The sequence below is a fragment of the Pleurodeles waltl genome, chromosome 9 (assembly GCF_031143425.1).
Source record: "Pleurodeles waltl isolate 20211129_DDA chromosome 9, aPleWal1.hap1.20221129, whole genome shotgun sequence".
NCBI lineage: Eukaryota > Metazoa > Chordata > Amphibia > Caudata > Salamandridae > Pleurodeles > Pleurodeles waltl.
The window spans coordinates 1,062,271,614-1,062,343,702 of NC_090448.1; the positions used below are offsets into that span (position 1 = coordinate 1,062,271,614).

The following is a 72,089-nucleotide window of genomic DNA, read 5'->3' on the forward strand; positions in this document are numbered from 1 at the left end:
TTCTGCATCTGAGGCAGAGGAGGAAGTGAGAGATTCTGGCAGTTAGTTTTCTGTCGGAGAGGATTCTTCTGATGAGGAAGCCACACTCAGTGCAGATGAAGGGCCTGTTTTAGTGGAGGATATTGATGTGCCAAGACTTCAGCAGCCTGGGGCTGAAGGGTTTCCCATTAGAAGACCTAACATCTGGATTGCCCCAAACATGGAGCAGCTACAGTTACCTGCACTTACTGGTCTCCCAGGCTGTAGGGTCAATACGGAAAACTTTTTGCCTGTCAATTTCTTTCACTTGTTTATGGACAATGTATTTTTGGAAAAGGTTGCTGAGCAGACTAATTTGTATGCAGAGCAATATTTGAGGGACAACGCTGCCGGATTTAGGTCTCAGTATAGAGCGTCCCACATATCTGGAAGAGATGAAATGGTTTTTAGGTTTGACTTTTTTGATGGGGTTGATAAGGAAGCCGTCACTGGCTTCTTATTGCACTACTAGTCCCTTGATGGCAACGGCTATATTTCCTGAAACTATGACTCGTAATCGCTATTTGCTTCTTCTTCGTATGCTGCATTTTGTAGACAATGCTTTAGCCTTGTCACAAGATCACCCTGATTGTGAATGTCTTTGTAAGATTAGGCCTGTCCTTGATAATTTTGTAGATTGGTTTTCAGAGACCAATGTTCCAGGCAAAGAAATAAGTGTGGACGAGTCTTTGGTCCTGTTCAAGAGGTGTTTAGTTTTTAAGCAGTACATTCCTAGTAATAGGGCACGGTATGGAATTAAATTGTATATGCTATCAGAAAGTAGTACAGGATACTCGTATAATTTCCGCGTCTACGCTGGTAGGGATTCCAGTATTGATACCCCCCCCCGGGTTGTCCGCTCACTTTTGGAGTTAGCAAGAAAATTGTGTGGGAACTTGGTAGACAACTGTTTAACAAAGGTCACCATTTGTACGTAGATAATTTCTACACTGGAGTGCAGTTGTTCAAGGAGTTGTTTAGAGTTAACACTGTTGCTTGTGGCACAATCCATTCTAACCAGAAAGGCTATCCAAGGGAGCTTGTCTGTAAAAAACTTGAGAGGGGACAGTGCAGTGCCTTGCAGAATAATGAGCTGCTAGCTCTGTAATTTTCAGACAGGAGGGATGTGTACATGCTATCTACCATCCATGATGAGAGTACTTTCCCTGTGACTGTTTGGGGTCAGGTTGCTGAAGTGCGCAAACCTGCGTGCATTTTGGACTACAATAGGCACATGGGTGGTGTTGATAGAGTAGATCAGAGGTTGGAACCTTACACTGCTCTTCGTAAGTCTTACGTGTGGTATAAAAAGTTGCCCGTACATTTATTTAATTTGGCAACTTTTAATGCTTTTATTGTGTTCAGGGATTGTTCACCTGAGTCAAGGATGAAATTTGTTAAATTTCAGGAGTCAGTAATAGAGAGCCTTATTGTGGTGGAACAGGCAAGTGTTTCTAGAGTAGCAGTGATGGAGGATGTGGCTAGTTTGAAAGATCGCCACTTTCCACATCACATTCCTCCCACTCCCAAAAAAGACTTGCCCACTAAGAAATGTAGAGTATGTGCCTGAAGAGGTATCCGGAGGGAGAGCCGGTTGTACTGCCCCGATTGGCCTTCAAAGCCTGGGCTGTGTATGGCCGACTGTTTCAGGAGTTACCACACCAAAAATAAATTTTGGGAAATACCGTGAGCGTAAACCGCCTGTTTTATATTTTCAGATGTTCAGTTTCACATTTCTGACATGTTTTCAGTTAAAGCTTTTGTGTTTGTAGTTTTGTACGTATTTTATAGTTAGTGGTTTCTTTTTTGTTTCTAAAAAACAAAAGAGTGATGGTGGTGTGCATGGGGTGGTGTTTGGCTGGCGGTGTGCGTGGGGTGGCGCTTGGCTGGCGGTGTGTGTGGGGTGGCGCTTGGCTAGCGGTGTGAATGGAGTGGGGTGGCGTGTGTGTGGAGTGGCGGCATGTGGGCATATGTAAGTGATGGGCCCTTGAGTGGCGCTGTCTGTCAATGCAAGTGTTGTAATGTGCTGGGCCCGTGGCTGGTGGCGTGAATAGTCTTGTGCATGTCATGTATCAAAGGTGTGTGAATGGACTGTATAACGGTTGGTGCCTTGACGCGGCTTTACAGCTCACGAGCTGTGAGTCATTGGTTCAGTTTTTTGGCCTTTCAGTTATTAACAGTGCATTTCACTTTTGTGAAATCTCTTGTTAATAAAATTTGATCTACTGAACCATCACTCACCCTCGTGCCAAATCCAACTAGTATGTGTGATAAAATGACAAAACCTGCTCTGCTGTAATCAGGCGTCGCAGCACACCTGTGACACGCTAGGTGTCTCAGGTGGGACCCCGATGATGAAGTATGCCATTAACTTGGTTGGCGGGTGAGAGATCTTTTTAGCATAACCTAAGTGCATTTCTTTTCACAATTTTAGTGTTTGGCACATCACAGAAGTACGTGGATACATCAAAATGATATATTACAAAACTACCTGTGTTTAGGGTGGCAAGGGGGCACCTATGTTTTTGGTCCCAGGTGCGGCCTTCATCTAGGGAAACCTACCAAACCCAGACATTTTTTAAAAGGTAGACACCCCAAGGAGTTGAGGGAGGTGTGGCTTGCGTGGATCCCCCAACATTTTCTTACCCAGACTCCTCTGCAAATCTCAAAATGTGCCTCAAAAAAGCATATTTTCCTGACTTTTCTTTGTAGGATCACCGCTCCTGCACAAACGTCCTACTCCCCAGTGTTCCTCTCAGTCTCCCAAGTAAAATGACACCTCACTTGTGTGGGTCCCCAAAGCAGAGTCAGCCTAAAGATGTATAAAAGAAACATATGTGTTTATCAACTTGCTGTGTTATCCCCTCAATCTCTACAGATTTTTGCGCCTTTTTCTGTTGCAGGCAACTGGCCCACCCACACAAGTGAGGTGTCATTTTTATCGGGAGACTTGGGGGAACACTGGATGGAAGGAAATGTGTGGCTCCCCTCAAGTTCCAGAACTTTATGTCACCGAAATGTGAAGAAAAAGTGTTTTATAGCCAAAGTTTGATGTTTGCAATGGGTTCTGGGTCAGAAAACACTCGGGGAGCAACTCAAGTCATACCTCCCTGGACTCCCTTGGGTGTTTAGTTTTCAGAAATGTTTGGGTTAGGTAGGTTTCCCTATATGGCTACTGAGCACGGGACCAAAAACACATGTGGCCCCCCCCCCCCAAAATAAACCTTTTTTTTGGTGATAATTTTGATGTGTCCACGTTGTGTTTTCGGGCATTTCATGTTGTGGGCACTAGGCCCACCCACACAAGTGAGGTATCATTTTTATCAGGAGACTTGGGGGAACACTGGGTGGAATGAAATTTGTGGCTCCTCTCAGATTCCAGAACTTTCTGTCATCAAAATGTGAGGAAAAAGTGTTTTTTTAGCCACATTTTGAGGTTTGCAAAGGAGTCTGGGTAACAGAACCTGGTGAGAGCCCCACAAGTCAACCCATCTAGGATTCCCCTAGGTGTCAAGTTTTAAAAAATGCACAGGTTTGGTAGGTTTCCCTAGGTGCCGGCTGAGCTAGAGGCCAAAATCCACAGGTAGGCACTTTACAAAAAACACCTCTGTTTTCTTTGGGAAAATGTGATGTGTTCATGTTGTGTTTTGTGGCATTTCCTGTTGCGGGCACTAGTCTTACCCACACAAGTGAGGTATCATTTTTTATCGGGAGACTTGGGGGAACGCTGGGTGGAAGGAAATTTGTGGCTCCTCTCAGATTCCAGAACTTTCTGTCACCAAAATTTGAGGAAAAGGTGTTTTTTAGCCACATTTTGAGGTTTGTAAAGCATTCTGGGTAACAGGACCTGGTGAGAGTCCCACAAGTCACCCAGCTTGGATTCCACTAGGTGTCTTGTTTAAAATAATGCACAGGTTTGGTAGGTTTCCCTATGTGCCGGATGAGCTAGAGGCCAAAATCCACAAGTAGGCACTTTGCAAAAAACATCTCTATTTTCTTTGGGAAAATGTGATGTGTCCACGTTGTGTTTTGGGGTATTTCCTGTTGTGGGCACTAGGCCTACCCACACAAGTGAGGTATTATTTTGATCGGGAGACTTGGGGGAACATAGAATAGCAAAGCAAGTGTTATTGCCCCTTGTCTTTCTCTACATTTTTTCCTTCCAAATGTAAGACAGTGTGTAAAAAAGACGTCTATTTGAGCAATGTCCTGTAATTCACATGCTAGTATGGGAACCCCGGAATTCAGTGATGTGCAAATAGCCACTGCTTATCAAGACCTTATCCTGTGCCCATTTTGGAAATACAAAGGATTCCTTGATGCCTATTTTTCACTCTTTATATTTAAGCAAATGAATTGCTGTATACCCGATATAGAATGAAAACCCACTGCAAGGTGCAGGTCATTTATTGGCTCTGGGTACCTAGGGTTCTTGATGAACCTACAAGCCCTATATATCCCCGCAACCAGAAGAGTCCAGCAGACGTAACAGTATATTGTTTTCAAAAGTCTGACATTGCAGGAAAACGTGGAGAAAAATGGCTGTTTTTTTCACCTCAAGTTCAATCTTTTTTTATTTCAGCTGTTATTTTCTGTAGGAAACCCTTGTAGGATCTACACAAATTACCCATTGCTGAATTCAGAATTTTGTCTACTTTTCAGAAATTTTTAGCTTTCAGGGATCCAGCATTGGTTTCACACCCATTTCTGTCACTAACTGGAAGGAGGCTGAAAGGACAAAAAATCGTAAAAATGGGGCATGTCCCAGTAAAATGCCCAAATTGTGTTGAAAAATTGGATTTTCTGATTCAAGACTGCCTGTTCCTGAAAGCTGGGAAGATGGTAATTTTAGCACTGCAAACCCTTTGTTGATGACATTTTCAGGGGAAAAAACACAAGCCTTCTTCTGCAGCCCTTTTTCCCCTGTTTTTGAAAAAAATTTAATGTTTGCTATATTTTGGCTAATTTCTTGGTCTCCTTCGGGGAACCCACAAACTCTAGGTACCTCTGGAATCCCTAGGATGTTGGAAAAAAAGGATGCAAATTTGGTGTGGGTAGCTTATGTGGGCAAAGAGATTTGAGGGTTTAATTGCGAACTGCCCCAAATAGCCAAAAAAGGCCTTGCACCTGTGGGGCAAAAAGGCCTGGCATCGAAGCGGTTAAATAATTCACTCTCTTCTTCCTTGACCTAAACCCCCACATAGGCTAGATCACTTAAGGATATCCCGGAGAAAGAGGAGATCTTTTAAAATGTAGCCAATATTTTGGAACAATTCAGTGGGCACAGTTTTTTAACTGGCATTCTTCGGCTGGTTTCCCCTGACTTTTTTGCCCTCTGACCTCCTGTTTTGCTGGCTTTAGGATTTGGTGCAATTTACCACTTGTGACCAGTGCTAAAGTGCATGTGATCTTTCCCTAAAACATGTTACCACAGGCTTATCCACAATTGACTTATGAGCCCCTAGTAAACTGAACTACCTGTGCCCAGGGTCTGTAAATTTAATACTACGAGTGGGCCTGCAGCACTGTTTGTGCCATCCACTTCCTTAGCCCTACAAATGTGCCTCAGGCCTTCCATTAGGAAGCCTGTGTGTGCAGCTTTAAACTGCCATGTCAACCTGGCAAGGCAACCATCTTGCTAAGCTCAAACCTCCCTTTTTAATGCATATCAGACAGCACCAATATAGGCCCTGGACAGTCCCATGGGTAGGGTGCAGTGTATTTAAAAAGGTGGACATGCACTTTTAAGTATTACATGTCCAGGTAGTGAAAAACTTATTTTGAAGTTGGATTATAAGTTGCTGGCCTGAAAAAGCCTATTTAAGGAAGTTGTTATATTCTGACTTTACCCATTCTGTGCCTCTGCCTGTTTCCGAATATACATCAGGGTAGGTGACAGCTGGGCTCTTGTGCATTCTCTGTAGACAGCCACACTCAAGGGGAGCATAGGTGTGCCTGGTGGGTCATCTACATCCTGATGGTCAATTATCATCCTGATCGGTCATCTTGGGCAGGATGGGAGGAAGGAGCTGACACTCACACCTGAAGAGGCTGGGCCCTGAGCCCTCACAAAAGGGCTACATAACCCCCTGTAGTGTATCTGGAGCCAGGGAAGAAAAGGCAGGGACTTTGTGCCCCTCAAAGGCATCTCTTTGAAGTCTCCCCCACTTCCAAGGCACAACTGTGTATAAGTACTGGACCCTAAACCCCACCAAATCAGTATACTTCTAGACCTGAGGACATTCTGCCATGAAGAAGGATGGTTGTGCTGCTAAAGGGACTGTCACACTCCTGAAAATCTGGTGGACTTTGCTGGGCTCCTGCTTTGCTGTGCCTGGCCTGCTGCCTTCCTTGCCCAGGAGTGAGAAGGACTAGACCTGCATCTCTACATACCAAAAGTGACTCCAAGGGTTTGCTGGCTTTCCTCCTGTTTTTAAGTTTCAGGGACATCAAAGACTTCACCTACCTCTGCTACAGCTTCTGGACTCTGCCAACTGTGAGGCCTTCCCTACGGAATGGTGCCAACTTAATCCTGGGCACTTGAAAAAAGGGTTCTGCAGCTGTGTTCTATGGAAATCCATGCATCGCCATCACTGCACCGATTAGTACCCCACAGCTCCCCTTGACACTGATGCATCACAGCTGAGGATGAGGAATTTTAATCGCTGGTTGCATGACTTGGGATAAATGCATCACAAGCAGTCCCAAGCACATCACCTTCACCGCAGCAGCTGTGCAGCGCAACAATGGCGCATCGTCTTCATCGCAAAGGGTTCACAGAAGGATGTCTGACTGTGCAGATCAGAACCAACGCATTTGCTTTTGCATCATCTCCTCTACTCTTCACATCGGATCTTCAATGTCAATGCATCCCTCCATACAAGGTACTATTTCAGTTGGGCAAGGTTGGTCCTTGTAGCTGGCCACGCTCTACTGCAGTTGGCTTGAACTTTGGATTTACCCCAGTCTAGCGTGATCAGATAGACCCATTTGGGGCTTTAAGCCTTTAAGCATTACAATTGCAGATGTTCTTTTGTTGTTTTGATCTTGTTTTGTTCATTATTTAAGATCTATTTTCCTAACTTGGTGTGGATTATTTTTGTGTGGTGTTTTCATTTTTTTCACAGTTTTCAGTGCTGCACAAATACTTTAAACATTGCCTCTGAAGTTAAGCAGCCTGCTGTGTGCCAAGCTACCAAAGGGTGAGCACAGGTTAATTTATGGTGGGTATCTGGCGTACCCTGATTAGGATTGTGGTTCCTGCTTGGACAGGGTGCATACCTCTGCGAACCAGACACCCAATTTCTAAAAATATCTAACATAAATTACAGATTCCTTATTTAAGCATGGGGGATGCTGACTACTGGATTGATAATTTTGTTTTCCTTACCCTTGCCCTTGCTGTTTGAAGGCTTGGTTTCCCTATCACTGGGCATGGGGCTACCATTATTCCTAACTAATTGGACCAATGAATGCTGTCTTTTATTTGATGACCATCTTCCACCTTGAGTTGAGTACCCCACCTGGCCAGACATCACTAGGGCTGCAGCCATATTACCAGGAGGGCATTGAGAACTCCCTCCTTTTTAAGACACAAACATTTCTTTAGTGTTGGTGGTATTCCTCTCTTCCTATTTTCACTTTTTTCCCTGGGGAGCATCTCAATCTGGATAAAGGGGTATTGTTGTTCCTTGTTTTTCCTTCCTTATACTTCTACTTCCTCAGCTGAATGGTGCCCCGGCTGTGTTTGTGATGTGCACACTGTACATTCAAAGTGATGCTAGACACTTCAGAGGGTTCTCTTCTAGGCAAGAATGCTGTGGTTCAATTGACTGGCCAATGATATATCAAAAACAAGAATGTTATGTTAAGGGCCACAGATGACACAGTCATAATGTCAGCTGTGACTGAGCTTCTTAAAGGCTCAGTGAGAAATGTAATACTTTCCCTGGGCGGTTTGTCTCAACTGACTAAAGGAGCAAGGTTTTTTGCAGAGAAATGTTTACCTGTATATATAGCACATCCAACCATTAACCATAGCTAGACTAAGGGTGTGATTTAGAACTCAGCAGAGGCGTTACTCCGTCACAATGGTGATGGATATCCTGTCAACCAAAATCTAAATCCCGTTATATTCTATGGGATTTAGATTTTGGTGGATGGAATATCCATCACCATTGTGACGGAGTAACCTATTCGCTGAGTTCTAAATCAGGCCCTAAATTTAACATTTCTAAACCAGTTAGATTAAAATACAGTAGTTTAAGAAGTCAAATACCACACATAAACAAGTGCATGTGTTAGTATAAAATTAATATCACAAACTTGAAATGTTCTAGACAAAAATAGTAATGTTAGAATCCAGTACATGTATGCAAGAACCTGTGGAAAAGCATGGCTTAGCCAGTATTACTGGCTTGCTTTTGAGGGACCAAAGCCATGTAACAGTTGGTGGTTATGATGTTCAAAGGTTTTACCATACATAAAATCTTGTTCAAGGTCACAAATCCTAAGCAGGGCTAGGCTGGAAGGTCCAGTCAGGTGGGGTAGGAGATTGGATTTGTCCTTGAGATGTACCTCTGTAGCCTCAAACTTTGTGCCAAGAAACACTCAGACTTTAGAAGCTGTTGGGTTACATCTTTTTTCAAGAAGACTTGGCACCTTGTCCCAGTCATCACTCTAGTAATTTTTCAAAATTCCAACTTTTATAAAATGTTCAATAAAGTCTGTTCCCTGGATCTAAAAATGTCTAAATGTTCAGGTCTGGCTCCTCAGACCTCAACACATTATTTCTAGCAGCTGATGGGATTCCATACTTTCATTCCAGGTTCACAGCAAAATGTTAATTTCCAATGGTTCTTGAAATTTCTGTGCAGCTGCTTTCACAGTCCACAGGATGCTCGTCACTCTGAGATACAGGGGGGAGATTTCACAGGAGTCTAAATTGGAATGGTGTGGGGAGCAAAAATCAAACAACTTAGGCCCAGATCTGCAAGGGGGGTGAATTTGTGACATTTTTCAGCATTTTGTCCATCATCTGTTCGTTTTGCATTTGTTGTCCTTTGTGGGAAGGTTATGCTCAGACATGGTTCCCATTCTCACTATGTCACAGGATTAAAGCCACCCTGGTTGACATGTGATGATACTCCAAAACTGGTCCCAGGATGCATGTTTCCAGCCCGGGTAGGACCTGTTCTGACAGTTCAGGCTGGACTTCCCATGGGGAGCAGTCACTACTGATTTGCATATGGCTGGGTCCAAACTGAAATGGCGTGGCAAGCAAAAGAAAATCAATGGATTTTGACCCATATCTATGACTGGGTTGAATGTTTGGCTTTGTCCAGTATTCTGTCAATCATCTGTTATTTTTGCATTTGTAGCCTTTAGTTGGAAGGGTATGCTCAGATGTGGCTCCCGTGCTTACTATGCCCCCAGATTCAAGCTAGGCTGGTTGATGAGGGGTGATTCCCTGAAACCATGCCCAGAATGCTTGCTTCTGGTCTAGTTAGGATCTGGCCTGGTAGTTCGGGCTGGACTGTTTCCATGGGGAGCAGGGTCAAGACTGATTTGCATATGGCTAGAATGGTGTGACAAGCAAAAGAAATGGTGGATTGAGGCTCATGTCTATGGCTGGTGGTGAATGTTTGACATTGTTCAGCATTCCGTCCATCATCTGTCATTTTGGCATTTGTATCCCTTAATGGAAATAGTAAGCCCAGACGTGGTTCCCGTGCTTAGTATGCCACTGGATTCAAGCTAGCCTGGCTAATGAGGATGGATACCTCGAAATCGGTCCCAGGATTCCTGTTTCCGATCCAGGTAAGACGTGGCCTAGCAGTTCAAGTTGGTCTATTCCCATGGGGGCCAAGACTGATTGGCATATTGCTGGGTCCAAATTAGAATGGAGTCGCAAGTAAAAAACAATGGATTTAAGCCCAGATCTACAACTGGTGGTGAATAATTCACATTGTTCAGCGTTCGGTCTAGCATCTGTTCTTTTTGAATTTGTAGTCCTTAGTGGGAAGGGTATATCCAGACATGGTTCCCTTGCTAGCTATGCCACTGGATTGAAGCTAGTCTGGCTGATGAGGGGGTGATACCCCAAAACCTGTGACAGGATGCTTGTTTCCAATACGGGTAGAACCCGCCATGGCACTTTGTGCTACACTGTTCCCATGGGGAGCAGGGTCAAGACTGATTTGCATATGGCTGGGTCCAAACTGGAGTGGCAGGGTGAGCACAAAACAATGGATTTAGGCACAGATTGGTGACTAAGGGTGAATATTTGACAATATTCAGCATTCTGACCATCATCTGTTCTTTTTGCATTGGTCGCTCATAGTGGGAAGGGTGGGTCCCATGCTCGCTGTGCCACTGTATTCAAACTAGCCTGGCTGATGAGGGATGATATCTTAAAATTGGTCCCAGGATGCTTGTTTCTGGTTTGGATAGGACCTGGCCTGGCATTTCGGGCTGGAAAGTTTCCATGTGAAGCAGGGTCAAGACTAATATGCATATGGCTGGGTGCAAACTGGAATGGGCATGACAAGCAAGAAAAACAATAGATTGAGGCTCAGGTCTATGACTGGTGCTGAATGTTTTACATTGTTTAGCATTCTATCCATCATCTGTCCTTTTTGTATTTGTATCCCTTAATGGAAAGGGTATGCCCAGATGTGGTTCCCGTGCTTGCTATGCCACTGGATTCAAGCTAGCCTAGCTGATGATACCCTGAAATTGGTCAAAGGATGCTTGTTTCTGGTCCAGATACGACCTGGCATGGCAGTTCGGGCTGGACTGTTCCTATGGGAAGCAAGGTCAAAAATGATTTGCATATGGCTGGGTCCAAACTGGAATGGTGTGGCAAGCAAAATTGGATGTGAATATTTGAAATTGTTCAGCATTATATCCGTCATCTGCTCTTTTGCATTTGTCACCCATAGTGGGAAGGGTATGCCAGGACATGATTCATGAACTCGCTATGCCACCAGCTTCAAACTATCCTGACTGGTGAGAAGTGACACCCAGAAAATCGTCACAGGATGGTTGTTTCCAGTACAGGTAGGGCCTGGCCTGGCAGTTCAGGCTGGACTGTTCCCATGGGGAGCAGGGTCAAGAATGATTTGCATATGGTTGGTTTCAAACTGGAATGGCGTGGCAAGCAACAAAATGATGGATTTAGGCCCAGATCTGTGACTGTGGATGAATATTTAACATTGTCGGGAATTCCATCTATTATCTGTTTGTTTTGCATTTGTCACCTTTAGTGGGAAGGGTAAACCCAGGCATGCATCCCGTACTCACTATGCCAGAGGATTCAAGCTAACCTGGCTGATGAGAGGTGATACCCTGAAACTAGTCTCAGGATGCTTGTTTCTGGAATGGGTAGAACCTGGCCTGACTGTTCAGGCTGGATGTTCACATGGGGAGCAGGGTCTAGACCGATTTCCATATGGCTTGGTCAAAGTGTAATGGTGTGGCAAGCAAACAAAAAAATGGATTTAGATCTAGATCTGTGACTGGGGGTAAATGTTTGATATTGTTCAGCATTCCATCCGTCATTTGTTTTTTTTGCATCTGTAGTCCTTAGTGGGAAGGGTATGCTCACAAGGTTCCCGTGCTCGCTATGAAACAGGATTTAGGCTAGCCTGGCTGATGAGCTGTCAAACCCCGAAACTCATTCCAGGGTGCTTGTTTCCACTCTAAGTAGGACCTGTTCTGGCAGTTTCCACTGGATTGTTCCCATGGGGAGCTGGGTCAAGACTGATTTGTTTCTGGCTTGGTCTAAACTAGAATAGCGTGTTGAGCAAAAAAAAAAAAAAGACAATGGATTTAGGCCCAGATCTGTGACTGGGGTGAATGTTAGGCGTAGTTCAGCATTCCGTCCATCATCTGTTCTTTTTTAATTTATCCTCCACAGTGGGACTGATAGGAGGCCAGCTAGAACTGTCAGTTCTTTTTGGTTCAGAACTGTAATTAAGGCTGGGCAGATTGTCTATATCACAGAAGAAATAACTTAAGAATTATAGCAACGTAATGTTTTTTTCAAAGGGTTTTTCCACCAAGAACATGAGAGTATAAAAAAAGTTTGTACTTGAAGTGTTGCTGCAGAAATTATGGCCTCTAAAAGTACATAATGTATTGTATACATCAATGGCAACAGTTGTTCCTGATTCTGTATGACACTTGCATATTAGGGCTTGATACAACTACAAAATTATCAGCAAACATATACCTAACTTGCCAAAGTGATAGCTTAGCATTGCTTGCAAAAAATTGTCCTTTTAATTGAGTACAGCATGCATAACTGATCTACAAAAATGACATGTAGAAAGAAAAGACATATATTGAATATAGCAAATAGAATGACTTCTTCAATTGAATATAGGGGGTATATTTAGAAGCCCTGTACACCACCAGTGCGTAAATTGTTGTGATGCACATCCGGCGCATAGTTCAGACCCGTATCTACAAGGCCACTCAAAGCCACTTTGTGCGGCTTTTCATGACCCTGTAGATATGGTGTAAGGCAACGCAGCACAAGTCGCTGCTTTGCCTTACACTGCATCAGGGAGGCATATCATGGGTGTTGCAGTGGATGTTCCATTGCAACACCTATGGGTTCTGATGCATTCTCAGATTTAAAAATTTGTAAACCTGGGAATGCATCAAAACTGTACACCTTCCCTGGGCAGGCACAACGAGGAGAAATAACTTTATTTCTCCTCACTGTTTCCTCTTTCTATGTGTTCTGCACTCTGGATTTCTTTTGTGTAGTAAGGTGTCCCTTCCTGCACAAAAACAATCCTACTGACAACGCAGACACCCTTGCACCATGGTGCAAGGGTTTCTGTTTTGGAGCTAGGCAGCAATTTATGCAGCAGTGCAGGGGGAAACAACAGAAATACATCTTATCTTGTAAATTTGATGCATTTCTGCCCTTCTCATGTGGTGCAGGGCAACACAGCAAAGTCACACTTGCTGCACTATCCTGCGCCACGGGCCTTGTAAATATGTCCCATAGTTTCAGTCCTTTTTACTCAGTAGTTTGCCTGAACCTGCTACCTTCCAGCTGCCTGTATATGACATTCTTTCAACTGTTGGATTGTTAACTTACCCTATTTACCCTCAGAACACACTGGATCAAGAAAAGAGAACTCACAGGTCCAGGAAAAGAGAAACCAGAACAGGAGGATACAATTGTTTAAGCCAGTTGCTGAAGATGCGTGCATAGTGAGCCAAACAAACCTGTATAAAAAAAAGATCTTCTCGGCCAATGAGAGTAGCTGACATGAACGTGATATGGACCAGAATCAAGAAGCAGACAAAGAGTAGAAAGGAAAGCTTTGTTTCTAGTCAGCATGTTTAAATGGTAATGCACACCGCTTTTGACATTACACTGTTCCACACAAACAATCCTGACGCAACACTATCAAGGCTACATCCTTACTAACATGCCAAAATGCTTTTAATACCAGTACTGGGAGCCAATGTGAAACCTGATGAAGTCTGTCTTGTCACTTTCTGTGTTGATATATCCCCAGTACTGCGGGATCTGTCTGGAACACATAAACCAGTGCTGTTCAGAGCTCCCCTTCCCATGCTCTTGCCACTCTTGTTGGACTTGTTTTGTTTCTCAGCTAGATGCAAATCTTGACTCTTCAAATGTTAATAACCACAACACAAGAAAAAGCTGTGTATTGTTGTCTACTGAACCCAAAGTTTTAGACCTGACAGACTTAGGGTGGTCACCCCTAACTTTTTGCCTGCCTCCCTCCACTTTCTGGACACTGTTTTGGTGTTTTTTAGACTCTGCGCACTTTACCACTGCTAACCAATGCTAAAGTGCATATGCTCTCTCCCCTTAAACATGGTAACATGGGATCATACCCAATTGGGCTATTTCACTTACTTATAGGTCCCTAGTACTGTGCACTTTATGTGCCCAGGACCTGTGGATTAAATGCTACTAGTGGGCCTGCAGCACTGGTTGTGCCTCCCACTTAAGTAGCCCCTTAACCTTGTCTCAGGCCTGCCATTCCAAGGCCTGTGTGCGCAGTTTCACTTCTAATTCGACTTGGCATTTAAAAGTACTTGCCAGGCCTAAAACTCTCCTTTTTCTACATCTAAGACACCCCTAAGGTATGCCTTAGGTAACCCATAGGGCAGGGTGCTGTGTAGGCAAAAGGCAGGACATGTACCTATGTAGTTTACATGGCCTGGTAGTGTAAAACTCCCAAATTTGTTTTTACACTGCTGTGAGGCCTGCTCCCTTCATAGGCTAACATTGGGGCTGTCCTCATATATTGTTTGAGTGGTAGCTGCTGATCTGAAAGGAGTAGGAAGGTCATATTTCGTATGGCCAGAATGGTGATATAAAATCCTGCTGACTGGTGAAGTTGGATCTAATATTTCTATTTTAGAAATGTCACTTTTAGAAAGTGAGCATTTCTCTGCACTTAAATCTTTCTGTGCCTTACAATCCACGTCTGGCTGGGTTTAGTTGACAGCTCCTTGAGCATTCACTCAGACACACCCCAAATACAGGATACTCAGCCTCACTTGCATACATCTGCATTTTGAATGGGTTTTTCTGGGCTGGGAAGGTGGAGGGCCTGCTCTCACACAAAGGAGTGCCACACCCCCTACTGGGACCCTGGCAGACAGGATTGAACTGAAAGGGGACCTAGTGCACTTCTAAGCCACTCTTTGAAGTATCCCCCACTTCAAAGGCACATTTGGGTATATGAACTGGGCCTCTGCCCCTTCCAACTCAAACACTTCCTGGAGATGAAACTTGTAATCAGAACCTGCATCCTGCCAAGAAGAACTGCCTGGCTGTCCAAAGGATCCACCTGACTGCTTTCTGTGAAGGACTGCTGCCTTGCTGTTGCCCTGCTGCCTTGCTGCTCCCTGGCTGTGGTGAAGATATACTCTCCAAGGGCTTGAGTAGATCTTGCCTCCTGTTCCCTGAAGTCTCAGGACCAAAAAGACTTCTCTCTTGAAACTGGACTCCTGGTGTGGTGAAAATTTGACGCACAGCTTGCTAAAACCAACGCACAGCCTGCCCCGCGGTGAGAAATTCACTGCATGCCGAACCGGAATGACGCAGCCCGACTTCGCAAGGAGAAGATCGACACCGCGCCTGCGTTGCGACCAGAACTTCGATGCCCGGCCCACTGGATCAACGCACAGCTGACCTGGGATGACGCGGGCCGACTTCCAGAGGGGAAATTGATGCAGCACCTGCTGCACGGAAGAAACTCCCACGCAACGCCCACCGGAACGATGCAGCGTTTGTGACTTCACTCCACAAGGCCAGAATTCCGCGCACAGACCCTGGGCCGTCGGGAAACCCCGCAACCCGAAGAGGATCCACGAGTGAGCGCCGGAAATCGATGAACAGCCGTTCCTGCATGGAAACTAAATGAAGCATCACCGCGTGCGGCCCGAGAAATCGACACACACCTCCTTTGTTCCCACGCTTCTCCTCCTCTGTGGCCCATTGCAGAGATTTTTCATGTGAACCAGGTACTTTTGTGCTAAAAGAGACTTTATTTGCTTTAAAATTTAAAAAGACTTAAGACACTTTATATCACTTTTCAGTGATATCTCTACATTTACTTATTGCATCTTTGATCGTTTTGACCTGCAAATAACCAGAGAAATATTCTATATTTTTCTAAACACGGTGTGGTGTATTTTTGTGGTGCTACATCGTGTTATTGTATGATTTATTGCACAAATATTTTACACATTGCCTTCTAAGTCAAGCCTGACTGCTCAGTGATAAGCTACCAGAGGGTGGGCACAGGATAATTTGGATTGTGTGGGACTTACCCTGACTAGAGTGAGGTTCCTTGCTTGGACAGGGGGTAACCTGACTGCCAACCAAAGACCCCATTTCTTACACAATGTATAAGGATTCATAGGTTACTCTTTATGGCACAGTACTAATAATAAAATTAAAATTAGTAAGTAAACAAATGAATAAATACATCAGTATATATAGGGCCTGATTCACAAAGGTAAACTTCTAAGTTTGTGTAAGTTTACGATGTTTCAGTGTTTGCAAAACTGCATTTTAATACTAAGTTTATGAGTGCAGAGACTGCTGAAAGGAGAAGCCACATGGTACCCCCTGGTAGTGGCACCTTAAGCCTCTGGAATGCAGTTTGTTATTTCTGCAAGGGTGTCATGTAAGAATGAGGCCAGGAGATAGGTGAAAGCAAGTCCTATCTATTTATGAGAAGGGATCTCCACCCCAGAGCGGAGGCTCCACACTTGCAAACTTACTAGTAGAAAGCAGAGTGTAAACTTACACAAACGTCTAAGTTTACCTTTGTGAATCAGGCCCTAATACATTTGCCTTCTAAGACTGGTGAAGAGCGAAAGAGAGACAACAAGCTTAGGATTTAACTTCCATCACAACCCCAAAATTAACATTTCCGAGAGTTAGACAAATAAATCAAGCCCTAGCATTTCAGCTGTACATGGATTTTTTTGGTTAGAGTTTACATGTAGATTTGACCAGCCAGCAGCACCTCCCTTTGAGCGTAACGCTAACTTATGCTACAGTGCAAGAGGCCTGATGCATAAAGGTAAACATACACTTTTGATTTTCTTGCTATACATAACTGAATTTTATGAGTGGTATCTTTAGGACAGCGGAATCTATGCCCTGAGTTTGGGGACTTCACAGTTGTTAAGATACTAGTCGTAAAATTTGTTTGTGAACAGCAACAAAATAGTAAACTACGTTACAGGGGATAAGCCGTGCTGCGAAGCTGAGGCATACTGAGCTGAGCTGCAGGTTTGGCAAAGTCAATGAGGTGTGATGCCCAGCAGAGCTGAATGCTTCAAAGTAGATCCTACTGCTCCAGTTTCTGTTGTCTTTGTATCTCCCCGAGTCCCAGAGCCCCATGAAAAGGTGGTGATGGGTGGATGGACTGGCTGTGACCAGATGCAACAAGGTGAGATGATGGGAAAGCAGCAAGGTGATAATGCAGGAAGGCGTATCCTGGCCTGGTTCATGGGTCGCAGCACACTGCCAGAGAGGATGTGCTTCAACAATGATCCATGACCTACCAGTGCTTGTGTAGCAGCGGGCGTCTTTCTAGTGGGCTTGGGATTGAAGTCTAGTAATTTTCTTGTTTTACCTATGCCGGTAGAGATTATAGAGGATTTAGTGATATGGATAAGTTTTTCTATAGCATGTCTAGCAGGGGTGGCTCCTCCGCTATGGCGGAGAGTCACCCCCCCCCCAGCAGCAGCAGCTGCAAACCTTTCATTATAAAATGATAATAAATTATGTTTACTAGTGTTTTATAGTGAAAGGGGCGGGCTATGGGGCTGGACAGGGACAAGTGGGAGTGCACAGTGTGCATGTATGTTTGGCCAGCTGCCACGGGCCAGCCAAACACACATGCGCATTGGGCTCTCTGCAACGCAGCAATGCAGGCACTGCACTGGGTTGGCAACAGCAGGCAGAGACTTTCACTGTGCTCTGTCCATTCCTAATGCTGCTTTCATGCTGCCAGCAGTGTTAGGATTTGACCCAGGACAGGCTGTGAGCCTGTGTCTGCAGTCCAGTTTAGGAGTGGTGAGGCGCGGCGCAGAGCAAAAAGGTGCTTTTTTTCATTATATTATTTTCTTTTGTTGTGTTCTCCCCGCCGCGCTAACCTGCCATGCACCCCACACCCTGCACTTTCCCTCCTGCGAGCTGCCACTGCTGTCCAGTGACTTCATTGTCTTTACTGGATCTTTAATATTTGTATTTTTTGATTTAATCATAACAGCAGAGGTGGATGTGCTCCAGTATCCGTGTTTCATACTTTAATTGTGTTTTGCTCTGGTTGCCTCGCCCTTGTTTTCCCTGGAGACACCACCATTTCAATTGCTTCTTCTTCTGTTGAAATGAGAAGTAACATAGTACCCCCTGGTAGTGGCAATTTGAGCCTCTGGCATGTAATTTCTTTCTTCTGCAAGGGTGTGCTGTAGGGATGGGGTCAGGGGTGGGGCCTTGGTGAAAGCAAAGTAATACTTAGATTTTGCTAGAAGGCTCCTTCATTTGATAACAACAGCTAAAGGGTATCCTTAGGATGGTGAAAAGTCTGGAAGGGTTACCGGGAGATTACGGGGATGGGTGCCGGTGAGAAAATAAAACAATGAGCACCCTAACCCTGAGTGGATCGAGTTACTATATGCAAATTCTGCTAATGGTAGGGCTTGGACCTAAGTCCCTGTTAATGAGGACAGGAGGCACCTGAGTGTTTATTCTATTGGCTGGGTAACTTTCTCCGTTTGACCATGCATTTGAGGGTGGTAAGCAGTGGATAGGGCTATTATTATCCCAAATGAAGAACAAAAGGCCTTCCAAAATCTTGATATGAATTTACTTCCATGACTGGAGATAATTTTTCTGGGTAAGCCATAGAGTTTAGAGTTAGACTAATTGGTGTAGGAACAGAGTGCTACGCTCAGCAGCCGTTGGTAATTTCTTGAATGGCACGAAATGTGCCATTTTTGACAAGATGTCTACTACAATTAACACATTCATATGTATGTTAGATTCTGGTAACCCTGTAATAAAATCCCTGCTGACTGTGTGCCATGGATTAGGGGGAATTGGCAAGGATTGGAGAAGACCAGCAGGAGCAAGGTTTGAGGATTTATTCCAAGCACAGGTTGGGCATGTATTTAAATGGTCATAAACATCTTGGTGTATGGGTTTCCACCCACATTTTTTGTGAACAGTTTTCTAGAGTATCTTGTATACCTGGGTGTCCAGCCAGAGTGGAATCATGACTCCAGACTAGTACTTGATGTTGCAATTCCTGCATTGGAATGTACAATTTTCCTGCAAGTAATAGTTCTGTTTGATTATATTATATGGTTTTCCGAGCCACTGTTCAGGGGATAGGTCATGAGATTCAACCTTGACATTATCCATGAAGGTATCTATTGTTGTTAGAGCTAGGACAGGATAGAGATGCCCTGTTTGTGGATCTTTTTGGGATAACACACCTCCCAGAGTGAACTGAGAAGCATCAGCTTCAATATAAAATGGCTTCTCAAGATCTGGGTGTCGTAAAATGGGAGCAGAGGTGAAACTTCTTTTGAGAGTTGTGAAAGCCTGTGCTGCTGCTCTAGAACAGATGAATAGTTATCCCTTCTTTAATAAGGTGGTTATAGGGACCATTAATTGTGAGAATTGTGGGTTGAAGTGCCTATGAAAATTGCCAAAACCAAGAATCCTTTGGACATCCTTAACAGATGTAGAGGTTGGCCATGAAAGAAAGTGTCTACCTTTTTGGGGTCCATGGTAATGCCGCTGGGTGATAATTGATAGTCAATGAACTGTACTGAGACAGTGTTAAAGGTACATTTTTCTAATTTGCCATACAGGGAGTGTTCACTTTGAAGTTGCAGAGTGGCCCTGAGTGTGTTCCTGTTTAGTTTTAGAGAATATCAAGATGTTATTTATATAGACGACAGCGCATACATCTAGGAGCTCATGTAATAGATCATTGATAAAGTATTGGAATGCCACTCTGGCGTTGCAAAGCCCAAAGGGCATCATGGTGTATTCAAACAAACCAAACTTTGTCCAAAAGACAGCCTTCCATTCGTCTCCTTTCTTGACTCGGATCAGGTGATATGTACCACGCAAGTCTAGCTTGGTATAAATGTATCTTCTGTATGATCATTGTCACATACTATGGTTAACAAATTAGTGTGAAACCGAATAAGGCCAGAGGACAAGGCTGAGCCCTCAACTGCCCTAACTGGTTTAGGTACTACCTTGGTAAGACATGACACTCCCAGACCGGAAGTCGCCTGTACCAACTGAGTCTATGAGCATTGACAGTCTTTGGGCCTCATTAGGAGTTTGGCGGTCTCAAGACCACCATGTTGGAGGTGGCAGTTGTACTGCCAACAGGCTGGCAGGGAAGACTGCCAAATTATGACCATGGTGGTAGTTCCCACAGAATACAGCCAACGCACCACAGGCACGCCACTGCGGTCAGACTGCAACGGACAACGGAAGACACCAGCAGGGCGGCAGAGACCATGTTTACGCCAGACAGATTACAAGGCAGCACACCGCCAAGCTTTCCGCTGCGGTCACACCACCATGGAAACCCAGGCAGAAAAGGAGACACTCACCTTCAGAAGCCATACTCATCCAGAGCCACCATGGAACCAGAACTAGATGTCATCCCGCTGCTCCTGATTCCCAAAGACTTCAGAATCTTCACCGACACCGTCAAGAGCAGCCATAAGTACACACACTTACCTGTAACTGTTGTATATTGTCAATGTTTGTACACTCATACAACATGCCATCGGGAAGGGGGTGTGAGGGCGACACTGATGCAACTTCACACTGACACACATACTCACATTCAGCCACACACATACGCACCAGCACATACTCATTCACAGTACACACACTACTACGGCATTCACCCTGTCAACTTTCCTTTAACACAACTCAATTTTCCTGACAATTGATGTTTGCTGGACCTGTGATCCCTATAGATACCCTAACAATGTCGTCTAGCATGACCCTCAACTCATCATCAGTGAAATGTGGATGCTTTTGTGGTAGTGATGGTAAAGACAGTGAGGTAGTGAAAAAAGGATAGAAAACATTTTAGTGATGAGGAATGGGTGCTGTGATGTGAGTGGATGACAGTTGTTGTGTATTGTGTGTGGTAGTAAAGTTTTTGTTGTATATGTTGTGTGGGTGTATGATGTGTGCGTAGTGAAATGTGTATGGGTGCCTATTCTTGCTTTTTGGATCTGTCTAAAATATTGCTTGTCTGTGCCTGTGTGTGATGTTCTGGTTGCAAAGCTTAGTGGGTTGTGTAAGGGTGTGTTAGATATTGCAGCGCATAGGTGTGTTAGGATAGCGAATGTGTGCCAGGTGTGGGGTATTCAAGCTATCCAAAGTGGTGTAGTATTCTGACTGCCACAGTTTGCACCACCAACGTTTTTCTGCCATAAAAGAACCATTGTTGTGATTTGTGGATCGTAATTTGATCAGATGATTTTTGTCGGCCTGGCGGTGCTGGTGGTCGAACTGCTTTTTGTCTGTCATCCAGTGTCCTTGTGGTTTCGGGAACTTGGCTGTTTTTTGGCAGACTGAGCTGTGTAACTCTTAATACAGCGGTCGGATGACCGCCAATACGGCAGTCTTTTGGAAGCCGCCACTGTGGCGTTCTTACTGTTAGACCGCCAAAGTCATACTGAGGCCCTTTGTCTATACTGAGGGGATAGAATAAGGGTTAGTCTAATAATCAGGTATCTACACGGTTTAGGACATTAGTCAAATATTGGGAGATCTGGTAAAACGAGCCACTCAGAGAGACAATCTCAGTTCTCTCTGAGAGCATTAGTTTTCCTACTGCAGCTTAGGAACATTCAAACTAACAACAGCTTTTTTCTTTTTAGGGTTACCTGTGCAGTCTTGTGTGAAGTGACCGGATTTACCACAATATAGGTGTAGATTGGCCTTACAGCCCCGTTCCTTCTCTTCAATAGACAAAGGACCTCTAACTCCCCCAATTTTCCATGGGTTCTGGTTTCTGTGCTTTTTTCTATTTCTTTTTTATCTGTTTTTCAAACAAATACCCTGGGTTTATTCTGAGGATGTTCAGTTTTCTTTTCTCCTAACTGATGATCTAGTCTTACTACTAAATTTATAAATTCAGCTCAATCCTGTGGTAATTCGATGATATGAGATAAACTACCTTTTAAATCACCCCTCAGGCCTCTGTAAAAAAGTGAGGTATGTTTTTCTTCAGGCCATCTAATCTCACTAATTAACTGGTTGAAAGTAGTAATGTAAGTGAGGAGGTCCCTGGACCCTTGTCATAAATTTAATAATTTGTTGTCAAAAGACTAGATAAAAATGTTTTGCAAACTATTGCGTTAGAGCTGCCTTGAAGGCGGCAAAATTATATAGGTTGGGATCATTGTTTTCAATAAGTGGACTAGACCATTTGGCGGCAACACCACCAAGAAAGGAAACTACAAAAGCTACCTTAGCAGCATCAGATGTAAATATTTTAGATTTACACAAAAAATGCAATTGGCATTGGCTCATGAAAGCAGCAAAGCAAGAACTATCCCCAGTGAATTGTTCGGGATTGGCCAACGGCACAGATGCCGGAGTAGTCACTGTTACATGTAGATTCTAGTCAGAGGGATTAGCAGGAGTGGAAGTGTAGGGTTGAGTACCAAATTTTGGAGGATTAATAATGGGCCTTGAACCTGAGGGATCCCTCCATTGCGTGAAGGATGTGGAACGAGTTAGCGTCTCCCTGAGCTCTTGATTCTCGGTGAGTAATTTCAGGACTTGTTCCTGTAAATTTTGTATTAGAACTGACAACTGCTCAGTAGGGGTTAATGAACTGAATCAGTTACAGACTTGTGATCCAAGATGACTTCGCCCCAAGGGAACTTTAATGTTGTGCCTTGGCTTTCTATTCTGTGCGAGCCACTCACCTGAATTCCAGACCGCGATGAAGAGTACATTGCCCTCTCGCAAGTCCTCAAGGGAAAGGGGGTTTTGGGAAGAGAAAAAGTGAAAATACCAGTGTAGGAAAGTCCTTCTTTTTGCCCTGGTCACCCCCAAACGTTTTGGACAGATGCTTGTGGTTACCGACTCTTGGCTGTGCCCTAGGTACTGCTTACCAGTCCCCGGGCCAGTGCTCTGAGTAAAGTAGATATGCAAACTAGGCTAATTATAATTGCCAATATTAACCTACCTATAGGTCCCTAGTATATAGTAGGGCGTGTAGGTTTAGGGACCCCAGCATAGGTAGTGCACCCATAGGTGCACTGCTCAGATGCCCAGTATCATTTAAAGGCAGGCCTGCCTTACGGGCTGCTTTTAAACTAAAGTTACATGCAAATTCTACTTTGGAATTAAAAGTTCTTCCAAAGTCTTACACTACCTTATTTTTACATATAGGTTGTTGAAGTGTGTCTTTTAAAAACAATATTAATATGAAAAGCTTGCAATATTTTGTAATGAAGCTGCATAGAAAATGTGTCAACGTAGAAAAATAATGCACACGTTTGAAATGTGCCCACGGGGAGTGGCTACCAATGTATACGAAGACTAATGAAACTTATTAATGATGACTTAATTATGTACTAATGTTTTGAATTTGTATTAGCATATTATAATTAGAGTCATGTATTAGGGGTTTGTCAACTAAATTACTAGGCCTTAGTTAGCGAGGCCTAGTATCTGGTGCCTGGTATCATATTAAACTGTGTTTTTCCTAACGTGCAATGTGATGTATTCCTGAAGGACACAACGCTGTACTTTTCCAGAAGTTAGATGTGTGTGTAGCCGTAGTAAATTCTATCTCATGGGACCCGACTTGCTCAAGGAGACATTCTTGCTGAATGTAACAGTGTAATTCGTAACAGGTGCAAGGCTGCCTGGAGTAGGAGAAACAATGGGACTACTGACTGGAGCGTAAAGTGTAACTTTTCTTACCTGACATTCCAACTGATGAAGACGTCAATAACATGGGCCAATCAATGACATGAGAACTGTGTTCTGTGGAAAATTCTAGTGAAATGCTTGGAGAATTTTTGGACAGAGATAAGGGTACACCAAATATCATCCAATGGGGAATTAAGGGCTAGTTCGACAGTTTTGATTTAACCGCATAACCCGAGGAGAAATCAGCCATTATTGGACATTCCACTCCAAGCCATTCTTTGCCATTCTACTGAGGCATTTAGGCTATTCTTTTGAGACTTTGCCGTTAATTCTTCCTGATACTTTAAACCATCCTCTATTTGTTCTTACCGGATGATTACTTCTCCTCCATATGAGGGAAGAGTCCTATTCCTTAGCTATGCCATACTGAGACTTTGCCCTCTCCTATCTTTGCTGATGGTGAATCGACTGATGTCCTGAGGACAAAGCCTGACGCTCTTTGCTGATTCGTTGGAGGGGTAACTATCTGATGAAAATTGTAACTGTCTGTTCGCCTTTTCTCTCTAGGTACCAACTGCGCTTTTGATACAGGCCATAGTTAGATGTTTTCCAAATTTGTGTTTGCTAAATTGTTTTGCATGAAGCCCAACATGCTGATGCTAGTTTGTGGTTAGTTAAGGTGTTCACAAATACCGGACGCAAATAGACAAATGACTGCGTTCTTGCTTTGTTGAATCTTGTACTCTGAGACTTTGCTAAGCTGTTCTTATTAATGATGTGTTAATGCTGAACGAATATTCTCTATGCATTGATTAATTGTGTTCTAATTATAAATCTGAAGAGTTACTCATGAGACTGATTGCTAATGAGATTAACGAAGATGACTATTAGATAGTACCCAATAGGGAATAAATATCCTAACAATTAACTAGATTTGTGTAGCTATTCCTGACTGAAAGGTCATGGTGTGTACAGTTTATTGATTCTAATTAAATGTTATTGATTAACTTGTTGATTGGTTACTAAGAATATTGATTGAGTTATTGATATATTGATTTTGTGATGCCAGAAAGATATCTCATACAGGGAAGTCTCCAAACGTGGTCAAAAGGTTCATCGGCCTAGGCGTGTCTCCTTATAAGTTTACATATCAAGGTTCTGACGAGCTATCAGTTTTGGTAGCAGAGGTAATGGTTTGGCCCTTTGGGGCCCCAGTGCGGAAGATCATGGTTTGATAACAGTTTTGTAGCAGTGCGAACGGCGTGGCCCTTTGGGGGCCCCAGGACGAGGAACAAGTATCTGAAAGGATTGATGGTCCAAAAGGTCTGGTAAAAATTGATGAGCATAGTTTGGAAGTAAGCAAGGTGTATCGGAAAATTGGGTTTTGGGAAAATTATTCTTTTTCGATGATGCTAATTGGAGAGATGATGTGCCCTTAAGTCCCAAATGACTTTCCCAGAATCTCAGAGCTTGCTGAAGGGAGTTTGAGCATGTTCCTGCCGTTCTAGTGATTGTGTGAATGAAGTAGGGTTTGCGCTTGCACAGCCTATGCATTCCGCAGGTGAATTGTGAAATCTGTGAGGATTTGAGGCCAAATAATGATGTTTTAGTAGGAGTGTGCGTACTCCGCAGTATGAGAGTAGGGAAGTCGGCGAACTTCATATGAGTGTGGCGCTTTGTGCTAAAAAATTGTCCAGTGGTTGTTGATGATGTACGGACCCTGCGTGGTCTAAGACTCTGGAGTATATTGATAAGTGTATGAGACACTTGGCTTATGTTGTAATTTGCGCGGTTTAATAGGTCAATGGTGAAATCGACGAGTCGAGTATGAATCAAAGTGAGTGAATGAAAACTTCGATGGAGATTTGGAGAGTTCTAAAGTGAACTAGAACAACCCATTGACAAGTCGAGAGTAAAATTTGTGGGTCAAATTTTGCTTGCGAGTGCGGGATCTGAGAAGGAGAGAGTAGCGGCCAAGGCTAAGCAAAATCTCTGTAAAGTTCTGAAGAGATTGTGTTACGCTTTCCTGTAGTAAATTGGCAAGTTTGAGTTTTGTTGGTGCTCGCAATATATTGCATTAGTTTTGGGTGAATCGAAAGTGAGGAAGACAAGCCGCAAGACTTTGTCAGCCGCATTGTGTGAGTGTGACGTCATTGGAGCCGCGCTGGGATAGGTCGGTTAGTGAGAAGGGTCGCGCACGGATTGGCAGCCGTCCGTGAGAAGCAATTGGTTGAGAAGGTAGGCAAAGAGAGTTCTGGGAATTAAACTCACTTCCTGATTTGATTGTGAACGAAATAAAAGACGCAAAAATGAAATTTTTCAAGGCTTTAAAGACCGCTTTGAGGGGAGATGTATATATTACTGCGAGTGCAGTGGAAGTTACACCGCCAGAAGGTACACGGCTTATGCTGTAATGGAGGAAAGAGGTGTCGCGCCATGTCTTTGGCTAAAGCAATGGTGCAAAGCGACAGAGAAAGAAGGGTATTTGGCATTTCCGGAGCACGGAACGTTCAACATAAGGATTTTGGAAAATTTTCGGCGGGTGCTAAATGACCTAAAGCCACCTCCTAAGCCAGCACGGTTTGAGGTGTTAGCAATTTGGGAACTGATGGCAATACGACAACAGCAACAGAAATTTGAGAGGAGAATGAGGAGAGCAGAAAAGACACTAGAGGAGGCTAGGTGGGATAGTGCACAGAGAGTGTGGAGGAGAGAAACAATAGACGGAAAAAGGATGTTTCCAGCAATAGCTCAAGAAGGTGAAAACAAAGGGGGAGAAAGCCGCTTGTAAGACTGACAAAAGTCCTTCTAAAGACAAAGAGGCTAAGAAGCCCTGGTCAGAGATGGATGACTCAGATGATGATGAGTTCCTTAATCAGTTACTGAATGACCGACCACCGCCATATGCAATAGATGACAATAGACCTAGTACTAGTACATGTCCTGCAGGTTCGACACAAGACAAGGGGACAACAAATCCGGTACACGTTAGTCCTGTCTCCACACCAGTTCCGGTGCTGAATAGTATTAGTGTGTCCACTGCTCCAGGTATGCAATCTCAGCTGCAGCCACCGCAGGTTCAGAGCCTTTACCTTGATGTCTCCATCTTAGAGACTACCACAAATCTGATGGTGCCAATAGAGCTGGCATATTCGAGACCAAAGCTGATTCAGACTGACCCGACTCCACCTTTCTGTTAGACTTTAGCCCAATTGGGGCTCCTCCGGATGCTATGAGACAATCAGGTTTGGGACTGCTGACACCGCAGATCTCAAATGCATACATGCTGCAGACACCTATAGCACAGGCTGGGAATATCTCGTTACAAGGTTTGACAGCCCAACAGCTGAGTGACTGTTAGATAAGTGAAATTCACCACAGTCTACTCCTGCAGTAGCAGGAAGGATGGAAGGAGAAGAGTACCCGAATTTTGTGAGGTTGGGCATGGAGGCAAATGAACTTGTTGAAGGGAGCATGGGAGTGAACAGGTTAGAGTCATATACGGAAGCAGAATTGAGATACTTGTGTCCAGAGATAACTAAAGAAGTGAGCAGGGTGCACCAGAGGTTGGCAAACTTGGCAGATAAATATGGAATAGACTTAGAAAATACCAAACATCTAAGGAGGAGTTGCAGGTTAGACTTTGAGCCTAAGGATTTTGAACACATGAGGTCTACTGGGATGAAGGCACACCTTAAAGAAATACTGCAGAGTGCACAAGTTTGGGGAGCATTAGAGAAATGGGAAGGCAGATGGGCGAAGAAAAGAGACAAGAGAAAAAGTGATTGCATAGAGCAGTCAGCCAAAGCCTTACAGGATGCTGGTACGGTAAAGATGTTACCAATGAGAAAGACGGCTGGAGGGGTTCTTGTCCATGTGCCGTGGACTAGAGGTGATATTCTGTCATTTACGAATTACTTTCCCAGGCTGAGGGAGAATCCAATAGAGTGGTATCAGCAGACGGACAGGTTTGTGAAGCTTGCGAAATGTCGCTGGAAAGACCTGAATACTCTCTTTGAGATCATAGTTCCGGCTGATTTGTGGCTTGAGTGCAAGAGAAGTGTGGATTGGCCAACCGCGGAACCGACAAGGGATAGAGTCTCAGGAGCACATCTCCTGAGGTGATGAAGTATTACTATAAGGTGATTGAATTCCTGAAACAGAGAGTTTCGCCGAAAAATATTGATTGGCAAAAGATTGATCGGACGGCTCAGTAAGCCAAAGAGTCGATACATGCCTATTGTGAGAGGTTGTTGAAGGCGTTCGAGCACTACAGTGGTACAGAGGTTGTTGAGGCGAAGGACATGAATCACTTTGGTGGTCATTCTGACCTCGGCGGTAAAAGGCGCCTACCGCCGGTCAGAAATCCTCCATAATCCCGCCGCGGTCGCGGAAACCCGCCACGGTCATTCTGACCCGCAGAAGGCAAACCTCTGAAAATCCGACCGCCACAGCAGACCGCCAGACCAGCGGTCGGCGGAAAGGTGGAGGTGACAAAACCTCCACCGTCACGCCAACAGAAATACGCCCATGCCATTACGACCCACGAATCCACGCGGCGGTCATTCAAACGCGGTATTCCATTGGCGGGACACACCGCCGCGGTCAGAATACACACAAACGAACAAAACCCAGCCACATTGGACGATTTGAATCCCACACACCTGATACACATACACACACCACTCCCACACACACAATACAATATAAAACACACACCCACATCACCCACAAACCCCTACGCTAAAAAATTCGTAAAGAAGGCAAGAGCGAGACACCAGCATCCAAAAAATAACATCCACAGCCACTCAACACCATCACCCACACACTATCCACACACAAAACAACACACACCACCACACTCAACTCACTTAAATACACATACTCCACCCCACACATCATACACACCACCCCATGGCACCCCAAAGACAACCCCGCTTCACAGACGAAGAACTCAGGGTCATGGTGGAGGAAATCGTTCGGGTAGAGCCCCAGCTGTTCGGCACACAGATACAATACACTAGCATTGCCCGGAGGACGGAGCTATGGCAGAGGATTGTCGACAGGGTGAACGCAGTGGGACAGCACCCCAGAAATCGGGAAGACATCAGGAAGCGATGGAACGACCTACGGGGGAAGGTGCGTTCCATGGTATCCAGGCACAACATCGCCGTGCAGAAGACTGGCGGAGGACCCCCACCTCAACCCCCACAATTCACATCATGGGAGGAGGAAGTCTTGAACATCCTGCATCCTGACGGCCTCGCAGGAGTCGGCGGAGGAATGGATACTGGTAAGTTGAAGCTTCAATACTGCTTCCCCCCCACCTGCATGCCAAATCAGACCCCAACCCTCACCCCCATCCTCGAACCCCACCCTCACCCCCACCCCCATCCTCACCCCCTCCCTCACCCCCACCACCATCCTCACCCCCACCACCATCCTCACCCCCACCACCATCCTCACCCCCACCCCCAGCACACCTATTCCCCGCCAATGTCTCACCATCACAACCCACACATCCCAAAACCTAGGCCTGCATGCGTCCACTAAGCATGGACACCCATCACCAAAGCATGCCCAATGCATATACACATCCCCCCCACAAGCCACCCTCACCAAAGCCCCCACACACGAATGCCAGCACTTGGGGACACGAGAACCCACAGATACACCCATATGCCACACATTGAAACTATAACCATACCTCTATACCCCTGCAGGACCCGACCGTCAACACACCGCGGCGGAGGGGCCAGAATTATCCACCCCCCCCACCCAAGAGGCCGTCAGCGATGACAGCAGCTCTGTCGATCTGGACACCGATGACCAGCCCGGACCATCGGGGACCTCTGGACAGTCGGTTCCCCTCACACAGGCACAGGCCACTACAGACCCTAACCCCTCTGGGAACACCAGCACAGCTCCCACCCAGCGGGCCCATGCCTCTGTCTCCAGGGCGCGTCAATCTGCGGTGTGTCTACCACTACAGGGCACCCAGGATAACCCACCACCCCAACAACAACAGGGACCTGGGGGCAGTGGTAGTGGGCACACCGGCCAGGGGGCAGAGGCCCAGGGAAACAGGGGAACTCGGAGGGCAGCTGTGCGACAGGGGGGGGAGGAGAGGCCCAGGGAACCCACTCTCCACGAGGTCCTCACCACCATCATGGGAGCATACAACCGCTCCCAGGAGACGATGGCGACGGTACTGGCCCGGTTCCAGGAGATCCAGGCACTGCAGGAGGAACACTATCGGGGGTACAGGGAGGACATCAGAGCCATCAACACCACCCTGGTTACCATGGTAGGGCTGCTGCAGGACCTCGTAAACACCAGGGCGGACACTGAACAACACCCAAGGGCCCCTGCCACTAGCCTGGACCAAGAACAGCCAACCACCTCCGCCGGCGCTAGTGGACAGGAGGCCCCCGCACAGCAGCAGCCCACCAGACCCCCACCTCCTGCAGGAGAAGAACCACCCCGCAAGAAGGCCCTGAGATCTCGCAAGAAGACAGAGTAGGATGTCAAGACCCCCGCCAGCAATGGATACCACCTGATGTCATCCCACTGTCCCACATTGTCACCCTGTCCGTCCTTGAACTGCCCATGCTCCATCTCTCCACAGGCCTCTGGACAATGCACCTGTGTGACTGTTACTCTGGACTCTGCCATGGACATTCCTTCACCATAGCCCCCACCCACTTGAAACCACCCATCCCATTTTGAGCACTTCAATAAACACCTATTTTGCACCAAAATATCTGGAGTCTGGCTGTGATTTCAATAGATTGTAATTGACATGACAGTGCAAATATGTCCTTGTACATGGTGAAGTCAACAAACAGCTGCCACAAAGCTGTAGTCCATGGGGAAACGAAGCACAGGACTCGTAGTGGGGACCCCAGATCTGAAATAGGGAGGGAAAAGCCAAAACTCAGTCATCATACACTGGGGCAAATAGACAGGCAGCAGAGATGCTGGAGAGTAGTTCACCTTTACTAAATTATCTTTGAAATGTTACCTGTGTCCTATTGGAAGTACTGTTCAATGATTCTGTCCCTGTTGTCTGTTTCAGCCCCGTCGTCTTCCTCCTCGTCACTCTCCTCAGGTTCCACCGCTGCCACAACACCACCGTCTCGACCATCCTCCTGCAGGAAAGGCACCTGGCGGCGCAAAGCCAGGTTGTGAAGCATGCAGCAGGCCACGATGATGTGACACACCTTCTTAGGTGAGTACATTAGGGATCCACCTGTCATATGCAGGCACCTAAACCTGGCCTTTAGGAGGCCAAAGGTGCGTTCGATCACCCTCCTAGTACGCCCATGGGCCTCATTGTACCGTTCCTCTGCCCTGGTCCGGGGATTCCTTACTGGGGTCAGTAGACACGACATGTTGGGGTACCCAGAGTCCCCCACTAGCCATACACGGTGTCTCTGTAGCTGTTCCATCACGTAAGGGATGCTGCTATTCCTTAGGATGTAGGCGTCATGCACTGACCCTGGGAATTTGGCATTTACATGCGAGATGTACTGGTCAGCCAAACACACCACCTGGATGTTCATTGAATGGTAACTTTTTCTGTTCCTGTACACCTGCTCCCTGTCTCTTGGGGGAACCAAAGCCACATGGGTCCCATCAATGGCACCAATTACGTTGGGAATATGTCCAAGGGTGTAGAAATCACCCTTCACTGTAGCCAATTCGCCCACCTCAGGGAAAATGATGTAGCTCCTCACGGATTTCATCAGGGCAGACAACACTCTGGATAACACCTTCGAAAACATGGGCTGAGACATCCCAGAAGCAATTCCCACGGTTGTCTGAAATGACCCACTTGCCAAGAAATGGAGTACTGACATGACCTGCACCAGAGGGGGAATCCCTGTGGGTTGGCGGATGGGGGACATCAGGTCGGGCTCCAGCTGGGCACACAGTTCATGGATAGTGGCACGGTTAAGACGGTAGGTCAGGATAATGTGGCGTTCTTCCATTGTCGATAGGTCCACCAGCGGTCGGTACACGGGAGGATTCATCCGTCTCCTCGCCCAACCCAGCGGACGGTGCCTAGGAAGGACAACATGGAGCACACAGTCAAGCAACCCACAGGTACGTACTCACAGCTAGCACAGTATACGATTCTCTATGCAGTGAATGGCGTGTCTGAGTGGCTATGCAAGGCCTAGGCCTGTGTGACGCAGTTGAATTTGAGCCATGTGGGCCCTGGAAATGGCGGCTGCCTGACCTGTGAAGTGTGACAATGGGATGTGAGGTCAATGCGCTGGCGTGGCACACCGCGGCGGGCTGCGGGCGAAGACCGCGGCGCAAAGCCGCATTGGTTAACATTGAAGCCTATGGGTTTCAGGAGCCAATGGCGAAGGGCGCCGGCGGTGGCGGGACGCACCGCCGCGGTACGCACCACCGCGGACGTGACCGCCATTTTCTATCTAATTATCCACTTGCGACTTGAACTTTCACAGGAGAGGACCTATACTGCAAGTGTTGCTGTGACCTGGGTCTGGAAGGGACAATGGCTGCTGCACCTGGGGAAAGGGCCCCTGCCTTCACTGGAGAGGAGTTGGAGAAACTCGTGGATGGGGTCCTCCCCCAGTATGCGCTACTCTACGGTCCTCCAGACCAACAAGTGAGTTTAATTCAATCTGGATTTGGGGATACTGGCTGGCTTGGGGGCCTGGCGGGGGGCCTGGCGGGGATGGGGGGCATGTTGGGCCTGGCGGGGGGCATGGCGGGGATGGGGGGCATGTTGGGCCTGGCGGGGGGCATGGCGGGGATGGGGGGCATGTTGGGCCTGGCGGGGGGCCTGGCGGGGGGCCTGGCGGGGATGGGGGGCATGTTGGGCCTGGCGGGGGGCCTGGCGGGGATGGGGGGCGTTGGGCCACTGGAAAGGAAAATGCTGACAAACTTGAACGTGGTATTTCTCCCTCCCTGTACGTGTCACATAGGTCCGCGCCCATGAGAAGATCGGGATTTGGCGTGCCATCGCCAAGGAAGTCCGGACCCTGGGGGTCCACCATCGACGGGGCACCCACTGCCGCAAGAGGTGGGAGGACATCCGCCGCGGGACCAAGAAGACCGCCGAGTCTCTGCTGGGGATGGCCTCCCAACGTAGGCGGGGTGCCTGCCGTCAACTGAGCCCCCTGATGTTCCGGATCCTGGCGGTGGCCTACCCTGAATTGGATGGGCGCGTGAGGGCAGCACAGCAGACACAAGGGGGTGAGTACAAGCATTATCTACTCTGTTGTCGCGCAGTGGAGGTGTCTGGTTGGGGGAGGATGGCTGGGGGTCCCCCTAGGCCAGGGCGATATCTGTAGGCTGGGCACCCCCGTAAGCCCCTGTGTCCCCAGCCACCACCCTCAGTAGTGTGTCAGTACAGCCATCCCTGGGCCGTGTCATCCATGGGTGCAGTTGTCAACTCTAGGCGTGTAGGGCATGTTCCACGGAATGCGTAGCGGACCCCAAGTGCGCAACTTAGTGCAGGGGGCATCTGTGTCTGTCATGTCCGCTAACTGTACCGGAGATCCATGTACTCAATATCCCTTTATTTCTCTCTCCCCCCCCCTTTTTGTTTGTCTTTCTGTGCTTGTGTGCATCAGCATCATCAGGCGGAGGAGAAGTGGCATCGGGGCAGGAGGGAGCTGCATCTCACATGGCCCAGGAGGGCCATGCCACAGAGTCAGACTGGACCAGTGAGACGGAGGGCGAGGGGAGCTCCACGACGGGGACGACTGGACCCTGCAGCGACACGGACACGTCCTCGGAAGGGGGCTCCCTTGCGGGGGTGGCACCATCCGTGCCCCCCGCCATTACAGGTACAGCGGCCACCCAGCGCACCATCTCCGCCCTCCCAGCAGCCCCTCAGCGTTCGCCCCGTGCCCGCTCTGCCAGGAAGCCGGGCATCTCCTTCGCCCCAGGCACCTCAGGCCCTGCCCCTGTTACCCCCGCTGCCCTCAGTGAGGAGGTCATTGACCTCCTCCGAACGCTCATTGTTGGGCAGACTACCCTTTTGAATGCCATCCAGGGGGTGGAGAGGGAGGTTCATCGCAGCAATGCGTACCTGGAGGGCATTCATTCGGGTCAGGCTGCCCATCAGCGATCGTTCCAGGCTCTGGCCTCAGCACTGACGGCAGCCATTGTCCCTGTCTCCTGCCTGCCTCTACTAACTCCCTCCTCCCAGTCTCCTGTTCCTCTGCCTGTCCCACCCACACCATCAGACCAGCCTGCACACACCTCAACACCCAAGAGAAGCTCATCCAAACATAAGCACCACAGATCACGCCGACATTCACACACGCAACATTCCGATGCAGACATGCCAACAGTCACTACCACCTCTGTGACCCCCACCTCCTCGTCTCCCTCCTCCCTCCCTGTGACGTCTACACTCACACCTCCATTCACCTCACCATCAGCCAGTGTTTCCATCACCAGCACACCCTCCACTCCAGTCCGCACACGTGCAGTCACCACCCCCACTGCCATTTACACGTCCCCTGTGTCCTCTCCCACTGTGTCTGTCACCCCCTCTTCCACACCACACAAACGCAGCCACCCACCCACCCAACAGCCATCCACCTCACGACAGCCTATCCCTCCTGCACCTGCACCCAAAGACAGCAAACGTGACTCACCTACAACCACATCCTCTCCCTCCACTCCCATTCCCACTGTACCTACCACTCTCCATTGTCCCAAGAAGCTCTTCCTCGCCACTACTAACTTCTTTCCTGACCCTGAGCCCCCCCCTCCTTCTCGTCGGGGTAAGAAGAGCACCTCAGCCACCACCAGCCCTGCAGCCCCCTTGACAAGGGTGCAGGGGTATTGGAGCCCGCCAGCCCGCATGTCTGGATCTTCGCCCAGCAGCAAGGGGACAGCCAGCCCACCCCCTGGGAAGAGGAGCAGAAGGCGGAAGGGGCGCCGCAGGAGCCCGCCTTCTACATCCCCCCCGGACACCACCCAGAGACAGTCACCAGCCACAGCTCCAAAGGGAGGAAAGGGCCACAGGCCGACGACTAAGGAGGGCAAGGGCAGCAAGTCGGAGAGGTCAGGCAGCAGGCCTGCTGCCCAGGAGGAGCCCACAACCCCCATAGCCGCTGCCCCTGGAGGAACCGGCACAGCTGCCCCGGGAGAGCCCACCACCCCCATAGCCGCTGCCCAGGGAGGACCCAGCCCAGCTGGCCAGGAGGGCCCCACCACCCACAGCCCAGGTGGGCAGTGAAGGAGCACCATCCCCTCTGCCCAGGAGGGCACCACCAGGCAATTAGCAGTTGGCCATAGACCGGCCGCCGTCTCAAGCACCGCTCCGCTGGGCCCGCCGTCTCAAGAACCGCTCCGCTGGGCCCCGCCGTCTCACGCACCGCTCCGCTGGGCCCCGCCGTCTCAAGAACCGCTGAACTGGGCCCTTCAGGGCAAGGACCGCTGAACTGGGCCCCGCCGTCTCAAGAACCGCTGAACTGGGCCCTTCAAGGCAAGTAGCGCTGACCTGGGCCCCGCCGTCTCAAGAACCGCTGAACTGGGCCCCGCCGTCTCAAGAACCGCTGAACTGGGCCCTTCAAGGCAAGAACCGCTGGCCCTTTGGCAGACGTGGCAGGGCAGGATCTATCTCGGGCAGGGCTGCAGGATGTCCTCTAGCCAACTTGCCTCCTCCAGTGGCAGTGGGGTCTGTTATGGACTGTATGGACTGTGGCTTTGCTCTCCCCAGGATGGCCCAGTGGGCAGGCCACCCACTGTATGGACTGTTGGTTTGCTCTCCCCAGGATGGCCCAGTGGGCAGGCCACCCACTGTATGGACTGTTTGGACTGTGGCTTTGCTCTCCCCAGGATGGCCCAGTGGGCAGGCCACCCACTGTATGGACTGTATGGACTGTGGCTTTGCTCTCCCCAGGATGGCCCAGTGGGCAGGCCACCCACTGTATGGACTGTATGGACTGTGGCTTTGCTCTCCCCAGGATGGCCCAGTGGGCAGGCCACCCACTGTATGGACTGTATGGACTGTGGCTTTGCTCTCCCCAGGATGGCCCAGTGGGCAGGCCACCCACTGTATGGACTGTATGGACTGTGGCTTTGCTCTCCCCAGGATGGCCCAGTGGGCAGGCCACCCACTGTATGGACTGTATGGACTGTGGCTTTGCTCTCCCCAGGATGGCCCAGTGGGCAGGCCACCCACTGTATGGACTGTTTGGACTGTGGCTTTGCTCTCCCCAGGATGGCCCAGTGGTCATGGAGTCCCCTCGTGGATCTGGCGTCGTGTACTCAAGTGGCTGAGGTTCCCCCCCTTCCCTTCCCCCTGAGGTGCCTGTCCGATTTTCTTTCTGATGCCCCTGCAGTGTTCTCTCCGTGGAGTTCTTGTCGTGGGACTGGGCCTTGCCCCTTTGCACAGGAACCCTGTGATCCACGGACAGTGGTTGGACTACATTTAGTAGCTGTATATATTTTGTATATAGTTTATTTATTTATTGGGATTACTGGTGTCCATATTTCAATATATCTGCCCGTTTATGATCTCTTCTTTTGGTCTTTGCATTATTTCGGAGGGGGGTGGTTTGTGGGTTGTGACAGTGATCTGTGGGAATGCATTGATGTGTGTGTTGTAGTGGGTGTGTGCCGGTAATCTTTTCCCTCCCCTGTGTCGTAGGTGCAGTACTCACCGATGTCTTCCGCGCCGCCGGGCGTGCTCCTGGTATATGAGCAGGAATAGGAGTGCGGGGATGACCTGCAACTCTGGTTCCATGCTGCCGAAATCTCGCGTGGAGTGCGTAGAGGTGAGCGTTTTCCCGTTCGTAGTCTGTTTCCGCCGTGTTCTTATCGGCGGTGCTCCCGCCCCGGAAAAGGTGGCAGATTGGTGGGTCGTAATAGGGTGGGCGGTACATTGTCTGCCGCCTGGCTGTTGGCGGGAACCGCCGCGCTGTTTGTTTGTACCGCTGTGGCGGGCGGAGTGTTAAGTTGGCGGGCTGTGTTGGCGGTTCCCGCCAGGGTCAGAATTGCATATTTTAGACCGCCGGCCTGTTGGCGGCTTGGCCGCCGCTTTATCACCGACCGCCAGGGTCAGAATGAGGGCCTTTGTGTTTAGCTGTGTTGAAGGGTTGAGACCTGAGATTGATCAGATGATTAAGAACCACTTGATTTGCTGGCAAGCGAAGCCAATTGACGAGGTGTTGCAGTATGCGAAGTACTGTAGTAACGAGATTGAGTTGAAGCAGAGAAAGTCGAAGGAGAAGGCGATGGTGATGCAAATTAAGGCAGCACAATCAGAGATGCAGGGAGGTTGTCTACAACAGATGGTGCAACAGCCGCAAGGAAACAGGATGTTTCAGGTGCAAGTGAGAGGAAGAGGTCACAGAGGTTTTGTGAATAGAAGTCCGGATTTGAACACAGTAGTAGTTCAAAATGATGTGCAGGGGATGAAGAGGATGTTACCTTGTCATGCTTGTGGGGTCATTGGACATTGGAAGCGGGAGTGCCCGATGATGGTGCAGGAGGGTGTTGTTCAACAAAGCAATGATGTCAGTGCATTCCAAAATGTGAAAGGACCGAGGTTGAGGGGTCCTAATCCAAACTTTCAAAATAACATGAATCAGATGCAGCGCCAATGGAACAGCAACAGGTGATGCTTCCTCAATCGGGCACAGGTCAAAGAATGAGTCAACATAACACAGTGCAACAGTTCCCATTGTGTGGTGAGGATGGAATAAACGATGAATGGTCGGATGAGAGTTCAGATAGTGAGGAGTGTAGGCTTGCAGCGTCCTTAGAGGTAGACCAGAAATGGCCTTATGTTCAGGGGAAAGTAATGGGTCACAAGGTTTCATTCTTAGTTGACACAGGAGCTACACGCTTTACAGTCAGAAGTGCAGAGGTTCCAAAACTGCCTCTTTCGGGACGGACATTCACGGTAGTGGGAGAAGCAAACCAACTCCTGACAAACCTGATCACAGATCCGGTTCAGGTTGAGTTTGGCACTTTTCAGGGATTGCACAGGTTTGTGGTCTGCAATTCGAGTCCCGTGTCCCTACTGGGAAGAGACTTACTGTGCAAGACAAGGTGTTCTATCACCTGTTCAAATGAGGGGATTGAGGTTCAGGCAAACAGTGATGATGAAGGGGAAGAGGAGCAGGTTTCAGAGCCTGAAATAGAGACTACAGACAAGGAGTATCCTTTGATTAACTTCTTCCCGATGTTCACAGTGGCTGATCTCCCAGCAGACTTGCAGGGAACAGTCCAAGAAAAAGTGTGGGATTTGACAGGAAAAGGAGTAGGACTGATTAAAGGAGTAGAGCCAGTTAAAGTCAGTGTCAAGCCAAATGCTGTGTTCCCCCAGGTACCGCAGTATCATATGGCGCAAGATGTCCTTCTAAAGGTTGTGCAATTAATTGCAGCCTTGTGAAACAAGGAGTCTTGAAAGAAGTGATAAGCAGTCCATGTAATTCACCAATAATGGGATTGAGAAAGCCCTGTGGGAAGGTTCGAATTGTCCAAGACTTGAGGAAGATAAATGACATAGAGGTGAAATGTTGCCCAGTGGTGCCACATCCAGCTGTGATTATGTTCCAGGTTCCATGTGATGCAGAGTGGTTCACAGTAATTGATTTGTCCCAAGCATTCTTTTCTGTGCCTCTTCATGAGGACAGCCAATTTCTCTTCAGTTTCAAATTCCTGGATAAGGTTTACAATTGGTGTTGAATCCCTCAAGGGTTTTCAGAATCACCTTCCATATTTATTCAAATACTGAAGAAGGATTTAGAGTCGTTGGAATTGCCTTTTCAATCAACTCTTGTGCAGTGCATTGATGATCTGTTGATCACGTCCAAAACAAAGGATGAGTGCAAGTATGATTTGATTGCCTTACTGAGTCACCTGGGAAAGAACGGACACGAGGTGTCCCCAAAGAAATTGCAATATTGCCAGAAAGAGGTGAAGTACTTGGGTCATCAAATTGAGAAAGGGACAAGGACGTTATGTAGGGAAAGAGTAACTGCACTGTTACAGATGAATCCCCCAACGACACAGAGAGATGTTAGGATGTTTTTGGGTATGTTAGGTTACTGTCGTAGTGGATACCGAATTTCTCAGTCATCTCCAAGCCATTGGTGAGACTGACGGTTAAGGAAGGGCCAGATGTCATAGTGCTGACAGAGAAGGAAATGAAGGCATTTACTGAGTTAAGGGAGAGCATGTGCAGGGCTCCAGCTTTAGGTATGCCTGATTATGCAAAGCCTTTTGTTCTGTTTTGTCATGAACGTGATGCATGTTCTTTGTCTGTCTTGACACAGGTCCATGGAGGTTTAAACCGACCAGTAGCATATTTTTCAGCTACCTTGGACCCAGTTGCAGCAGCCTTACCAGGTTGTCTGAGTGCAGTAGCAGCAGTTGTGAAGGCATAGTGATGGGACATCCTCTAACAGTCATGGTCCCTCACTCAGTTGAAATCCTGTTGACCAATACCAAAACGCAGCACATGACAAATGCCAGATTGACCAAATACGAAACTATTATATTGGGGTCACCAAATGTAACGTTGAAAAGATGTACAGTGTTGAACCCGGCAACTTTACTTCCAAAGGAAAACACAGAAGTTGAAAATGTTGAAGATGTGGAATATGATTGTCTTGAGGTAACAGAAATGTGCACCAAACCGAGGCCTGATATTAAATATACCCAATTGGAAGAAAATTACCAAATTATCTTTGTCGATGGCTCATGTCTGAGAGACTCAGTAGGAGTGCTGAGAGCCGGATACGCTGTATGTACGATCTCTGGTATCCTGGAAGAGTCTTGGATTGAGAGAGTATATTCTGCTCAAGTGTCTGAATTGGTTGCTCTTACTAGAGCTTGCCATGCCGCTGCCCAGCTGAGAGTGACTATCTATACTGACAGCTGATACGGATTTGGAATTGTCCATGATTTTGGCCAACTATGGTCACAGAGGGGTTTTCTGACCTCTTCCGGTTCGCCAGTGAAAAATGGTGAAAGAATTAAGGAGTTGTTGCCCGCAATTCAGTTACCTCATTAAATTGCTGTGGTGAAATGCAGTGCTCACCTGAAATCATAAGACTTTGTTTCAATGGGAAATGGATATGCGGATCAAGTCGCAAGGTTTTGCGCATTGAACTGGATGTCGTTTAAGGATCAGGGGGAATTATTGCCTGAAAAAGAAAATGAGACATGTACAGGTTACGCATTAAGGGTGATAGAAGAATTGAGATTGTTGCAGGGATGTGCCAGCAAAGATGAGAAGCGTTCTTTTACAAAGACCAGATGACTTGTGGGTTTCAGATGAAGGGAATATGGTTTTGCCGAACAGTCTCCTGTCACAATTTGCGAGGTTTTACCATGGTTAAGCACATATTGGGAGGGATGCCATCATCAGGTTGTTCAAAATTGACTGGTTTAATCTGCAATTCAGACACGCTGCAGAAGTAATCTGTCATAGGTGTATCATCTGTCAGCAGATGAATGCGGGGAAAGGGACAGTGGTGAATTTGAGCCACATTGAGAGAGCAGGAGGTCCATTTAGCAGAATGGAATTGGATTTTATTGAGATGCCAGTTTGTGGAGGTTTGAGATATGTGTTGGTGATTGTGTGTATCTTTAGTCACTGGATTGAAGCATACCCTACACATAGGAATGAGAGTCTGACAGTAGCGAAGCTGCTGCTTAGGGAATTGATACCGCGTTTCCGGTTTCTGATCTCTTTAGAATCAGATAGGGGAAGTCACTTCAACAAGAGGTGGTTAAGCTATTGTGTGCAGCATTGAACACTGAGCAGAGTTGCATTGTAGTTACCGTCCTGAAGCATCAGGACTAGTGGAGCAGATAAATGGTACCCTGAAGTCGAGAACGGCAAAAATGTGTGCAGCCACAAATTTGAAATGGCCAGATGCATTGCCTTTGGTGTTAATGTCAATGAGGAATACACCTTACAAAAAAACAGGACTGTCCCCTCATGAAATTCTCATGGGCTGAGGTATGAGGCTGCCCGCAGTGCCTGCGAATGCTCTTGTAAATATCACGGATGATATGGTGTTGGACTACCGAAAGGGTCTGGCTGATTTGGTCCGCTCTTTTTCTCACCAGGTGGAAGCTACCACCCTGCCACCGATAAATGATCCAGGACACAACCTAAAAGCTGGTGACTGGGTTGTCATCAAGAAACACATAAGGAAGTCGTGTTTGGAGCCACGTTGGAAGGGGCCATATCAAGTGATATTAACGACTACTACTGCTGTGAAGTGTGCGGGAATTCCGAATTGGATCCATGCCAGTCACATGAAAAAGGTGACGTGTCCAACTGATGAGGAAGTTGAGTTTTTGAAAGTACCAACAACAGAGAAGGAAGTCTCAGGGCCGGAGAGTGATCGAAGGGGAACTGAGACAGAAGGAGAGCCCGTTGAGGACGGCTTGGTCACTCCAGTAAGAGATGACCCAGCGGGTTGATGGCGAGCCTATCTCAACTAAGGCAGCAGGAGAGCCAAATCAGAGGGAGATTCTCCCAGAAGCAGACAAATATGGAAATGAGCTAGAGCCCCTGACAGACCCAGAAGGCGACGGTGTTGAGGCGGAAGAGAGTCAGAGTAGCCTGACTCCTCCTGAGCAAATTGCAGGTCCGTCAAGAGAGAACACCATAGAGCCAGAGGAGGGTGAAGAGTTGCCACAGGAAAGATCAAAGACCAGAGAGACACTGAAAGGAGATAAGTGGCAAAATGGCAAGTGAAGAAGGGAAAGGTGGTTGTCAGAGATGCAATAGAGTAAGAGGTTGATTCGACAAGGAGAGAAGATCTAAGTGAAGGAGAGTTGCAAGGTGATCGCAAGTTGAAAAGAAAGAGAGCAGCAAACAGAAGGTATGCGAGTCCTGAATGGGCATATGCAACGTCAGCTGAATGGCAACAAGAGTTCTTGGCATTCTGCTTTGATAGAGAGATTCCAGGTCAGTACTTTGGTACCTGAGTCTGGCCAAAGAGACTGAATTGGCATGAGAATTTAATTAAAAGGAAAAGAAAATTGAGAAAAGAGAATGATAACTTACCGGATGAGACTTTGATAACCTGAATTGACTTTTGAAAAATGATTTGACAAGCTGCTAACCTGAATGGACAAAGATCCTGGGAGAGAAAGTGAAAGCTGTAAATACTTGCTTGTCTGACTTTGCTGCAAAGAAAAAAAAAAAAGGGAAGAAAAACAAATCATTCTAAATGTCCTCAGTTGTTGTTTGAATTAAGCATCCTTCACTTCCTGAATCTTTACAGATTATGGCTAACATTAGAGAGGATAATAGTGGGAGTAAGCATTGTAAATATTTGGGGGTAGGTTTGGGTGTCGTGTGTGTGATATTCATCATAACTGTTGTTGTGGGTATGCCACTAATGGATAAGAGTGGGACTGACAATGCTACAATTCCTGAGACTACCACTGCACTAACAGCTTGGGAGAGGTTCGAGCAGGATACTAAATATTTGCATGAGGGAACTAACGCAAAAGGGGAACTATCCACTAATGTTTTCTATAGCTTGCTGAGTGAGTATGTTGACACAATGGATGCGAAGGATTGCTTTGTGTGCACACAGATTCCTGTTTCGGTACAAGAGGGGGTTACCTATCATAGTCTGCCTTTAACATAAGGCATAACCTGTAGTCTGTTACTAACAAGATTCTATAACCAAGAAGAGATTCAGTATTTTTACTCGAACCATGATCTTGTGTTTTCTTATGTGCCTATCATAGAGGATTTAAATGGGGTAGCTAAGTACTATAGTATAAAGTTAGTCAAAGGGTTCTTTGAGGCGACATTAACGATTAGTACATCTTATGCACACCGCAATAACTTGACATATTTGCTTACACCTGTAGAGAAAAGCTTTTTAGATCACACAGAAGATAGAAGAAGGGCATTGAAGGGTAAATTGGAGAAAGGATTGCAACAGCAAGCTTTTGCTAGTAGTGAAGGTTACAGTGAAATTAGGGAACAGGGGAAGTTAGCTTTAGATGCACTACACGTAGGTAAGCTTTGCATATCTAGGCCGAAATCATATTATGACAATGTGTTTGTGGGAATGAGTGAATGTAAGCATGTGTTTTTGTTTCAGAGTAAATGGGCGTTCATGTTAAATGGACAGGATCCAGCGATCCTTGGGATCTGTTATATATGTGGGCTTACTGCTTATTACCGTCTTCCAAAGGGATGGTATGGGACATGTTATTTGGGGATAGTTTTCCCAAAGATATATCAACTTCACGATTTGAAAAGATTTCCGAAATTGTCTGAATTACATCGTACTAGACAGAAGAAAGAAACTGCTGCTGGTGTAGTAGGAGACATATTTGGGGCGATAATTACTTCAGTGGGAGTTATCTTAAACTCCATAAAGATTCTAGAGTTGTCTACTTTTGTGGATAACATGCTGACAAATTTTACAGGGGCTATACTCCTGATGGATACTGAACTTGCTGCGGAGAGGGCTATGACTCTTCAAAACAGGCTTGCTTTAGACATTCTTTTAGCGAAAAATGGCGGAGTTTGTAAGATGCTTACTGAGCGTCACTGCTGTGCTTACATACCAGACAATAGTAATGAGATTAGAAGTATGCTTACTAACTTGACTAGGGATAGTACAGACTTGAAGGAACTGAAAGAATCAGGTGTTTGGGAAAAGGTTGGAAAGAGATTTGCTTCAGTGGGAAATTGGTTTAGTAGTATTTTGCATGGGATATTGTCTAAAATAATACAGGGGATATTGATTATTATAGCTTGCTTATTTGAATTATGGGTGGCATGTAAAATTAGTAAGAGAATAAAATTTAAAATGGCGAAAAATAATAAGAGGAGGGAAGAAAAACTAAGGGAAAAATTATTCAGGGCAAAATCACAAGGGGAACGATTAAGAGAGGAAATTGAGATGAGAGAATTTTAATATGTAAAATTTCTGGGGTAAGGTTTGTGTGATGACAAGAGTCATCAGAGTAGGGATTGTTGGAGTGTGTCTTTTAAAAGCAATATTGATATGAAAAGCTTGCAATATTCTGTAATGAAGCTGCATAGAAAATGTGTTAACGTAGAAAAATAATGCACACGTTTGAAATGTGCCCATGGGGAGTGGCTACGAATGGATACAAAGACTAATGAAACTTATTAATGATGAATTAATTATGTACTAATGTTTTGAATTTGTATTAGCATATTATAATTAGAGTCATGTATTAGGGGTTTGTCAACTAAATTACTAGGCCTTAGTTAGCGAGGGTCTGGGCCTAGCTACCTGGTCTCATATTAAACTGTGTTTTTCCTAACGTGCAATGTGCTGTATTCCTGAAGGACACAACGCTGTACTTTTCCAGAAGTTAGATGTGTATGTAGCCGTAGTAAATTCTTTCTCATGGGACCCAACTTGCTCAAGGAGACATTCTTGCTGAATTCGGAACAGGTGCAAGGCTGCCTGGAGTAGGAGAAACAATGGGACTACTGACTGGAGCGTAAAGTGTAACTTTTCTTACCTGACATTCCAACTGATGAAGATGTCAATAACATGGGCCAATCAATGACATGAGAACTGTGTTCTGTGGAAAATTCTAGTGAAATGCGTGGAGAATTATTGGACAGAGATAATGATGCACCAAATATTATCCAATGGGGAATTAAGGGCTAGTTCGACAGTTTTGATTTAACCGCATAACCCGAGGAGAAATCAGCCATTATTGGACATTCCACTCCAAGCCATTCTTTGCCATTCTACTGAGGCATTTAGGCCATTCATTTGAGACTTTGCTGTTTATTCTTCTTGTTACTTTAAACCATCTTCTATTCGTTCTTCCCTGATGCTTACATCTCCTCCATGTGAGGGAAGAGTCCTATTCCTTAGCTATGCCATACTGAGACTTTGCCCTGTCCTATCTTTGCTGATAGTGAATCGACTGATGTCCTGATGACGAAGACTGACACTGTTTGCTGATTCGTTGGAGAGGTAACTATCTGATGAAAATTGTAATTGTCTGTTTGCCTTTTCTCTCTAGGTACCAACTGCGCTCTTGATAGAGGCCATAGTTAGATGTTTTCCAAATTTGTGTTTGCTAAATTGTTTTGCATGAAGCCAACATGCTGATGCTAATTCGAGGTTAGTTAAGGTGTTCACAAATACTGGACGCAAATAGACAAATGACTGAGTTCTTGCTTTGTTGAATCTTGTACTCTGAGACTTTGCTAAGCTGTTCTTATTAATGATGTATTAATGCCGAACAAATATTCTCTATGCATTGATTCATTGTGTTCTAATTATAAATCTGAAGAGTTACTCATGAGACTGACTGCTAATGAAATTAACGAACATGACTATTAGATTGTAACCAATAGGGAATAAATATCCTAACACTTAACTAGATTGTGTAGTTATTCCTGACTGAAAGGTCAAGGTGTGCACACTTTATTGTTTCTTATTAAATGTTATTGATTAACTTGTTGATTGGTTAGTAAGAATATTGATTGGGTTATTGATATATTGATTTTGTGATGCCAGAAAGATATCTCATACTGGGAAGTCTCCAAACGTGATCAAAAGGTTCATCGGCCTAGGCGTGTCTCCTTATAAGTTTACTTATCAAGGTTCTGACGCGCTATCATGTCACCCCCAAGGTGTGCCCTATGTGCCCCTAGGGTTGGGTGCCATGTAACTATAAGCAGGTACCTTATAAAAATAGTTTTATAAGCCCTGGTAAGGTAAAACAGCCACATTTGTTTTTCACTCATTGTAGTGAATGGCCTCTATAGGCTAGGATGGGGAGACTTAATTTTAATTTATAAAGCCCCCTTAGGGGTCAGATACTTCAAGTGTGGTATCAAATTAATTGTTATAATAAATCCCACAACTTTCAATTGTTGGACTTAATATAACTTGTTCAGGTAAAGAGTTTTAAACTCTATCTAAAAGGTTGACAACTTCAGCTCTGTAGTGCTCTGCTCTGATTGGCCATCCTCTGGCAGTCAGGCCAGGCTGCCTTGATGAGGGGTGAGGTAGCCTGGGCTGAACACAAAGAGATGTGCCTGGGGGAGGAGATCTTCCCTCAGCAGATGGAGAAGCAGGAAGGGGGGAGGGCTGCCAAACTGGTCTTCAAAGGCAGGGATGGACATTTGGAGCAACCCAACACCTCTCTCACATCCTGCAAACCCAGATAATTAGATGCCCCCTTGATTAGATTAGGAGAGGGATGTGTTTAACATTTTTAGGCAAACCAGGGTGGGTTCAGCCAGATGTAACCTCCAAAAATCAGTTTTAGCCATGATGGATTTTTGAGGAATCTTGCTCCCTGGTATTGATTTTTGCCAAACTTGCCAGGAAGTCGTCATCACAGGGGGAAGGACCATGCACCTGATTGGAGAATGAGGACCCTCCTGTTTTTCACCAAGGGGCAAGGATAAAACTGGCAGAGCTGCACACACACCTTAGATCCCTACAAGGAAGAACTACAGGAGAAGAAGGACTGCCCTGTTGGACCCCTGACCTGCACCTGGACGCTGCACTCTGGACGACTGCACCAGCTGCACACTTGGGATTCACCACAAGAAGGACTTTGCCTGACTACAACTGGTTCAAGGTGGGACTCCCTGTTTGCTACAGGTGACAACGTGCTAACCAGAGTCCCCTGCACCAAATCCTGAAAAACTGACCAGCTGACCACTGTCCAGTGGCCAAATTGGAGTTTGCGCCAGGTGCATTCTGGGAGTTTCAGTCTGCTGCTTCAAGGGGCATCTCAGAGCTTCTGGAACCTTGGGGTGAGCTGTGTACCTCAAAAGAACTTTAGAAGAACATCTAGGAGAAGATCCAGAAGTTTGGACATCTTTTTGAAAAAAGCTCCATAAAGGGACCGACCCATTGCTGGCTTGCCTCAACCGCGACCCGGGCTGACTTTCTGAGAGTATCTCAGAAAAAGTGACTGCGTCCGAATGTAGAAAGTTGACGGGACCTCTCAGGCAGTGTATACGGAGAGGGCTCCAAGAACGTCGGATCAAGAGTCAGGTTTGCTCTGGTCGATGGATTTTCATCTCGAAAAAACAACTAAGTCCGAAGGTAAAAATCTCCACGAGGGCTCCCGCGACACATATCTGAGGAAGAGTTCCAGGAGGTTGGATTGGACTGGTGACTTGGTCCAGCTAAAGACAATCTTCAAGAAAACGACTAAGTCTGAGGGTAAACTTTTGACTGAGGCCTCCTGCAGGCTGTAGCCAAGCAAGGCTCCATCGCGGTCGTACCTAAACTTTGACTTTGCCCCAGTCGAGGTGCAACCAGATGACCAGCTTGGCGGTATTTGTTTCTAAGCGCTAAAAAGCATTAATTCTTTACAAATTCATATCTCGGGCTCCCTTTATCCAATATTATTTGTTTTGGTGCCATTTTAAAGCTAAAAATATGTCTTATATGTATAAATTGGTTTTGGAGTTTTAAACTGTTTCCTGTGTTTTATTTAATTACTGTTTTGTGATACCTCAATGCTTTACACTTTGTTTCCTAAGTTAAACCTTGTTGCTCATTGACAACATACCAAGGGTTGAGCTGGGGTTAATTTATTGAGACCTAACTGAATCTAGTGAGGGTTAGTGGCCTATTGCTAAGTGTAGGTACTTACCTGCCCTTACCAATAACCCATTTTCCAACTTCTGCTTCGTGCACTGCAGAATTGGACTGCTGGAGCCTGGACTGCTTGTCGTGTTGGGCCTCAGCACTTCTGATTCCTCAAAATACTGAGTCCTTGGTTTTTTAGGATTCTGAGCTGCAAAATAATCAATTAATACATTGAACATGCATAAACTATTGTACATTGCATTATGTCAGTTATTGTTGACTCATTGTGCATACGTTTCTATAAGACTGAACAAGTCTTTTCCTCTTTTTACAATGCTTTCAGAGTCCCTGAAGCAATGTCCAAACTCAAAAACAATCAACTTGACTAAAGGATTTCTTTGTGTTCTAGCATAATCTCTTGACAATAATAGTTCTGATAAACTTGCTTTATTTCTAATCTCCTAATTCTCAGGGGAGTGCTTGTTTCAGGAACTAGGTCTTTGCTTAATGTTTTCCTTAATGTTTAGCCGTATCTTGGATTCACACCCAAATGATAAATCACGCTAATTCTTATTGTCATAAATTCTTTAAAATACAGATACAGAGCTCTGTTTTGTTTCATTTAAGTGATTAACCTTTCCTTACCTTGAAATGAAGTTACTTGTTTGAAAATTTCAGAAGAACCAAACTGTGTTTTTTCATCTTTCTTATTTTCTCTCTTTTACAGAATATACAAGATCATCAGCAGAAGAGAGAAGAGGAGAGCTGGGACTCAGCAGGAAGCCGACCGGAGGGCGATGATTGCCAGAACTCAACTAGAGGCTATCTGGCGGACGAGAAATGCTGGAACTCAACTGGAATCTGGTTGTAGAACAAGGAACACTGAAACTCGATCGGAGGCTGGCTAGAGAACAAGAGGGAACTTGATTTGCACTGGAACTCAACTGTAGGTAGGCTGGAGGACAAGGAACTCAACTTGACTGGAAACAAGTGAGCAGAGCAATAGGTACCAAGCCAAGCAAGGCCTCAGACTCACAAGCATCCTTAAATAATAAAATGTGCACATGTGCCTTTTGGCAGCTGATTGCTTGTTAAGGAAATTAACAATTATCCTCCTGACTGTGGCACATGCTCAATTGCGAAGAGCACATGTTTTGTCAATTACAGTTAGAGCAGGTGGTATATGATGTGCACAATCAACAAGCATTGGTTATAATAAATGAGACATTTAACAAGCATTGGTTATTGCAAACCTGCTATTCAAGTATGTAATGAATATACCCAAATAAATCTGACTGTGGCAAGCAACATCATCTTACTGTAATCAAGCTCTTGGATGTGCTAGTGCACCCACAACAGTATCTAACAACACTAGGAAAACTGTCACCCAGACCCTCATCACCAGTAAACTAGACTACAGGAACACCCTCTAAGCAGGAATCACTAATCATCTCACAAATAGACTTCAGAATTTCCACAATTAAGCAGCCAGACTGGTTCTTAACCTCCCACAATTGCCTCACAGCACACCTCACCCAAGGGAACTACACTGGCTCCCTATTCATCAGTGCACAAAATTCAGGCTCCTTACCTATACATACAAAGCACCACACAACACAAGCCCAGCCTATCTGAACAGCTGCATGCAGTTCCACCAACTCTCTGGATTCCAGCGCTTAGCTGGACTCTCACTGGCTTACATACTGCACATATGCGAAAGCAGGTCAAGAAGTAATGCATCCTCACACATCGCTCCTAAGCAAGGAACAACCACTCACTTTAGATGAGGGCCTCCTCATCTCTTACTGAATTCTGCAAGAAGCTGAAAAATGTGGCTCTTCAAGTAGGCCCCTCAAGGCCTGTTCCACCGACCTGCAAAGAGCTAGGATACTCTCACAGGAGATAAGCCCTATAAAAATCCACATAACATAAAATGTCCATCAAACAGAGGGAAGAATAGTCATTATAGATAAACCAAGTATCAAATGAACAATTACCTTATACTCTGAAGATATTTTTCCTCACAAAGAGGGTGGATGTTTGATCAGAGTTAAGGTGCTTATGACCATGGACTCTGTATCAGGCCTCCATTATAATAGGTCAAGTGATAATATTTTAGTAAAATGTATGAATGACTGAAATGGATATGATTTTTTAAGTAAACCTCTAATTGATAAAACTATGGAAGAACTTCTAAATTGATTGATGGGGATAAATGTAATTCCTGCTGAAGACAAATCTGCCTGTTTTGCACCCCATTGCACAGATACGGATAGAGCTATTCTAGTGGAGAAAAACAATGTATCTGAAAATAGGGATTGAAATTGGATTGGTGTGGTTATCAATATTAAAGTTCCATCAAAAAACCCACATAGCCTATAACAATGAGTTCTGGGATATAGCTCTATTGAATATAGAAGGCATTTGACATTATAAAAAGGGTCCTATGTTTCAATATGAAAAAGATTTCAATGTAAAAAAAATCCTCAGCTCCACTATGGCACTTCATGTGCCACAAATCAGAAAGCATCCATAGGAAATTCCATGCAAATATTGATGAAAAGAATAGGCATTAGGAGAGGAATGGATCTTAACTCCCTGTGTAAATCTCACAATTTAGTAGTAATTTATGTGACAAACAAAATTAATCAATGGTACACTGTGCATTTTATAATTATAACAAAAAACTCCATAATCACCTATGCCATAATATCCATGGAATTCTTCTATCTGATGAAAGACTTTTACATTTGAAGCAATTATGGTGGTGACCAAAGACTACTTTTGATACCTTTCAGTTGCTAGCCACTGAAACATGAGATCTTGAATATAGAGTAGAACTTTGAAAAGAAATGTTTTAATTAACAAGAGTAAAGTAATTAAAAACAATCATTAATTAAAAGAACAGTGAGCAACAAAATTAGAAAGATTTCCAAAATCAATGCGAACAAGAGATCTGCATAATGAAAGGAATTTCAAAAACAGTTTAGAAAAAAACACAAGAAGAAGAATCTAGGATGAAAAACTTTGGAATAAAGCAATAACATGTGTGAAAGAGGAAAATAATAAAATACATTTGGAATTTGGCTGGGTAGCACATGGGAAAAAGAAGGCAAATTATTGACAATAAAATCAATAGAAAAACTTGAATTGACTATATTAATGAGCTTTATAGTCTACATATAGAAGCCCAGAGGTCAACTCCTGAAGTCTGTACTAAAGAAATTCTGAAGCCAGCCATTTTGAATTAAACTGCTACTAACCATGGAAAAGAATGACAGTGTAAGATGATCCAACATTAAAGGAAATAGAAGATTACATAAAAGCAGCCAATGCCTTTTGATCACAGGGTCCTAATGGGGTTGCAACATATATTCTTTAAGTCTGGCATTAGACAAGACCTTTTGATTTTGCTAAAATTATATTTAGAATGTACTTACATATCGGGCTTTCGGCGAGCCTTTGTTACTCATTTGTTATTGTGCTATTTACATTTTCCTTATGCATGCAACTGCATAAAACATGGAGCAATAGTCAGACCATTTGAGCCATTGATTAACTTCAGTGTGAGTAATGGCATTCAGTCCTTTTACAAGGAGCACATCCACACACAAAGAGGGTCATTCTGACCCTGGCGGGCGGCGGACGCAGCCCGCTCGGCGGGAACCGCCAAATGGCCGCTCCGCGGTCAGAAGACCGCGGAGGCCATTCTGACTTTCCTGCTGGGCTGGCGGGCGCCCGCCAAGGGAGCGCCCGCCGGCCCAGCGGGAAAGGCCCTGCAACACAGAGGCCGGCTCTGAATGGAGCCGGCGGTGTTGCAGGGGTGCGACGGGTGCAGTTGCACCCGTCGCGACTTTCACTGTCTGCAATGCAGACAGTGAAAATCTCCCTGGGGCCCTGTTAGGGGACCCCTGCACTGCCCATGCCAGTTGCCCCACGACACCCGTTCCCGCCATCCTGTTCCTGGTGGTAAAAACCGCCAGGAACAGGATGGCGGGAAGGGGGTCGGAATCTCCATGGCCGCGCTGCTTGCAGCGCCGCCATGGAGGTTCTGCCCAAGCAGGGGAAATCCGGCGGGAAACCGCCGGATTCCCTTTTCTAACCACGGCTTTAACGCCGCGGTCAGAATGGGCAATGAAGCACCGCCAGCCTGTTGGCGGTGCTTCCGTTGCCCCCGGCCCTGGCGGTCTTGTACCGCCAGGGTCGGAATGAGGCCCAAAGTGTTTTTCGTAAGTGTGTGGGACTAGTATGTAATATGTGTTTTTGAGATAAAAAAAATGCAGTCTTTTAGCCAATGTCTTTTTTTTTAGGTCCATGAGCTCCAGGCAGCTTTAACAATAGCGTTTTGCAAAAACCATGACAAAACAAAAGATAGTGGTCAACTCCAGACCTGTTGGTTTGTCAATGCTTTTTTTGCTCTACTCTGTTCTCTTTTTAATGATTATTTAAATATACACATATAGGGCCTGATTTACAACTTGGTGGATGCGTTACTCAATCACAATGGTGCTATATACCCTGCCTGCTGAAATCTAAATCCCATTATAGCCCATGGGAATTATATTTCAGCGGCCGGGATATCAGTTATCATTGTGACAGAGTAACCCATCTGCCAAGTTCTAAATCAGGCCCATAATCATAAAAGAAAGCAGATATACATAAATACATAAATAGTATCATAAAAACATAAAATATAAGTTAAAAATATAATTCAATGAAAAAGACCCAATATGACTAGCATTCACACTACAATACATATTAATACACAAATTGCCTTAGGGATGAATACAAAAACACATCTCAAAAAGTCTTATCCTTACAGTAACTGCAGAGGCTCTAAATAAATAAATAGGCACATGGATAAAAACTAAAAGGTAATGGACTTTGGCTAACAAACAGCTTTTTTTCAGCAATCCCCCTCACAATTAGAATACAAATGAGTTGAATAACATATGAAGATAATAAAAAGGTGCCTTATATTGATAAAAACCATGAGATAAAAGACCTGGCACTAAATATTTATATCTGAAAGACTGATGAAATTTACAAAAAAATAAAAAATGAGCCAGTGTTTGGGGGGAGGATTCATCACATGGAAAGAGCAGAATAGACTCAGAGACATATTGGTCCAAGGGAAAGTATAGGTAGCTGCTGGTGGTGCCTAAGTGAAACTGTCAGAAGACTCTTTTCCCACACAGTATTTACCACTGATAAGTATGACTCTATACCCATACTGGTTTGAATAATGGCCAGATCCCTCACAGCTGCCTTGGGCCACTCTCTGCTTTCTCTGTTAGCAGTTGCAGAGCTCCTTCGCTCTGGCGCCCTCTTGTTTGCTAATGGTCGGTGGTGAAGTGAATAGATACGGACTGCGCAAGGCTTTAGCAGTTTCCTTGACATCAATTATCCCTGAGATCATAAACCCAGAGTCCCAGGCAAGACAGTTGGATGCAACATCACTGTTAAAAGCTGCTTTTTCATTACTCCACACAGAAATCCAGAATAGCAACAGGGCAAGCTCAACCTGATCATCAAATAAGTCAAGCAAAGCTCCTCATGAAGAAAATACTGTATGGTAGTGGGTCCTAATCCCAGTAGGTGCATGCAGAAGTGTTTTTTTCTCCTGCTATAGCTTGGTACAGTAAAAAAAAACAGTTTCCATTCCCGAAAGTCAAAACCGGTATACATTTCAGTCTGTGGATTTCAAAAAAGGGCAGTAAAGGTTTGCCATCACATTTAGAGCCGCATCAAATAAGGCCCTTAGATTAAAATGAAGACAACGGTTTGTAAAATACTGCTGCGAGAATCAAAGGTCACCTCGAGGTAGGGAAATTCAGAAACCATTGAGATGTTTTTGCCCTTTATGGGTAATGGGTTGAACCTTTATGTTTTTCCTCCTACACACCATGTAGTGTGTTTTAGAAAATTTACTTTGAGATCCAAATTATAAAGAGCACAAAGTTCTCAATAAGGCCACATAAACCTCTAGGCATGTGGCTAACAAAACCGCATCACCTTTGCAGAACAGTCATAGAATTTATCTTAGATAAATCTTTCTCTGTCATTGAAATAAATTAGTAAAATACATGTATATATAAAAGAAACAAAATTGGTGCCAGAACTCACCCCAAACATACGCCTCTGGGCAACCTAAAATACTCTGTACAATCCACTTTGTGCCATATCTAACCATAGTGTTAACTCCAAATTATAATGCATGTAGAAAGTCAACCAAGGGCAAAGGTAAGCCAATCTCGATAAAGAGGTGCCAAAGTTAAGAGCAATTCATGCAATCAAAAGCGCTACTTAGGTCTATAAATGCAAGAAAGAGAGAGTCCTTTTTGGTAATTATATATTTGCCAATCAATAGGCTTATATTGAGGCACTAGTTCTGTGTGGATAGCCCTTCTTTAAATCTATATTGGACCTTACTGTTAGCTCCAGTCTGTTGTACCAGGCCTCTATTCTGCTTAAGAAGATTTGCCCCCACCACTTTTACCACAGAGCTCAACAACTACATTGGACATTAGCAGCAAGGTCCTGTGTGTTATCTTTCTTGAATATAGAGACAATAACATCTGTCCGCCAAGAAGCAGGGATCCTATATGCTGCCACATTATGCAGAATGTTAGTGGTAATCGGTACCCACAAGGCATACTGATGGATGTGCCTTCAATCACCTCATTATATTCAAAACAAATATAAAGAGGGAATGAGGGAGAGACCTCAGCCGAGGCTTCACCCGCAATCCCCACAAAGAAGTATATGCATTTGAAGTGAGCAGTCCACCTTTCTGCAATAATATTTGCACCCTTCCCATTGCTATTAACGCCACTAAGCGGATTTACATTTTCAATATCCCAGAAACCCTTAGAATCATTTTTCTTACAGGTTTTAATTAGATTTTTCCAAGCTTCCTCTTCCAATGCCTGCTTTCCTTTTTAATAGAGAATTTGTAAATATGCCTCGCCATGGCTATAGCAGCTTTATCCCTTGGTCTACACTTATAAGCAATTCACAGGCAATGATTTGCAGCTCTACAATCCTTTTTGAACTGACCAGGTTGAACAAATTGAATTTTTTTAACAGGGTAAGTTAATAGCATCTTAATAGATACGTTTGACATTTCAAATGTGCAATCACACCAGCTAAGAGATAATCAAATATTAGCAGTTAGTCAAGAATCAGACTAATATTACCCCTTACTGTGGTTGTCAACAAGGTAGTGAGAATCCTTTTTTGACAACTACAATCTTATCCAAAGACTATCATCTTAGGAGGTGAGGTCAGTTGCACATTTAAATAAGGTTAAATGGGATGTAGCAGGTGAGCTAAGTACTAGTTCATTTGGGTTATGATCATTGAACCCACTTTCCACAGTCTCCCCTTAGTACACAAGATCTACTAAACCACTAGAGATTAAAAATGTAACAAATACCATTTCAATGGCTGAGACCAACAAAGGTAGGTACTGGTCCCTGAGAATTACCCAAAACGTCCACCAAATTGTAAAGGTTGACGGACAATAAATTAAGTAACAGTACGACACCTCTCAAGTCTGCTCTCTGGTCTATGAAGGTAACACCTTTTACATGAAAAGGATCCCTACAAGTTACATTGTTACCCAATTTAGCAATAAGGTCACCTTTGATAATACAATGGAACTCATTCAAAATATGATCATTTAACATTTCCATGGCATGAAACAAGGTCCGGATTTGACAGCCTGCCTCTACATCCGGATTATAGAAATTGATGTGACAAAATTAAGCATGTTAGGAAGCACTAATCAGAACAGTTGGATGCCTGAGTGGCTACAAGAAATTGGAATCACTTCATACAGTTTAGTTGTTCAGACCATGGTTATCAAACTGCCCTTTGCTCTATTCCCCATAGAACATATAGCAGGGTTAACAAATGTTTAATATTAGCTCAATACAATATCCCTGGTGTGCAATTATTCCTGTAGCATCATAATATAAAAACTTGAAATATAAGTAGTCCAGATAGGATCCGATCATTTTGTACTCAGGCCATCTACATTCCAACAACTCAGGCTAGTCTTTAAGTTGCGGAACCTCCACGGAAATCATCCTATGTTGATCCCCTGCCAGGTCGCTTCTATCTCCAACTTGGCTTATGGTTTCTGCGGGTGGGCAGTGATCACTTGAAAGACAGTCAGGCCCGTATTTATACTTTTTTAGCGCCGCATTTGTGTCACTTTTTGACGAAAAAGCGGCGCAAACTTGCAAAATACAATTGCATTTTGTAACTTTGCGCCGTTTTTGCGTCAAAAAGCGGCGCAAATGCGGCGCTAAAAAAGTATAAATACGGGCCTCAGTATCCTCTAGACCCTCTGGATGCTCCCAAGATCTTCAAATGGCTCACTCTCAATACCTGACGTACTCTCACACAATCCCTCATATCCAGCTGACTAGACTATGGCAATGCGCTCTATGCCAGACTCACGACTCTCCTCATGAAAAGACTTGAAATCATCCAGAACTCATCTTTGACCTCCTGTAACAAACCCACATAACCCCCCACCTAAGGAAACTCCACTGGCTTCCTGTATACAAACTATTCCAATTCAAGCTCCTGACCTCTGCACACAAATCCCTTCATTACCTAGGACCAGCTTGCCTCAACCACTGCATGAACTTCCACCACCCCTCCAGACTCCTTTGCCCTGCCTCGCTCTCCCTCGCAATCATACTACAAATTCGCTGCAGCACCGAAGGTGGTCACTCTTTATCATACCTGGCAGCGAAGGCCTGGACAGCTTCCCACCTCACCTAAGACAATAACCATCTATCCAGGAGTTCAGAAGAGGTCTTAAGAAAGGGCTTCAACAGCACCTGGATACCCTCACTGGTAATTAGTGCACTTTATAAACCAGGTGATTGATTGATTGATATGCTCATTAAGGGAGAAAATCGATTGAATTTAGGGATACTAGCATAACTTGATAGGCTGTGGTGAGAAAAGTGCAAAGCTGAATTAGCGCTCCGATTACCCGATAAATACTTTTAAAAATAACCCAAAGCCAGAATAGTTTGGTTGAAAGTTCCTAAGGGCATGTCGGATAAAGTGCAGGATCAGCCACCTTGCTAATTTAGGATTCTTAAAATTAATTATCAAACAGTGGTCCACTAGCGTGCTTGAGAAGAGGACCAGATCACGCAATTCTTTTGACCAATAAAATGTCATTGTACTCTGCCATTCAGAAATTAGCATTACTAGTTAGCCAATGACATGTGCATTCCAGTTTTGCCAGTATGCAAATGTGGAACATTAACTAAAACGGTTAAGTAAGGACAGCAGACAGGTAGCAGATTAAGATGGGGGCAATCAATAACATCCTTTCACATATCCAGGTCACCAGGCTCTGTCCCAGATGCCTACCTCCCAGGCTTTATGAGCTCATGCCTTAGATTACTATTCTCAGTAGGCAGAACCCTACCATCAATGTTGATGGGGGCAATAAAGTCACCAGATGGAACAACCAATGAGATGCAGACAGACCAATGCATACTGGCTGTGGCGGGTTTTGTTGATTCAAGGCCAGGATTATCCTACTCCAACTCCCCCACCTTAGTGGACTTTTGTGTTTGAGTATCACGTGTGGATAATTTAATAATTTCACTCTCCACGTTTGGTATTTTCTCCTCTAATGGGACAATACAGGGGGCCTCAATCAAAGTCTTAAACTGCTCAAACAGACTGACCTAGTTATATTTTATCGAAGCACAGAGTGCATAGCAAAAACTGAACCTGGAAACCTTGAGATGTTTGCCCTTGGAGTTGAGATTAGTGCACTGTAGAGCCCAGGCCCTGCCTATAACATCCTGATGAATCCTATCTTTGGTGTCTGTCATCTCTTACACTGCGATGCCACGATGCCTCTTGCTCCATTTGACTCTCTCCCCAAATTCAGGCCTGCCAGTGAGGAGATGAAAGAGAAGAAAAAGGAACCAAGGAATCATCCTTTGCAAGCCTGAACAAACATGCATTCAAACACACTCAAAGTGATTGAAAATGAGAGCTTGAAAACTCACTGGTCTATCACCAGGCAGCTAATTGATTGAGGGCCTGTGTCCTCAGGTCTGCAGTAACAGTGCTATCACATATTTGCACAAGTGCTGAGGCCGAACAATGTTAGTACAAGAGTAAATATATACATAGAATGAGAGACCTTATGGCAGCAGTGTCCCGTCAGCTGCTTTTGCTATTGTTGCTGTTGGTACTACAGCCCACAGGACAGCATAAAAGTCACAGTGGGCAATAAACATTGCAGGTGAGGAAGGACAAATTAACTACTGCCTTTGTGACAGCACTCAATGAGAAGCGAGCCTGGAAAGTTGGTGTGCATGGATATTTTGGGAACGTTTCATTTTTCTGCCACTCAAAAATATATTCATCTAGGTAAGGATTTTCTCATATAAGGATTTTAAGTGGTAGAAACTTCCATCAATTCAGAAAGGGTGTTTCGGAACTGATATATCCAGAGGGACTAAATTGTTCTATTACCTTGTGTCCATTTTGCCAAAAGTAATTTTCACTGATGTACTTTTGAAATGCAAGACACATTTGTGATCAGAGCAGGTGAACTGGGACATTGCAACCAAAAGCTGGCCTCCTTTGACCTGCTTGTAAGCTGACATACCCATAAAGACTAGCACTAAGGAGGAAATGACTGCCATTCTATTAAGGGCCTGATTTAGATTTTGGAGGACAAATGATGGAGTACTTTACTCTGTTTCCATGATGAACATCCCATCAACAAATTGGAAGAAGTCCACAGGCTCCATGGGCATCACTCTTCCTTGACAGAACCACCATCATGGTAGTTCCTGTGAATTTAGGAGAAGTTTGATGAACAGTACCATCAGTCATGACAGACATCAATCTAACTTTACAAAAGTTTTTTTTTCAAAAGCAAACTTTCAAAATACTAATGTCCCCACACCCCCTGTAGTTCATTATTGATTTTGTCCCGTGTCTCACTATGAGGTGATGGGCAGGAAAAAAGGTGGACAGTGGAATTTTCTTGCTCCACTGGTCCGTACTCTATCAGGCCATCAGAGAAAGTATTCCACTACAAAGCCAACGGAGACTCTGTTGTCAGAATACTCATTTTCCAGTCATCTCTGAATGTTGAGGGTGGACCTAGGATTTGGTGGCCAGGGTACTCCATTGCACTTGCGATGGAGTAGCCATTCTTCCAAACTCCAAATCAAGTTCTAAGTCTGCAGTTGTTCCTTGCCATGAAGGTACAAAATATGCACAGGTCTCAAGCATTGGTATTTGCTAAATTGATATACCATGCAGCTCACTTAAGCCTTGATCCTAGCAACGTTAAGTGCAAGTTAAGAAGTTGGGCGGAGATATCCACTACGTTTGCATGAGATTTGCTTGGGTTCCAGTCTTTCGCATTCTGAAGGTAGAGTCTTTCAACCGTAGCCTGGGCACTGATCATATACTTGATTATGATGACTTCAGAGGTGCATAGAAGTAGTGATATTTTTATTGTGTGATCCTCAAGATGAGGTGCATTACTCAACAATGAAACTGGGATGTAGGTTGTTCCATTCAATGTATTAATTTCCCAGACGTTCTTCCATATCACTTTTTTACTTTAGTTATATCTAGAATTAGGTTGAAGACTAAGGGCCTGACTCAGAAAATAAAAGTACAGCTTTGTGTAAGTTTACTACTTTTTGGTGTTCGCAAACTTTGTGCTGAGTTTCACGACTCCACACTTCCTATACTTATGTTTGTGGAGCTCTCCGCACCCAGCAACTCCAAATTCAGGGCAGAGAACTCTGCACACATAATTATAGGGAACGCAACGTTGTAAAACTCTAAACGTTGTTTGTGCATACTAATAAGTAGTAAACTTACACAAAATCTTTGTGAAGCAGGCCCTCAGATTGTCAACATAAGAACAAATTGATGAACGTCTATATTTTTAAGGCATTAATGTTTCAGATTGTTTGAAGCGAAGACAACTATATCATTTTTGTTATACATGAAATGTTATCTGTCTTGATATTTCTTTCATTTTCTCCTGACCTAATATGAATAGTTAGCCTTGCAAGCCCATTTTCTCCTACAGAGTAAAAGCCTTGATCTTGGTCACACTAGCAAATGGTGAGCTAATAGTGTCAAGTGGTTTGGCTCTACCCATGGGTAGCAGTATTGAGGAGTCATAGTACTTCTTTGGCTCTCCAGTACCAGACCAGATGTAACCTGACTTCCTATGTCTCTCAGTTTCCATCGAGACGTGAGCATGATTGAGAGTTTAGAGGATGGGTACTCAATTGCAAACCTAAAGCATATTTTCTCTGCCTTATTACAAGAGCATTATATCCTACTGCACTTGTAATGAGGGCAGAATATTCACAGTGGTGTTGGAAGGAGGAGAGAAAGTGGTGCTGCAGCACCCATATAACACCGGAAAGATTTCAGATGGAGATGGCTGGGTCCAAACTGGACTGGCAAGGTGAACAAAAAAATGATGGATTAAACCCAGACCTGTGACTGGGGGTGAGTGTTTGAAACATTTTGGCACTCCATCCAGCATTCTTTTGTGCTCCTAAAATGTAAATCCTGTTCCATAATTGATATTACAAATGGCCATAATTGAAAAAAAAGGACTTTGCATTACACTTCGTTGCCACGGATATATGGGCTCTAATTAAGAATTCGGTGGACGGAAAAGGCCGTCCGCCAAAGTCCTGTGGTCAGGATACCATCATTGTAGTCCCCTTCCTGCGGCCTCTATTATGAGTTTCCCGCTGGGTCAGCGGGCAGAGAGGGAAACAGCCCACAACATTGACGCCGGCTCATAGTTAAGCTGGCAGCAATGTTGTGATGCATAGGGTGCACCAGCAACCGTCGCGCTTTTCACTGTCTGCTAAGTAGACAGTGAAAAGCATGATGGGCTGGTCATGGGGGCCCCTGCACTGCCCATATCAAGTGCATGGGCATTGCAGGAGCTCCGATGGGCCCCACTGCACACTGTCTCCGCCACCCTTTACATGGCTACTTCCATGTAATAGCAGATGGAGAAGGGGGTTAAAATCCCCAGGGTGGCACTGCTCACAGCACTGCCCTGGCAGATTAGGACCACCAGCACCGCCAGCTCCTCCAGTGGCGGTGCTGGCAGTCCGACCGTGGTACAGTCGTAATTGTGGATGTCAGACCTCCACAATGGCGGCGATCTGACCGCCACCACGGCCCTGGTGGTCTTAAGACCACCAGGGCTGTAATGAAGTTCATATTGTTGTATTGTTAAATCAAAGAGTGGTGCCGCACCTTTTTGTTCCTTTGCAGTTTAATCAATAGAATGCACATGGTGCAAAAAAAGTGGCTATCCTTTTGCATGGACGTTCCTTCTCATCATTAACTTGTGGTATTTAGGCTACTTTTTTAATTCCACGGGTGAATATTTGTTCTCATATCGGCTATATGAATGGTATGAATTCATCTACATTTAGACCAAGGGTAATATAACTCATTTGCGCATATTCGTTTCAAAAAAGCGCTTTTGTAGTACACAAATATTAGCATTTTAGATAAGACATATCCAATAGTGAAGAACCGTGTTACAAGACCAGTTCTATATTTCTTAATGCAAGGTCCCATTTTTGGTAAAAGCAGAAATACACTGAGAAATGTCTGCTGGCTCATCCGTAAAATCGCATTCTTAAAGTATGGGTAGTAAAAACACAGCTGCATTCGCCTAACTCAGTAACATGAAGAGAGATTTTGATTAAAAGATTTGCAAGTATCCCAGAGCTCAGGAAACTGTAGGAAACGACGCAGGGGCAGGGAAATTCATTTTAGAGGGACTGAATAATCATGATATCCATGGGAAAGGACAAGTGCGGTAATACCCATGGTGAAATGTTGCTTTTTGGATACGGATAATATAATGTTTTTGCACATTAATGAGCACATTTCCTTGTGCTTCTCTAGTGCACCCCTTCATGGGGTAACCATTTCTATATTTCTTTGTCTCTTTGGCTCACGCTGGCATGATAATGAAATGACCGCAGATGCTTTAGAAATTGCCCATTATATAAACCTTTTGTACATGATACATTTAGAAAGGCCTGTCTCCTCATGCTGGAATATTCTGCGGCAAAACGCACGCTGGCACCACAGCATTTCATCTTTCGAAACTGCATTATCCCTCAAAGCTTCACATAAAGTGCCAAAACAGGGAAGGAGATTAAAATTCATGAACTTTAGTCGCATGCTATCAATTGAACAACAGGAGGAAATACTATGCAAATTGGAAGAAAATTATCAACTCAATTTACATCATTATGGTAATTCTCCCCATGCTAATAGAGGAGTTAAGAAATGTACAATAGTTTACAGCATATTTGGGTGAATACTGATAGCAGGAATTAGATACTCCGAACCTTTCAAAGGGAAATGGCAGACATCATGAGTCATGGCGAGCATTTGTTTGAACTTTACTTTCATGATTTAATGAAAACAAAATGTAAGTTTTGCAAACTGCCCTACCTGTATTTAACAAATATGTGACAGAGGCACACGAACAACGACAAACAAACTTCAGATGACTATAACAGAGAGGTACAGGAGCAAAGATCATTCCACAGCAGTATATATAACCTGCTGTTCTAGAAGCAGCACATAATTTGAGCTGGTAGTTGCTCGTGGGGCCAACTGGCCCTCATTTGTGGGGGTAGGGAATTTATTTTTCCTCCTCAGACATTGACTGAGTGCAAGAGAGGCAAAAAGCCAGGGGAAAGATGGAGGAAGACAAAGGCAGAAACATCATCACAAAGGGAGAAGAACCTTCAAGAGAGAGTTAAAGGGGCTGTGAGTGTCTGGTAGCGGATTAACGAGGCATGAGATGGATTCATCACTACTCATTTGGTTCGCCGCCATTTAATAGCACCCGTGGCACTTCTGTTTAGCACTCATTCTTTCACAAATTAAGCAGTCTACTAGACAACTTTAACTATGAATTTATATAATAAGTAAGGTATGCCCAAACAACCATCATAATAATATTCCCAGTCACCAAGAAGCTCTGTGGCCTATAGACTAACAGAGCCACAAATGGGCTCCTTTATAAGGTCATGGGGTCATGAAATATTCTGTTTAGTGCAGTACGTTATTCCATCTAAGTGGCCTTTGCAGGTTCCCATCTCCAAGAAAATATACTGGACACTTAAATAAGTTTTGAGTCTTTGCTTCGGGTTTCAGGCCTTGCAGTTTTGACGTTTGTTTGTAAAAGTAGCATAAGAAGTCGCAATCTGCAAAGTAACATCTAAGTTAATATGAAGCACTTATATACAAAGTACAGCCTGGGGGCCTCTTGCAGTCCTCCTGACCTTTTGTAGGGGGCCTGGTGAACAGCTGTCTACTTGACTGAGCATAAGCATTAAGAATCACGTTAAACAAACAGCCACTTAATTAAAGTTGAGCGAAGAAATGGAAAAGAAGCAAAAAAGGTGTTCTGCATACATCTGTAGTTTTAAAGATAGCTTGAAACAAACACGTAAAACTATTATTAGTTCAGTATGTCAGATTATATCACTACTTTGAGAAGCGTTTATTAAAAGTTAGTTTTCAAATATGAACTTAGAACTATTCATGCCTCCTCAGCTCCGCCCCCTCAACAATGACATATTGTGAAATAAGAGGCAAGTCATTTGTCATGTGCCACTTCTGTTTGATCTCACTTGTTCTTATACGTGGAATATTATAGTTTATCAAATCGAAGAAAAGGAGCAGAAGTCACTCTTGCCTGAGGTGGAGGCAGGCCCAACATTATAGGGCCTACAAAAATGTGAGTGAAATGTAATTTACAGACAGCATTTCACATGTAAAACACATACAGACAAGTAACTGTTATGTTCAGAATCATGTAAGAGACATGAGAAAACATATATAATGAATGAATAATAATTCATTACTACTTGAGAAGCATCTCTTGCTAGCATATGCACTTACCAGTTCTGGTGGGTTGTTATTGGTGAACTGGCCCTTGACAACAAGCTACTGCAGGTATCTTCACTTCTGCTCCAGCAGAAAGTTTCACTCTAGCTGCAAGTGGAAAATTAAAATCGAAATTCAAAAACATTACTATGAAATATATTAACATACATAAGGGTGTACACGAAACAATGCAGTTATGATGGAAGACAAACAAGGATAAATCCATGAGCCATTAGTTCTTGATAAACCAAGTGATTGGAAGAACATTCACAAATTTCACACATGATGAGCAAGGAACTTTATATTTGCTTTACAAACACTTCTGAGACTTGTGGTGTGATTAGAAAAATGAAAACCAATAGGGAACAATTCACAATATGGTAACAACACAACATGTAGTGGCCTCCTTAGTCACACTGCAATGAAAACTCGTATTTACATATAGGGCTCGATTACGACTTTGGCGGAGGGGATTGTTCCGTCCCAATTGTGACAGATATCCCGCCCGCCATATTACGAGTTCCATAGGGTATAATGGACCTGTAGTTCGGCGGGCGGGATATCCGTCACATTTGGGACGGAGTAATCCCCTCTGCCGAAGTCGTAATCAGGCCCATAGTATGGATGTTGTTGCTTAATGCATTATCTGGCACCACATTATGGTTGTCTGTAACAGGGTGCCAATGTAGCAGGTGGGAGTACAGAGTGGAGACTGCTCCTTTCTCAATTGGAGTGATACAGAGATAGGATCCAGTTGGTCATTCAGGAAGATCTCTGGCCACCTCTACTCTAGTAAACTTCTCCTTCACCTGTATCCTCTCATCCTTCCACTTTTTTATATCACCCACGGGCTAGATATGCTCCCCAATATATTCCCCTATGGGTTAACCGCTGCCAAAAGGCTGCCTTCTGTGTGGAACTAAAATAATACTGGAGCAGCCCATTTAGCTTTTGGGAGTTAGCCACTACAAATGAGACAATCATCTTTGTCTCAGCCTCTGAGAAATTCCTCTTCCTCCTCAGTACAGGCAGCATGGTTGATACACAATTGAAAGGGAGCAAACAGGTAGCAGTCTGAAGAAGATGAGGTGTGAAGAAGCAAATGCTTAGTTGTGGGCAGCTTATATGTTGTTTGAAATAATGATTTTAAGGTTTAAAGTGTAATTTATTGATTTCAGGTGTATGTGCTCACTAGTTAGTTTGCAGTGAGTAGTTCTCACATATCTCTGCCGTTCGGAGTTTTCCACCCCGGTTCCGCAGTTTCTTCCCTGAGAGCAAACTTTCAGCCCTGAGAGCGGGCACTCAGCCGCAAGTGTGGAGATTCCGTTATGAGCACGGTGTCCCTGCGGATTTAGAATGTAGTTTTTGAATACCAAAGCATTGTAAACTTACACAAAGATGTAAGTTTACCTTTGTGAATCATGCCCTTAGACCCAAGGTAAAACTTTACACCAGGATGAACCTGGTCCATGTATCCAACCCCCACTCAATTGCGGTAGGCCTTAAACCTTACCCTGTACCTTGTCAAGAGAAAAAAGATTACAGCCATTGGCACTGAATGCTTTTTGCTGCTATAATCAGCCTTAACATTTACGAATACATAATTTTGGATCTATTATTTGGATTTTTGCTGTTTTCATTCTCACATCCTTATCTTCAGTGCCTGTCTTTTGAAATATCTCCTTTCATTTCACACCATTGTGGCAGAGCTCAATTAGAACATAGATATGTACAAACACAACCTATGTCAGTGGTTCTTAATCTTTTGACTTCTGTGGATCACAACTTAATCGTTACTAGAATCCGGGGACCCCAACTGAATCAATATTGGAATCCGGGGACCTGTAATGAATCATTACTGGAAGCGGAGAACTATGGCCTAGGCAAGTTCATTGATTTGCACTACAAAACAATAAAAAATACATACTCAAGCATTCATCAAATAAATAGATACATGATTAAATATTGTATTTAATCCACAAATTGTCAAAAATATATACATTTTAATTTTAATGGGAAGGTTGGAGCCACTCATTGTTCAAATTAAATTCTGTTTTTTGTACTTGCACTGCTTCCACAAATCAATCTGAGGATACCAACATAATTTGTAGTCCTCAAATTCAAATTCCTTTACATATAGAATGTTTTCAAATTTTCAAATTTACATTTTGCTTCTTTATTTAAATGAGCTTTATTCAACTGTTAATTTTATTACTTTTTCTAAGGAGTTGCTGACCCCTAAAATAGTTGTCACAGACCAACAGGCGTTCCTGGCCACAGGTAAAGAACCACAGACCGAGGTCTTTGGGGAGAGCATATGATTCAATGCCCCACAATGACAGTACTGCAATAGCTGACATAGGTTTTGCAAAAGGTCTCAAGACCTCAAAACCCCCAAAAGCAACACTCCAAGTCAACTCACTATGCATCAGACATATTGGTTAGGTTGGTAGGCTGTAAAATTGTTCCCCCCACACTTCTGTGAGTATAACATGGACTCCTCAAATCAGTGGCACACACTAATGTGGCTTTGGATCAATATCCCCCAGTGGAAAAATCACAGCTGAATGAGTCAAACTATGAGTCTTGTGTCTATAAAAAATACTAAGAGATTAAGGCGGTCATTGTGACCGCGGCGGGCGGCGGTCGCCGCCCGCCATGCGGTTACCGCCGAATGGCCGCTCCGCGGTCAGGAGACCGCAGCGGCCATTCTGGCTTTCCTGCTGGGCCGGCGGGCGACCGCCAAAAGGCCGCCCGCCGGCCCAGCGGGAAACAAAAAAATGAATAAAAACTCTATTTTTCTCGCATTTCTGTCACACAAACTACAGGAATATGCTGGGATCCACAAAATTCCTACCACCCAGTGATTCTTCACCTGTCCTGATAAAAACACTACCCCACTTGAGTGCCTACACATAGTGCCTGCATCAGGAATCACCCCAAGGTCAACAGCTGCCTCATGTAAGGACCAACATTGACCGTTGTGTGATCTATTCCTGTCACGGGCACCAGGCCTACCCACACAAGTGAGGTACCATTTTTATCGGGATACTTGGGGGAACGCTGGGTGGAAGGAAATTTGTGGCTCCTCTCAGATTCCAGAACTTTCTGTCACTGAAATGAGAGGAAAATTTGTTTTTTTAGCCAAATTTTGAGGTTTGCAAAGGATTCTGGGTAACAGAACCTGGTCAGAGCCCCACAAGTCACCCCATCTTGGATTCCCCTAGTTCTCTAGTTTTAAAAAATGCACAGGTTTGGTAGGTTTCCCTAGGTGCCGGCTGAGCTAGAGGCCATAATCTACAGGTAGGCACTTTTCAAAAAACACCTCTGTTTTCTGTGAAAAAATGTGATGTGTCCACGTTGTGTTTTGGGCCATTTCCATTCATGGGCGCTAGGCCTACCCACGCAAGTGAGGTACCATCTTTATCGGGAGACTTGGGGGAACGCTGGGTGGAAGGAAATTTGTGACTCCTGTCAGATTCCAGATCTTTCTGTCGCCGAAATGTGAGGAAAAGTGTTTTCTGGGCCACTTTTTGAGGTTTGCAAAGGATTCTGGGTAACAGAACCTGGTTAGAGCCCCACAAGTCACCCCATCTTGGATTCCCCTAGGTCTCTAGTTTTCAAAAATGCACAGGTTTGGTAGGTTTCCCTAGGTGCCGGCTGAGCTAGAGGCCAAAATCTACAGGTGGGCACTCTGCAAAAAACACCTCTGTTTTCTGTCAAAAAAAGGGATGTGTCCACGTTGTGTTTTGGGGCATTTCCTGTCACGGGCGCTAGGCCTACCCACACAAGTGAGGTATCAATTTTATCGAGAGACTTGGGGGAACGCTGGGTGAAAGGAAATTTGTGGCTCCTCTCAGATTCCAGAACTTTCTGTCACCGAAATGTGAGGAAAATGTGTTTTTTTAGCCAAATATTGAGGTTTGCAAATGATTCTGTGTAACAGAACCTGGTCAAAGCACCACAAGTCACCTCATGTTGGATTCCCCTAGGTGTCTAGTTTTCAAAAATGCCAAGGTTTGCTAGGTTTCCCTAGGTGCCGGCTGAGCTAGAGGCCAAAATCTACAGCTAGGTACTTTGCAAAAAACACGTCAGATTTCAATGTAAAAATGTGATGTGTCCATGTTGCGTTTCCTGTCGCGAGCATTAGGCCTACCCACGCAAGTGAGGTACCATTTTTATCGGGAGACTTGGGGGAACAGAGAATAGCAAAACGTGTTATTGCCCCTTGTCTTTCTCTACATTTTTTTCTTCCAAATGTAAGACAGTGTGTAAAAAAGACGTCTATGTAAGATATGGCCTGTAATTCACATGCTAGTATGGGGACCCCGGAATTCAGAGATGTGCAAATAACCACTGCTTCTCAACACCTTATCTTATGCCCATTTTGGAAATACAAAGGTTTGCTTGATACCTATTTTTCACTCTTTATATTTCAGCAAATGAATTGCTGTATACCCGGTATAGAATGAAAACCCATTGCAAGGTGCACCTCATTTATTGGCTCTGGGTACCTAGGGATCTTGATGAACCTACAAGCCCTATATATCCTCGCAACCGGAAGAGTCCAGCACACGTAACAGTATATTGCTTTAAAAAATCTGACATTGCAGGAAAAAGTTACGTGGAGAAAAATGGCTGTTTTTTTCAGCTCACTTTCAATATTTTTTTATTTCAGCTGTTATTTTCTGTAGGAAAACCTTGTAGGATCTACACAACTGACCCCTTGCTAAATTCAGAATTTTGTCTACTTTTCATAAATGTTTAGCTTTCCGGGATCCAGCATTGGTTTCACACCCATTCCTGTCACTAACTGTAAGGAGGCTGAAATAACAAAAATAGTAAAAATGGGGTATGTCCCAGTAAAATGCCAAAATTGTGTTGAAAAATGTGGTTTTCTGATTCAAGTCTGCCCGTTCCTGAAAGGTGGGAAGATGGTGATTTTAGCACCAGAAACCCTTTGTTGATGCCATTTTCAGGGAAAAAACCACAAGCCTTCTTCGGCAGCCCTTTTTTCCCATTTGAAAATAAAATAAAAAAATCACTGTATTTTGGCTAATTTCTTGGTCTCCTCCAGGTGAAACCACAAACTCTGGGTACCATTAGTATCCCTAGGATGTTGGAAAAAAAGGACGCAAATTTGGCGTGGATAGCTTATGTGGACAAAAAGTTATGAAGGCCTAAGCGCGAACTACCCCAAATAGCCAAAAAAGGGCTCAGCACTGGGGGAGGAAAAGGCCCAGCAGCTAAGCGGTTAAGCACCTGATGCCTTATTGCACCTCTGCACCTGGCCATCCGACTGCCGCCTCGTGTGACCTGTTGGTGTGGTTCTGATCAGTGGCCAGTACTTACCTTAACTCCCTCAGATTGGCTTCATAAGTTCATTGCTGAACATTGTTTTTCCTCCATTGGATAGCACAGAGAGAACTTTGAAAATTGCACTGTGTTTATTTTTGAAATGGCAGTGTTTATGCTTGAAATTCCTCTTACTTGATTACGTAGTTCTGGGTTTTAGATATATATAAAAGAATTTAAATTTTTCTAAATTTGTCTCAGATTTATTTTTGAGTTTGTGTGCCATTTATTGCCTCTGTGAGTACAACAAAGGCTTAGCACTACCCTAAGATTAACCTAACTGATCGCCCACACAAAACAAATAGAACAGTAGTCCTATCTACTTTTGCCTCTGCAATGCCAATTGGGAATCCACTGGACTCTCTGCATAGTGTACTTCATTTTAGTGCACTATACAGAGAGCCAGCTTCCTATAGCAAATGACTATTATGTGTTTGAAATCTAATTTCAATCAAAGTGAAAAACTGTCAGTTGCTCTGCTAACAGCCTCTGTAAATATATCACACTAGCAATAACAGCAGTAACAATTCTTGTTCCTGACTGACAGGCATAAATTCTGCCTTTTTCCTTGGGCCATTAACATATGTGCAAATATTTATTGGAACACCATAATAAACAATCTAACTAGATTGAGCAACTGATAGAAGAACATATATTCATTTGGGAGTGTTTAGGGCAGTGTAAGAATACAACTAATGTTTCTGTAAACATATTTGGATCATTGTTAAATAAGTCAAAATAAATTATTATTACTCCCTAATTATGAAAGGATTACTTAAATCATGATTGCTTGTCTTTATTTTCTTAAATGAAATACTTTAAGTAAAATCACTGGTGCATTTTTCATTTTTCATTTAAGAGTAAATTGGTGTGAATCTGGTTGTGAACATGATTTTTATGGCTTCCTGGTGCCACAGACAGACAAAGTATGACATGCATGTGCTGTTCTTCAAAGGTTCATGGACCCTTGTCAGATTATCAGCCCTATTGAGAGTTCTAGGCAATGTGCCCTTCAATCATTGTAAGTGGCGGCTAAAAATTGGACACACTTATCTTTAAGATCTGCTTCAAGTTGTATCCTTTAGAGCAAAAACTCCAACAGTAGTTTGAACACTTCTACTTACATGTTTGTCTAGAGTCTCTGCTTTCTTCTCATCCACAGTGAAGAAATTATGGTTCAATGTGTAACCAACCTTACAGCAATGCTGTTTGCCCTAAATGCAAGGTCAATTTGGAGTTATCAAATTCCAAAAGATTACTACATTTTTTATTCTTTGTTGTACAGAACGATTTCATTTTCAGTCCGAAGGCACTGAATCGCAGCCAATTTGCAGCGCTGTGATGAGCTTTAGGTTCACTCCATTTTATGTATATTCATGGATCTATAACAGAGGGAGTGGGCCTGGGCTGAAACTGTAGTAAGCCATATTAGCAAAGTAAATCTCTGATTGATATACATTTTTTACATTTTAAATATACTGAGGAAATCTTTGTAATTGACAGCCAAAAACTATTTTCATTGCAATTGTGCTGTGACTTTTCTGTGAGTACTTCTAAAGTATAGTTTACAAGCTAATTCTATTTCCTCGGTTTAGAATAAGCTACAACCACTCTCTTTAATATTTATTAAGATCCAATTCAATGGTGAAGTTGGAGTATGGATACCTATAAGGAAAAGTGTCTTTTAGAACGTCATCCTTTTTCTGTGTGAGGCTCCTGCAGCTAATTATCAGTAGCTTGTTTCCAGCTGGCCTGCCAGTATTGAAGTTGATGAAGTGTAGAAATTTGTTCTAGAACATAGAGAATGGCTTGTGCCTGCCTGGATGGGTTGGGTGAGTTATGTGATACATCTTAATGCAAGAAGGGCAGTTGAGAAGTGTCCAAGCACTTGACTAACTTGAAAGAAACAAAGGGCTTTAATGGTCAGAGACAGTGGAAGCCTGGAGAAGAGGGATCTTTTGATCCTAGCATATACTTTAAGCTCCTGACTACAGTCTCTATGGAGCAGAGAGATGGCTCCCAACCAGTCTGAAGTGGTGGAGTGAAAGGGAACTGCTCAGTACCCTATACATTTCTGTAAATATGCTACAAGCTCTCTCCAGGGGTAGAAAGTGTATATCATGTTGTATTTTACTGAGATTTTGACCCATTGATCAGGGAGCAGTCATGTGCCACCCCAGCCATGGGCTAGAGAACTGAAAAAAGTGTCCCTTTTCCTCCAAGCTCCTCAGAACACTTTCTGGATTTACGCAAAGCAGCAAAGGACTGGACCTACTTTCTGTGATCAGTATTGCAAACTGCAGGCCTAGACCTGCTCCGACTTGTGCCCAGGACTGGGCAATGCATACAAAACAATGATGGATGCAATGCTTGAATTATTCTCAGCCACTGGTAATCATTTGGACTGTGTCCCATTCCATCATTATTCTGCACATAATGCCATCTCAGTTTGGACCTAGCTATATACAATTCAGTCTTGATTCTGCTCCAATAGGAACAGTCCAGTCCAAACTGCAAAGACAGGTTTTCACGGAACAGGAACACAAGCAACTCAGGACCGGTTTTGCCGGGTACAGCTTGGTTCCAGTGACACAGTGTGCATGAGATCCATGTCTGGGCATACCCGTTCCACTAGTATACAAAACAGTGATGGATGGAATGCTTGATTTAATCTCAGCCACTGGTAATCACTTGGGCCGCATCCCAATTCACTGTTATATTGCACACCATGCCACCTCGGTTTGGACCACTCTATATGCATATCAGTCTTGGCCATGCTCCATTTGGAACAGTCCAGCACAAACTGCCAAGCGAGGTCCTCACCAAACTGGAACAGAAACAACCCAGGACCTGTTTCACCCTAGTTATGGGCTCATCAACCAAATATATCTTTGTTCCAGTGAAACAGTGTGCAAAGGACCCACGTCTGGGCATTTCTGCCCCAATATGGCCTGCCGTTCTGGCTGGATTGTTCCAATTAGAGCAGGGTCATGGAGAGATTTGCATCTGTCTGGGTCCAAACTGAGGTGGCATGGTCAGTGAAAACCAATGGATTGGGATGCAGCCCAAGCGATTGCCAGTGGCTGAGATTAATTCAAGCATTCTATCCATCACATTGTTGTTGTTGCAGGACTAGGAAGTGGACTCCAAGAATTAGTTAGCTGAACTCCTGTGTAGCTATAGTGAAACAAAAAGCCACAGAGGCCTTTCTCTGGAGTGACTAGGGGACATGTGTGAAGTGGGCCCTGACTGGTGGCATGTCAATATGTCGGAAAAGTTGGGACTTAATATGTTTTTGATCTCCTGAGTGCTGGTACTAACCACCCAAGGCTTTCTACTCAAGGTTTGACCTCAGCGGGAAAGAAAATCAGGCTGGTCCTGCTAAGAAATACATTTTGCTGCTCGCAAAAATTGTTCAGCAGAACCTTGTGACTAAGGTGACCAGCTTCAGTGTGACTTGTCCAGCAACAACTTCCAGATTTGCCCACCTGGAGATTGTTTTCAAGCACAAAAAAGAGGCTAAGTACCTGATTTAGAGTTTGGCAGATGGAGGATACTCCTTTGAGATGGCAGAGGACATTTTCTCCACCATCTCAAGGGACCTCTTCCCTACTAATTTGGACGGCTTTGTACATTGACAGGAACCACTGTCACCGTTGTTCCTGCCAAGGTATGAAAGGTAAGACAGACCCAACCGGCGG

At 44.7% G+C, this 72,089-nt stretch overlaps 1 long non-coding RNA gene across 1 annotated transcript; it reads left to right on the forward strand.

Annotated features, from left to right (window-relative positions):
• The first annotated feature begins 30,568 nt into the window (after window positions 1-30,568).
• Window positions 30,569-32,000, forward strand: LOC138258778 (uncharacterized). Its single transcript, XR_011198563.1, has 3 exons — window positions 30,569-30,719; window positions 31,492-31,597; window positions 31,969-32,000. It is a non-coding gene; the product is annotated as an uncharacterized lncRNA (long non-coding RNA).
• The last annotated feature ends 40,089 nt before the right edge of the window (window positions 32,001-72,089 follow it).